This window comes from Macrotis lagotis, chromosome 3, assembly GCF_037893015.1.
Source record: "Macrotis lagotis isolate mMagLag1 chromosome 3, bilby.v1.9.chrom.fasta, whole genome shotgun sequence".
Classification (NCBI taxonomy): domain Eukaryota; kingdom Metazoa; phylum Chordata; class Mammalia; order Peramelemorphia; family Peramelidae; genus Macrotis; species Macrotis lagotis.
In genome coordinates, this window is record NC_133660.1 from 202771751 (window position 1) to 202843839 (window position 72089).

General features: G+C 38.6%; 1 protein-coding gene across 1 annotated transcript; it reads left to right on the top strand.

Moving 5' to 3' along the window:
* The first annotated feature begins 7733 nt into the window (after positions 1–7733).
* On the top strand, positions 7734–40330 carry QDPR (quinoid dihydropteridine reductase). Its single transcript, XM_074229734.1, has 7 exons — positions 7734–7850; positions 13594–13686; positions 16159–16255; positions 25040–25180; positions 34359–34467; positions 36229–36312; positions 39369–40330. The coding sequence occupies exons 1-7, from the start codon at positions 7749–7751 to the stop codon at positions 39472–39474; spliced, it is 732 nt and encodes a 243-aa protein (XP_074085835.1). The 5' UTR covers positions 7734–7748; the 3' UTR covers positions 39475–40330.
* Positions 40331–72089: the final 31759 nt, after the last annotated feature.

The window sequence follows — 72089 nt, forward strand, 5'->3', positions numbered from 1 at the left end:
CTGCTGAGAGCCCTAGCTCCCAGGCACCCTGGGGCTATTCTTGAAAGGCTGAAGTTTCTTCATTCTGGCAGGGCCGCCCCTCTAACCCAGTGGAACAGTTTTTACACTATTTTCCAGGTTACCTTGGGCTGGAGAATTGCCTCACTGGATCTTTCTGTGGGTTCTGTCTCTCAAAAATTTAGTTAGAGTCATAATTTTAAGATTTTTGAAATATTTTGGAGAGAGTACGTAGGGGAGGCTCTTTTCCTGCTGCCATCTTGGCTCCACCCCCTTCTGCTCCTGATTATTATATGTTTAATATAGCTATACTTGTATAATCTATATAAGACTTCTTTCTTTTGTGGTGGAGGGGAGAAAAAGGAAGGGGAGTTAAAATGTGAAACTCAAAAATCTTACAAAAAATGATTGTTGAAAATTATCATGGTGCAGTGGATAGAGCACCGGCCCTGGAGTTAGTAGTACCTGAGTTCAAATCCAGCCTCAGACACTTAGTAATTACGTAGTTGTGTGGCCTTGGGCAAGCCACTTAACCCCATTGCCTTGCAAAAACTAAAAAAAAAAAATTATCTTTGCATATAATTGCAAAATATATAAATGAATAAAACATTTTAAAAATTGTATAAAATCAAAATAAAAATGCTCAATACAAAATAATATAAAAATAAAAATTACATATTAACATATTTTTATGAAAAAGATTTTCTAAAACAAAGTGGTGAGAATGACATCATTTTACATATATTGCAAATCTCTTAAATTTCTAGCTTAATATTAGATATTTTCCATATATAATCTCATATGATGTTACAAAACCTTGAATATTTTTAGTTATAATTTTTCTTATTTTTCAGATGGGATAAGTGAAGCTCAGAGTAGTTAAGTGACTTGTACTAGGCAACATAGCTACTAAGTGAGGATCTTGGACTTGAATATGGCTTACATCTTTTAACCCCAAGTACAGTACTTATCTACTACATACCAGTGGCACAACTGGCAAAGGTGCATCTTGGCTGTGGCTGATATTAGGAGAAATAGAACATATAAAAACTAGGGATATTCTGAAATTTAGGGCATTTCCAAAGTAACTATGTTTTGAAAGTCTTATATAAAAGACATCTAAATGAAATATATAATTATGATTATATACATATAATATTCAATTCATAGAATTAGATGAGAGAGAGAGTATTTCTTACTGGGGCAGGGAGTTCTTAATCTAGGAACTGATTTTAAGCTTTATTTTTTTTTTTTTAGATTTTTCAAGGTAATGGGGGTTAAGTGGCTTACCCAAGGTCACACGGCTAGGTAATTATTAAGTGTCTGAGGCCTGATTTGAACCCAGGTCCTCCTGACTCCAGGGCCAATGCTCTATCCACTGTGCCACCTAGCCCTAAACATTTTTTGATAACTTTTTCAATACTATTGTAATTTTAAGTATTTTATCTTATGCAGCTAGAAACATTATCCTGAGAAGAGGTCCATACGTTTTACCAGAATGTCAAATGGGTCCATGACATAAAAACTGATTATATTGCCCAGGACTGAGGAAAATCCAGGAAGTCTTTCTGGAGGAGGAGACATTTATCTTGGATGTGAAGGATATTAATAAGTGAAGAAAGATGAGTAGAATATTCCAATTTAAAGGAGACTCAGGGGTGGCTAGGTGGCACAGTGGATAGAGCACCGGCTCTGGAGTCAGGAGGACCTGGGTTCAAATCAGGCCTCAGACACTTAATAATTACCTATCTGTGTGGCCTTGGGCAAGCCACTTAACCCCATTGCCTTGCAAAAAATAAAATAAAGGAGACTCAGATTACAAAGGCCACGTCTCTGGATTATTCCTTTTTCTTTTGGATAAGATAGCCAATAGTCTATTAAATATTATTTTTATATACCTACTTAAGGAGAAGCTAAGTGGTGCAGTTGGACCTTGAGGGAGAAATATTCTTCTGAGTTCACATATGACCTCATATACTTACTGCCTTAGTTTCCTCTACTGTAAAATGAAATAGAGAAGGAAATGACAGTAATTCTGCCAAGAAAACTCCAAATAAGATCACAAAAAGTCAGACATGACTGAATGATTGAATAACAATAGCTACTTACATTTTTATCTACTTGGACAACATCTGTGTCTATGGGTGGAAGTTACTAAAGACATTTTTTAGGACTCATTCTACCTATATTATTTTCATTTCCTTTTACCACCTCACTTAGAGTTCCTAGCTCTAGGGACCATAAAGTCTAGTTAGATCAGATGTTCTTAACCTGAGATTCATGAACTACTTTTTTTTTAAGAAACATTTTATTTTCAACTTTTTTTTTAAAAAACAAAGTATTTTTTGAAAAATAGTACTTCAATATAATTGGTTACCTTTGTAATTCTATATATTTTACTTTTTATGTTTAAAAGCACTATTATGAGAAGAGACTTTTTAGGCTCCCATCACACTGCTACAGCACAAAAAATGTTAAGAACTTCTGATCTAGACCAACCTCTTCATTTTTCAGAAGAGGAAACTCAAACCTAGGGAAGCTGTCATACATGGAAGATTCCATACATGGAATTTTTAATTCAGATCTTTTGACTCTAAAATCATTGTTCCTTCCACTGTATCACAAGGGTGGAGACTGCAAAGGTTATAGCCACCCATTTCATTGTGGTGTTGTTGAACTCAGAGGAAATTTAAAGTTTTTCATAAGGAATGAAGGACTATAAAAATGTACCCACTAGGTGGCACAAGTAGCAACTAATTTGATCCTATTCAGTAAAAAAGAAGCTGGGGGAAGTCAAATACTTTCTTGGGCTATATGTCCCTCTGACCTGTGGAAGGAGCAAGTTCCAGTCTATCCATGTTTCTTAGATAGAGAGCTACTTTCTATCTCTCATCTCTGTCTCTGGTTCGCTGTTTCATGCTGTATTTCTCTCAGAGTGGTCCCAGTAGCCTTGTTATTTTATAGGGTGCAGTTAATGTGGTTTTGCCCAAACAAATAGTGCTGAGCCCCTATCTCTTTAACAGATTCTCACCTCTTTCCTGAATCAACCTTTATTTGCAAAGCCCTTAGTGGTCATATTATTATGTCATTTTCTACTGGAATAAATAGACATAATAATAATAATAACATATTTTACACATAAGTATATATTTTTATATTTAGGAACATAATCAATAATAGAAATAAAATAACACATATTAGAATACCAGCCAAAATTTGTAATTTTTTTCAGTCTCAGGGAATCTTGAACCAATCTATAGATACACTCCAAATCCAGGAGCTCTGAGAAAAAAGAATTCCAATTTCCTATTCCTGATTGAAAACTATGTCACCAGGAGAGCCCTTTCCACAGCTCTCCTTGTCAATTCAGTTTCATTGCGTGAATAATCATTATATGGCACTCAAACATACATGTCAACTCTTCTATCTGTGATGAAAGGGTATGAAGGGCAGGACAAAGTTTTTGGTTATTTCTGTTTCATGTTTATAAATATTCTACCTTGCATTTTGCAAATACTGCCAACACCCTATGAAAGAAGACTAGCCAGGACAAGTGGTAATAAAGCAGGTTAGGAGAAAGATGTATGACCAGAAGAAAGGATGGGTCCATCTAGGAAGAGAATAAGTGATAACTATTGGATAGGCGGTATGATTGGGAAGTCAGCAGTGACCCCTCTGATTAATTCAGTAGAACAGTCAGAATGTAAGACAGATTTGAAGAGTTGGTGGGTGATGAAGAGACAATGTAAACTCAGGGTTTACATTCCATTGGGAATTTTATTATGTAGTCATATTTTTTTGGTTCTGAATCTATGATTTTCTTAGTATAGGCAATTCTGAGTGAGGGAATTCTCCCTGTCAATGTAATTCAGTGCTTGCTCCTTTTCTTGTAGTCTTAGTAACTCCAATAATGAGAGCTTAAAAAATTTCCTCAATAAATGTGAATATGTTAGCTTACATATGTTAGGATGCTTTCAGATGTTGTTTACTCCTAATTCTATATATGTAGTCCTTCCTGAAATCTTCAGCTACAAGGGGTTCCTCTGTCACCTGATCTCAAAGCAATGATTTCTCTGCTTATATATGAATATTCCAGGAAGGTTTCTCTTGGCCTCTTTTTCTCTTTGCTCCTTCTTGTTTTGGGAAAGGGGAATTTTGTGGTGTTTTTTGTGTAAAAGGGTACTGGAATATACTCTCACTCTCTTGCAGGTGAAGTTGGAGGGACTCACATTCTCTGAGTTGATTTAGGAGTTTTTCTCTTTCCTGAAGACCCTGAAGCTTAGAGACTTTCTCATTTTATTTCTACCTTAACGATATGCTTCAATGCATCCTAGCAAAGATGATATAACAAGACCCTGGGAAAGGGTTTATAGCTCTGTCTCCTCTTTCCCAAAGTACTTTATCCTGAAAACTGCAGCTTCAACTTTTGTCCACAGATAGTCATGTAGATAGATGTCTTCTGTTCATGAGTCTTACCCTAGTCATTTCCCTACTTTTTATACAATTTTTCCTGCCTTATTGGAAGTTATAGTTAGGATTTATCAAAGCTCTGATTGAACTAATGCTGAGTAATTCTGCTGAGTAATAATGTATACTTGTATTTGAATTAAAAAAACATCCCCCAATATGATCAGTGTGTATTTTCCCTCTGTTTGCTTAATGAATACAGTGTATTAATGTTTTCAAAGATTTATGAGAGTGTTGGTGGGCACAATCTGTCAAGTCACAGTTTTTCTAAAGCCGAAAGAATCAAGTTCATGAGACTCTTAGGACAAATATAAAAGCACATGATTGAAAAAAATGGCCTGTAAGAGTTCTGACTTTGGACTTTATTACTCAACCCCAAATACTCTCTCCAAGGTCAGCTATCATTAGATGTTATAATAGCTAAATATTAAGTATTTTTCTCAGGCCTCCCTCTTCTTGACTTTTTGGCAGTCTTTGTCACTAGTGACCACCCCTTCCTCCCCAATATTATCTTTAGATAACCTTGAGTTTTGGTGACATTGGTTCTCTTTCTACCTGTCTGATTATTTCTTCTCAGGCTCTGTTGCAAGATTATTATTCAGATCAAAACAGTTGCTATTCCCCAAGGATTTATCCTGGGATTTCTTTTTCCTCTTTTATACCTGCTTTCTTGTTGATATCCTCAGTTCTCATCAACTGCATGAGAATTAATTCTCTCTGCAGACAATTCCAAGATCTATCTCTCACTCATCTTTCTCAAGAGCTTTACTCCTAAGTCTAGCATATATATGTATGTATATATATATGTACATATATATATATATTTATGTTTTTTTAATACACGCATACCAGGATGTCCTAAAGGCATATTACACCCAACAGAGCTAAACTAGAACTCATTATTTTCCCTTAATAAATTCAGGTTGCCAACCTCAGGGACATCTTCAACTCTTTGTTCTCCTTCACCTCCCATCATATCCAATCAGTTAGCAAATTCAAACTCAACTACATCCCCTATGGAGTAATTAGGTGGCACATTATATAGAATGCTGGCCCTGGAGACAGAAGAACCTGAGTTCAAATCCAGCCTCATATACTTAATAGTTGTGTGATCCTGGGCAAGTCACTTAACTCTGTTTATCTCAGTTTTTTCAATTGTAAAATGAGCTGAAAAAGGAAATGGCAAACCATTCCAATATTTTTGCCAAGAAACTCCCAAATGTGATCATGAAGAGTTAGACAAGCCTGAATAACAACATCTTTTATATCCATCTCCATTCAAATGGCTACCATGCCATTTCAGGTCCTTATGCCATGGATTAACAAAATCCCTCCTAACAACTTTCTTTTCTTCCAGTGTCTCAGCTGTAATCCATGCTCCACACTTGGGTCAAATTAATCTGACTAAATCACAGATCTGACCACATCACTCCCTTGGTCAAGAAGCTTTAGGCTTCTGTGTTAGCTATGATACAAACTCCTTAGTGGGACACTTAAGACCCATCACAATCTGTCTCCAGTTACCCTTTGAAGCTTAGTTAGCACTAATTTTCATTCCCTCTTATTCTAGTCATAGCCTACTTGTTCTTTGGACTCAACATTCCATGCCTAGGATTATACCTTTTACCGAAGAATTCCTAGGATCACATCTTCAACTGAAGAATTCCTAAGATCATAAGTTCTCCTTCTAAGAATTCCTAGTATTTGTCAAGGTTCAACTCATGCTTCCTGATGGAAGCTTGTCCTGATTTTGTAATTTGTTAATACTCTCTTCAACCAAATATAGTTATCTGTTTATATGTTCTGCCTGTTTTTGAAGACAAAAAAATATCATTTTCATTTTGTTCTAGTGCCTGACAAACAGAAGGCATTTAATGTTTGATGGGTTGGCATAGATAGGATTAATTGTATCTTCTGGGGTCCAGAAGAACAAGTCCCATCCTCTTCCTGTCTGATCGCCATCCAAATATTTAAATACAGATATCATTTCCCCTTACATTCTCCATTTCCTTCAACCAATCCTCCAAAAGTTTGCTCATTTGTGGATGTGCTGTAGTTTATCAATGCCCTTCCAAAAACATGGCTCCCATGGACTCATACTGGAAGGTGGACTTAGTTATACTTTGTTTGACTTCTTGCTTCTCTAATTCATTGCAATCACTCAGATAATGAAGGAACTTAATGTTTGATGCCCCCAATCTGCTGTCAACTCCCCTCTTCTCTAGCTCAGAACAACTTCGTTTATAGATGAAAACCCAAGAGAGCTAAAAATGACTGCCAGAGAAGAAACCCTCGAGCCAAGGCCCAGGGTAGCTTCAGCCACGTTCAGCGTCCATTTGTGGTGCTGGAACTCTGGGACCCTGATGGATGGATGGGTGGATGGGTGGATGGGTGGATGGGTGGATGGGTGGATGGGTGGGCAGATGCATGTCACGTGACATGCTTGGCCCTACTCTGCCATTAGTTCTCCCCCTCCCCCCTCCCAGCAGGTGATGCCCGGGCCTTTTTCCTCTGATTCTCTGAGATTACCTCCTGACATAGGACTTTCCCCCCCAGTTGATTCCCCATTCGTCCTGTAAAGGTTATCTCATGTAGCGCTGACCTTTCTGGCTATCTTGTGCACACATGGGACTTTGTTAATTCTGATGGGCTTATGAGGTTTCCATGTACATACATGTACATACATGCAGCTCCATATCAGCGTCCTATTCTCCTTCTACCAGGGTGGAGGCCGTAGCTTCCTCGCCCCCCCCAGCCCGGCGGCCCATCCCCCTCCACCCTCTGACGTCACCTCCCGTGGCCGCCCCGCCCCCCGCAGGGCCCTCCCCACTTCGCTCAGCCGTGCTCGGTGACGTCATCGCCGCTGTGCGGCCACGCCTCTCCCCTCTAAAGCGCACGCTGCTGGGCTTCAGAGAGGCGGAGGGCCCTGGGGTTCGAACCCACTTCTGTGGGGGGCTAAGTATGAACGATTTAGGAGAAGTGTCACCCCGAGCTCTAACAGGAATAAAATTAATCTTGGCGACCACGCCCTCCTCGCCCGTGCGGCTCAGCCCCCGGCTCCTCCCCCATCCCTCCGGCCCCGGGCAGAGGCTCCCTTCTGCGCACGCGCCGCCCTTTCCCGCCCCCTGCGGCGCTCCTCGAGTAGGGGGCGGGGCTCCCTCAACACGTGTCCCGCGGCGGGGCGGGGCTCCCTTATCACGTGCCCCCGGCGGGGGCGGGGCTCCCTCAGCACGTGTCCCGCGGCGGGGGCGGGGCCTGGCTGGGGCGCCCGGCGGACGGGGAGGATGGCGGCGGCGGCGGCGGGGGACGCGCGCGCTGTGCTGGTGTACGGAGGCAGGGGCGCCTTGGGCACCAAATGCGTGCAGGCCTTCCGAGCCAGGAGCTGGGTAAAGGGACGCGCCGCCGGGGCGCCCACCGTGGGACCTGCCGGGGAAGAGGGCCGCGTGTCTGCGTGTGTGGGGGAGCCCCGCAGCCTGGCGTGGGGGAGGGGGGCCCCTCGGGCGGGGAGGGCGGCCGGCCTCACCGCCTCGGTGCTCCCGGGCCCACGCGCCCCGCCCCGCTCCGCTCCTGCGCATGCCCGAACGCGGCCGGCGTGCGGCCTCCGCCCCGGGAGCCGCCCCGGGGCGCCCCCGCCCGCTGACCAGGTGTCACAGGCCCTTCTCGGCCTCTGATCCCCGAATCCCTAAGCGGGGTGGCCTAGAGAGCCGAGAGGGACCCCCCTTACAGAAGGCCGAGGGCGCCCCCTACGTCCGGGGCATCTCGGGGCCGGGCCGGGCCGGGGCGGCCCTCCTTGGCCGGGATGCCGCACGGAGGGCACATGGCAGCGGCTTGTGCAAATAACGTGTATCTGCTGCTGCCCTCACCTGCCCTCCCTTCCTTTCTCCATAGCTATCATCTATCTATCCATCTATCTATCTATCTTCTGTCATCTGTATATCTATCATCTATCTAGCATTATCTGTCATTTATCTATCATCTATCTATCTATCATCTGTCATCTATGGTCTATATATCTATCTTCTATCTATCTATCTTCTGTCATCTATATATCATCTATCTATCTAGCATTATCTGTCATTTATCTATCATCTATCATCTATATATCTATCATCTATCAATCTATCTATCTAGCATTATCTGTCATCTATCTATCTTTCATCTATCTTTCTTTCTTCCTTCCTTACTTCCTTCTTCAAAGACAGGCTGGCAATGAGAGTGTTAACTTCCTGCGAGGGAAAGGAGAACATATATGACAGGCAGGGGTCGAGGCCCATGTTTGACCCGCTGCCCCGGTGCACATGGGGCCTTCAGCCCCACAGAGGCTGGCCCCACTCCTGCAGCCCGGTCGTCCCGGCCTTTACCTATGCTCCGTTATCAGCTGGACACAAGATTTTTTCCCTCAAGACTTTGACTGCAAGTGATCCCATTCGAGGAGACTTGCCAAAAGAACCAGAGTTTACATGTTGAAAGGGATTTTCGATCCCATTGAGAACATTCATAGCTCATTTGACTGGTAAAATTCACAGTGTCAAACAGGATGGCCAGGCGGGGAAGGAGGGAATGCCCAGGAGTGACATCCAACATCCATTTAAGAACTGAGCATCTCAGGCTTGGTTAAAGGAGACAGCCTGGACAACTAGGGATCAATGAAAGTGGGGTGGATAAAGGAGGGCAGCTAGGTGGCCCAGTGGATAGAGCACCAGCCCTGCAGTCAGGAGGACCTGAGTTCAAATTGGCCTCAGACACTTAATTACTTAGTTGTGTGGCCTTGGGCAAGTCACTTAACTCCATTGCCTTGCAAAAACCTAAAAAAAAAAGGATGGAAGGAAAAATCAGACCTCGATGTTAAGGGCTTGAGGATACTATTAGAAAAAGAAATTCACACTCTAATTGGATGGAATAATAACATATGAAAACCTTAGAACACAAAGGGGGCAGAACAGAGATCCTTGAGAGTGGACCTGAGTCAGAGGAGAACTGAAATTTTGAGTTCCCTATGGCAGGAATATGGATGAAGAGAAAAGAGGGGCAAAAGGTAAAGGAGCATTGGCAAGAAGGGTTCATGCAATTTCAGGGATGAAGGAAAAGGCAGACCATCTTGACTGTAGGCCAGGGCAGTGTCTGGAGCACAATTATGATAACCACAGAATTTTATAGAACTTTAAGATCAGTAAAGTATTTCCTCTTAACATCCTTATGAAACAGGAAGTGCAAGTATTATTTTCCCCCATTTTACAGCTGAGCAAACTGAGGCTTAGAGGTCATTTTTGTCCAGGCCTCTGTTAAATGTGGGAGGTAGGATTGAACCTAAGGCTCCTGACACTAGGTCCAGCACCATTAGTATTATCTGTTAAATTGGTTCATATATATGAAAGACCTTGCCTCTAGAGGTCTAATTGATTGTAATGTCATAGGGTAAAATCCCCTTCATGGACATGATCTTTATATTATTGTTGTTGTCAAATGCCATAAGAGATGATACCCTGACATGCAAGGGAATTGGATTTAAGAGAGGGAGGACTGTGATATGTCACCAGCCTCACTTTCTCCTCCAGAGCAATCTGGGTCCAGTGCCAAATAATCCTCTTTTTCTTACAACTAGATCTAGGTTCTAAGGTTCTGTCACCTTAAACATATCTTACCTTTTTGTGAGTCTCAGTTTCTTATTTCTAAAATAAGAGAGTTTGACTGGAGGACTTTGAGAGTTCAAATGTTCTGATTTATTGTCCCCTCCTGGGTTTGCCTTTTCAGGGTTTGCCTCATCATTTGATTGTAATTCTTTTCCCATTATTTCTTATTCTTTTTAATTTTTTTTATTTTAGGTTTTTGCAAGGCAAATGGGGTTAAGTGGCTTGCACAGGGCCACACAACTAGGTAATTATTAAGTGTCTGTGTCTGGATTTGAACTCAGGTACTCCTGACTCCAGGGCCAGTGCTCTATCCACTGTGCCACCTAGCTGCCCCTCTTTTTAAATTTTTTAATAGAACTTATAAAAATCTGATATAACATTAGAGATGATCTCTGATATAGACAGAGATTATCTCTCCTCTCCCTTTTATATTTGAGGAAATTGAAGTTCATAAATATTAAGTGATTTGCCTAATGTGAAAAAGTTAGTGGCAAAACAGGGACTGGAACAAGGGTCTCATTCCCAGCCAGATGTCTTTTCCATTGTTTTGAAAGTCACCTGTTTTGGGAAAACTTGTGTTAGGTAAAAGGAGAACAGATTTGATGATAAGTTTTTTTTTTAAATGAATGACTTCACTTGTCATGAGAAACATTATTAAAAGTCTTGAGATAAATGATTCACTTAGCCCTGCTTGCTTCAATTTCCTCATCTGTAAAATGGGTTGTAAAAGGAAATGACAAACCACTTTTGTATCTCTGCCAAGAAACCCCCAGTGGAGACATGAAAAGTTACAACTGAAAGGGCAAAATGTCTGGCATTCTGGGAGGCAGCTAGTTTCACTCACTGTATGAGTAATGCAGGACTGGAGTCAGAAAGAACTGAGTTCAAGCCTAGCCTCCTGGGATCTAACTAGCTGAGTAACCCTGAGCAAGTCATTTAACCTCTGTCTGCCTCAGTTTCTTCAATTAAAATGGGGATAATAGCACCCATATCCCAGCATCTTTGTGAAATTCAAATGAGATAATAATTATAAAAGTGTGTAGCACAGTGTCTGGCTATATAAATGTTAGCTACTTTTCTTATAACTAATCTCTATTTTGTCCATAAAATTCAACTGGGTTAATCTAGCATGAGGTGTCCTCAATGAACTCTCAAAGATTGCTGGCAGTGACTTAGCAATCACATCCTGACTGGTCTTTCACCACCTTGGGACTGGCCCCTTTCAGTTCATCAGGACCTGGAGACTTGAACTCAGTGAAGGCCCATGAGTGACCTTACCATCTCCCTATTTCTCTCAGGTTTCAACTCCCCATTAACCATTTTTGATCTATTTACAGTCCAAAGTGCATTTTATATAGCAGAGAAAACACAAGCAAAAGAAAATACATAGAGGTGTTTCTATTCAATCAGTTAATCAGTAAACATTTTTTTTTAGGTTTTTTTATTTTGCAAGGCAAATAGGGTTAAGTGGCTTGCCCAAGGCCACACAGCTAGGTAATTATTAAGTGTCTGAGACCAGATTTGAACCCAGGTACTCCTGACTCCAGGGCCGGTGCTTTATCCACTGTGCTACCTAGCTGCCCCCTCAGTAAACATTTGTTAAGTGTCCAGGCACTAAACTAAGCTCTGGGAATACAAAAAGAAGCAGATGGTTTCTGCCCACAAGGAGCTTACAATATGTTCCATCTTCAAGTCCCTTTATTTCCCTAGCATGTAGCATATGCCCTTTAACATTCCTGGAGTGCTCTTACAGCATCCTGCTCATTTGTCCAACTTGAGGATTTGCTGTCCTTTAAATAATCATCCTTCTGTTACTGGCTAGCAAGATGGGTACCTTGAGGTATTTTGAAAAGGGTTGTTTGTCTCAGCTCTTCTTGACCACTTAAGAAGTGGTTGCCATTGATGGTTTTTTCCCCTGCCTGGGTCTATGACAGAGCCAGAAAAATATATGCTGTATCATAGGGTTACTGTGGTTTCATCAGTAGTGAAAAATTTCCTAATGAGGAAATTCCTTATAATAGTTACATTTTCTTAGAGTTGCCTAGAGCACTTACTCAAGGTCACACATCAGGATGTATTTAACAGGATTTGAAACCAAATCTTTCTGAATTGGAGATTGATTTCTAGTCATTTTACCATGCTGGCTCTCATAATGGAGTTAGTGAAGAAGAATATGTGACCTTGGAAGAGTCAGTTGACCTCTGTAGGTCTTGGTTTATTATTAATCTAGATCTTGAGGGTCCTTTTTATTTTTAAGCCAGTGATCTCACAGTCATTGCATCTGCCCTGTGTATAGTGTTTTTTCTTTCTTTTTTTTTTTTTAAAGAAAGACATTTATTCATTTTCCAGTTTATAAACTTCTCTCCAGTAGTCAAAAAGATCTGAGATAAGTTGTGTGACCTTGGAAAATAGGTGAAGAAGAGGTAATTTAAGAATTATTGGACTGGGACAGCTAGGTGGCGCAGTGGATAAAACACCGGCCCTGGAGTCAGGAGTACCTGGGTTCAAATCCTTAATAATTACCTAGCCGTGTGACCTTGGGCAAGCCACTTAACCCTATTTGCCTTGCAAAATCCTAAAAAAAAAAATTATTGGACCACCTGAAAGCTATGATAAAAAAAAAATTATTGGACCACCTGAAAGCTATGATCAAAAAAAAAAAGAGCCTAGACATCATATTTCAGGAAATTTAAGAAATCATAAGAAATCAGCACTTATTTCATTAAAGTTTTTAATAGATATAGATATCAAAGTGATAGGTTTAACCTCTTTTACATTACCACAGACATTTTTTCAAGAGTGTAGGTTACATTGACATAGAACTCGCTTTCTTTAGATTGTCTTTCTGGAAAAATAAACACACAAACTGTTACCAGTATCAAAAGTGGGGGGAAAAAAAACACCAAATGTCTAAACTAACCTAAAAATTCAAGTCCTCACACTTTCTACCTGCTTCCTTTCCACTGGAGTGCAGGTTGAGAAACATGAAAGAAGGGACAAGGAAAAACTAAAATAAACTTAGCAAATAAACAATAGTGAAAATGCACGTTTAAAAATCCTTCCTATTCACTTCTCAAAAATGCCTTAATTCAAAGCTGGTTCCACCAGGACCCATTCTTTACAAATTGTTTCTCAATTGATCTGTGATAGTCTGAGATATTCTCATTTTATAGCTGAGGAAACTGAGGCAGACAGGTTTTAATTAAGTGACTTGTTCAGTCTTCTTTCTCTGGGTCCAGTGAACTTTTTCACCATCCCAAATTATACCACTACTAATTCACCTCCCAATCTGTTTCTTCTTTGAAATAAGTACACCAAAGGCAGTTAGGTTTTCTTGGAGAAGAAAGGCCCTATTACAGAATATGGAAAAACCTGGGATAGTTTATGTCAACCTTTCTATTTGGTTTTTTTTGGAGGTCCCTGACCTGCCACATAGTCTTATAAAGAATAACAGAATTGTGTCTCTTTACTAAATCTTTTGTCTTCTTGTTCACATTAGTGGGTTGCCAGCATTGATGTGGTAGAAAATGAAGAAGCCAATGCCAGCGTGGTTGTTAAAATGACCGACTCCTTCACTGAGCAAGCTGACCAGGTGATCATAAGAATCTTCCAGGAAAAGAGGGAATGTTGTGAATTCAAATTTCAAATTCATTCAACAGTTATTAGGCCCCATAGTATGTGAAAATTATTAGGCACTATAGTATGTGAAAGCCCTGTGCTTATGTCTAACTTATCCAGTAATGACTATGTAGTAATAGTGCTTTAAATATATTATCTAATTTTATGCTTAAAAAATGCTGTGGATATAGGTAGGCAAGTATTATCAGTCTTCATTTTACAGCTTTGAACACTTGAGTTATGACTGGTCCTGGTTTTGAAATGTGTGGCAGAGACTGTACTGAGGTCTCCTGCCTTTGAAGTGAGTGCTACAAAAATAGAATCAGAAGATAATATAAATAGTACAAAGTGCTTTGAAGATTCAGAAGAAAGAATAATTACTAGGGTAGGGTGAAGAGACAGTGGGAATCATGAAGGTTTGTGGAAGAGTTGATGTTTGAATTGATTCTTGAAGGATGATTAGGATTTAACAGGTGAGATGCGGTATAGAAAGTGAGTGAGAAATCCTCATTGAAATAGTTTTAAATGTTAAAAAAACCACTGTCATTCCTCATGAGAAAAATGTATGAATAAAAAAGGAGATGAAAGGAGGAGTAAGATCCCCTCTCTTCTCATCCCCACCTCTTCCAGTATTAAAGATAGCTAATCAGAAATTGGTATTGTATTGTATTTTATTTTTCTCTACAATTCACAGAGAGAAATTTCATCCTGAATAGTTAGGAAATTGCCCCTCTGAGGAGGAAAATACTCTTAATAGCTAGCAATTAGCAGACAAGGAAGCACAGAGCTTTGAATCTCAGGAAAACTACAGGTGATAGAAAATAACAATCCTCAATGGGATTTTTGTGGAGTGCCGTTGCTCTGTGTGTATTTACTGAAATGTGGAAGGCCCGGTGGGTAGCTGCTGGTTCTGTGCCCTCCTCAGCATAATGTGCATCAGTACCCAGAGAAAGAAGAATGGTTCTTCACCCTAGGGTAGAGACACTAGTCCAGGAAACATGAAGCCTGAGGATGAGTCTGGGGGAGATGGGAGCCATATCTAAAGTAGATGATGATAAAAATGGACAAGTGGGAGCCAAGGGAAATGGATCTCTCTTTGAAGGTATGGAACAGGTTAGAAAAAGGGAGAAGGAAGAAATGAGCCTTCCCAGTCCTACCATAGAGGAGTAATTTAGGCCAAGACATTAGCAGGAGGAGAGGTAATGAACTCAAACATAAGATGGGAAACATCATCTTGATTTAAGAAGTTGTTCACAGTAGCAATTGGAAAATGTTGATGCTGGCATTCTGAGTCCTGAACAGCATGGATATTTTGTTATGCTATCCTGATGAAAAATGTTAAAATATATCTTCAAAACCAAGAGTGAGGTGGAAAGAACTGGACTTGGTTCAGACCACCTGGGTTCCAAGCCTAGCCTTGCCATTCACTACCATTATGTCTTTGCACCCATCTTTCTTCCTCTTTAGGTTTAGATTTCTCATTCATAAAATGAAAAGGATACACTAGTTGGCTTCTAGGGTCTTTCAGTTCTAATGTGATAGTTATTATAGTAGCCAGCATTTATATAGCCCTTTACAAATTGACAAATTTTTTACATATTTGCAAAATTCTTTAATAATATCTCATTTTATCCTCAAGTACTCTAGGCTTGCTCAGTGTAGCTGGTGGTGTCCAGCTCAAATGAACATGGGGGCCTCCTCAGAGGGGCGATTTCATAACTATTCAGGATAAAATTTCTCTCTATGCATTGTAGAGAAAAATAAAATGAAATACCAATTTCTGATTAGCTATCTTTAATACTGGAAGAAGTGGGGAAGAGAAGAGACAGAATCTTATTCCTCCTCTCCTTTTTTATTCATACATTTTTCTCATGAGGAATGACAGTGTTTTTATTATAACATTTAACATTGTATTTCAATGAGGATTTCTCACTCACTTCCTATGCCGTATCTCTACTATGGGTACTATGTTCTCTCCATTTCACAGAGGAGGAAATTGAGGCAGCTTGAGTAAATCCTGCTTGTGGCCTACTTGATTCTCTGACTTTCTGAAAAGCATCCAATTTGTGGCTTTCATTAATTTATTAGTTTTCTGAAATCCACAGTTTCATCATAAGGTTATTTAGTTTACAGGTATAAGGCATCTCTCTTTATAGTCTTAGAAATTGATCAACATAAATTAAAAGAAGCCCAGGAGCTTGAGCCAGTAGAAGCTTATTCTGGTTTGGTCCTTGGGTGGTAGTCATCTGGTGAGGCTTGGAGGAGGAGAGGAGAAGAAAATTATGTGATAACTTTGTTTTATATTTGAAGGGAATAATACATTGTGCATAGTAGATTTGTGGTTTTATATACAATCATACTTTTAAAAATTTTACAATGTTAGCAAAATGTTTTATTACATAAATTAAAAACAAAATAAAAAAAACCAATTTTTTTTCCTCTGAAGGTGACTGCTGATGTCGGGAAACTTTTGGGTGATAAGAAGGTGGATGCAATTCTTTGTGTGGCTGGAGGATGGGCAGGAGGAAGTGCCAAAGCTAAATGTAAGCCTTCTTTCTGCATGATTCATTCCATTTATTCAACAAATGATGCTTCCATGTGCTAGGCACTGGAAGAGAAACAAAGATAACTAAGGCCCCCTCCTTCCAGGCAGCTGATGTTTGGGTGGGAAGTACTTGCAGGATCACAGCCCAGAAGATGAGAAAAGAATAATGAAGTACAGAGTCCTTTGGGAGGTCAGAAGAAAAAAAAGGCTCATTTCCAAATGCTGCTGCTGTTGCTGGCTGAGAGGCCAGTGCTTCCTTTCATTGGCAAGCAGATGGTCCTTGATGGAGTAATTCCATTCCATCAAGTACTCTAGGTCTTCTCAGTGTAAGCTGGTGGTGTCCGGCTCAAATGACCATGGGGACCGCTAAAATGTGTATAAAAATCCCTATGTTCAACATATTGATTCAGAGAGCCGTGTGTTGTATCTGAGCCTTGTATCTTGATTTTGTTAACTCTTCTCCCAGTATGATATTAATCTGACTCAGGCTGCACTGAGGAAGGTGGCTCACATGTTTGACCTCTGCTGCAGAGCGTCCCAGATGAGGATAATACTTTGGGTCAGCATCATCCATTTCCCTATTATTATCTAGATGATTGTTGTTTCTTTTCCCAAGCACTTGTTAATTTGGTCACATATACTTCTGCATGCTAGGACTTGGGGAGCTGCAAGCAAAGTTCGAGATTTCTCTTCCCATCAGTCAGCACGGACATTCAGCATAAACTGGGGGGGGGGGGTGGATTCCAGAAAGAAGACAGCTTTCAAATTGACTGGGTTGGGGAAAGGCTGCTCCTCCCAGCCCCTGCTCCCCATAAAGTCCCTATGTGTGTCTGGAAAGCTACTGTCATTCTCTTGTGCCCAGGATATTAATTCCTCCTGGGCTGGGTCTGTTGTTCCCTTAACATCAGTACTTAATCCAGTTAATTATCAAGAAACAGACTCCTACCTGCAGGTGGATGAATCATGCTAATGAGTTTACAAAATGGGCTCTGTGTTGTAGACACCTTTCATCATAATTACAATCTCTCTTTGTCTATTATGTGCTTTTTAAACCTAATTATTTCTTTTCTCAGACCAAAATACCTCTGTCTGACCTTTACTTTTCTATATGTGTTGTCTTCTCTATTTGAAAGTAATAAGGGCAGATTGTGTTTTTTGTGTTTTTATCCCTAGCACTCAGTACATCTTGTCACATATTAGACCTTTAATAAATAATCCTTTCTTCCTTCTTCCTTCCTTTCTCCTTTTCTTCCTTCCTTCCTCTCTCTCCTCCCCTCTTTCCTTCCCTTTCTTCTTTCCCTTCCTTCCTCCCCTTTCCCTTCCATTCTTTTTCCTCCCTCCATCTTTCCCTCCTTCCTTTCCATTCTTCCTCCCTTTCTCCTTTCTTTCCTTCTTCCTTCTTTATTTCTTCTCTCCCTCTTTTTTCCTCTGTCCCCTCTTTCCTTCCATTTTTCTTCCCCCTCCCTTCTTCATTTTTTCTATCCTCCTTCCCCGTCTCCCAAATAGACTGTTCCTTTATATTAAATAAACAAAAACAAATAGCACCATTGATAATAACTCAGAATATATACCCTTTTCTTCACTGAAAAGTTCACCACTGAAGCTGAGAGGCTGCTTCCCCAAAAGTCCTTGCCATGCTGAATTCTAGGCATATAATAACTGAAATAATAATAGCTCACTTAAGTATTTTGTGGTTTACAAAGTACGGTACTTCTGCTTTGGATAACTGTAGCCCAGTGCTTTAAAGGATTTAAACTAATTGCCCATGGGCACACAATATGTGGTGAAGCTGGTGCTTGAATCTAGGTCTTCTGACACTAAAGTCTAGGGCTTTCTCCTTCCAGTGCCACCCATCCATCCCTCTTGATACCCCAGGCTTAGGATGTTGGGGACTCAAATGAGATATTGAATGTAAAACACTTTGCATACTTAAAGTAATATATAAATGCTTATTATTATAGTACAGTCACCAGTCCTCCCATCCAGGCATGAATTCATTCCTTGAAGGTTGTTTGTACGTCAGTACAGAAGTCTGCTGGTAAATATTTAATAGTTCATTCAGCGAAGTAACTTAGGCATAAACAATTTTAAATTTCTTCTCTTTTAACATTTTCATAAGTTTGGACAGCCAGCCAAACAGTAGAGCTTGGATTTGTAGCAGATTTCAGATTTCTTAGGTGAAAAGGCTCATGCTGAATATTGATAAAAAAAAAAATCAATCTGAACTCACCCCTGACTGGGTCACTGTGGAAGTTGGTCAGAAACTTGTCTTTTGCTTTACCATTTTAAATTTGTTCTCTGCCCTGCACTACCTCTAATAGTTATTCTTCGATGATGCCACCAGCCCCTTGCATTGTCTGGGTGGGTGGTTAGGCTAGATGAACTCTTACCAGTGACTCACCTCTTAAGTAAGTAGTGGTTTGATGTAAATGTGTTCAGAGACCATTACATGGACAGAGTTGACCTCTCTCTCCTTTAGTTTCCATCTATTATTGTTTAGTCAGGTCTGATTCTTCATGATCCCATTTGGGGCTTTCTTGGCAGAGATACTATGGTGGTTTGCCATTTTCTTCTAATTGAGGCACAAAGGGTGAAGTGACTTGCCCAGGGTCACCCAGTTAGTGAGTGTCTGAGACCAGATTTGAACTCCTTAAGATGAGTCTTCTTGACTCTAGGTTGGGCATTCTATACTCTGAGACTCCCCTCACTACCCCTTCCTGAGCTATATAGTAAAGTTAATGGAATCCTAGTATTTTAGAGCTAGAAGGGGCTTTAGAGGTCATGTAAGTCATTCCCCTTAGTGATAGCCCAGAAAGGATAACTACCCCAAGGTCATATTATTAGTTGATGGTCAAGTTGGGATTTGAACCTTTTACTTCATTCTTTCCTTCATGTTCCCCACTTCCTCTTAAAATGGGTTGTTACCTTATGGGAGTTGTATAAACCTTAGGATGATTAAATTTATCATTAATGCAGATATTGTTTATGTATCTCTTCTGAGAGAGTGGGAATTATTCATTATTTGCTATAATAGAATCTTGTAGGTGCTTAATAAATATTTGATAAATTGAATTAAATGAGAACATAACAGCTTTTAATTTTTTGTTGCTTAGAAGATGAAAGAAATTATGGGGATATATGGAAGCAGAGGTAGAATGGTTCATACTTACCTCCAGTTCTAGCCAGGAAGTTATCTTTGGTTCCAGTTTCGTTGAACTCATTGGAGGGGGATGTAAGCCCTAGTGCTTTGCTTTCATGATTCCTAGCTGCCTCAAATGATGGGGCATTTGGTAGTTGTAGGATTTGGTTACTTGTTGCATCTCACTTTATATTGCTAACCTGAGAACAGGGCTTCTAGATACTTTCTCATCACTCCACACTTTTGTTACCAATGGCAGGATGGAGGCACCAGCACCCTGGTAGACTGCAGAGAAGACCACAAAAAGAATTCACTTCTATCATAGGGGTCTGCAAAGTGAGGGCTTTTGAGTGACTCCAAGGAGGTTGTGGCTGACTCCAAACAATCAGAGATGGGAAGACTCTATCTTCTCCTCCTTTCACTCTCCCATTCAGTCTTGGTCTTGTCTTCTGCACAGTGGCACCACCCTTTTCAACATTCCTTCACTTCCTTATCCATCTTTCACAATTGATCTTCAGTGACCTTTGGTGCTGGTCTTTCAGTGTTTCTGGATTTATTTGACTTTTATCAACTGAGCTGGCAAATTTCCAGTATTCCCTCATGCATCCCCCCTTCTTCCTGGCAGTGATCTTCCTGGGATCTACCTGATCTCCAGATAAGAGGATGGGTACTGGGTCGTGAATTATTCTTCCCCTAGACATATGCTTCATTTTTTCAGTGGAAAAAGACTTATTGGATGAATAGGCATAGGTTGGTCACAATTATTTTATTTCCCCTAAACAATTTCACTTTTAAAAACAAATCTAGTCACTAGTTGAATAGATTCTCATATATAAAATATATGCATAATATTAATATATAATATGTAATTTTAATATATGCTAATATAGCTAGTAGATATTAGATAAGCAATAAAAATTCCCTAAAAGTTATAAAATTCCTTAATTCGAGTTCTATCATGACCATCATTAACAATAGCATAATATAATGATCATTTGTGAAGGACTTAGCTACTCTGATCAAGGTAGTGATCCATGAATTCAAAGGGCTCAGGATAAAAAATACTATCTACCTCCAGAGAGAGAACTGGTGAAATCTCAATGTAGTTTGAAGAATACATTTTAAAAGTTTCTCTTTTTTTTTAGTGTGTGTGTGTGTCTGTGTTTTATTTTGCAACATGACTAATATGGAAATATACTTTGCATCATTTCCCCTATATAATTGATCCAGTATATTGCTTGCCTTCCCAAATAGTGGGACAGAGAATTTGGAGCTCAAAATTTTAAAAACTTAATGTCAAATATTTATATATATATGGAAATATTTAATGAAATAAAATGTATTAAAATGAAAACATAAGCATAACATACTATTTGACCTTTATGTGGATCTCTGTAAAGGTTGACAGTGTTCTTCTGAACTTCCTTCTATCTGTGGAGCAAAACTGATGGTTGGACTTTCAGGGTATAAGGTATGCCCTCTTCCACATCCATAGTCCCCTCTTCACTGCTCAGATGAGGAAGATGTGTTTCCTTTCCAATTCTCTAGGACTAAGACTGTTCACCCTGGTTCGTTGATTCCACATCTCCTTACATCTCCTTTATTTTGTGGCAGTGTTTCTCTTCTATGTTACTTAAAGTCATGAATCTAGAACTGAAGAAGACTTCAGAGAAAATTGAGTCTAAACTCCTCAATTATAGCTAGGGAAACTGAGGCTCAGGGAAGTTTTATGGTCTTTGCCCAAGGTCAGGAAGGCACTCAGTCAGAGGTGATCCTTGAATCCAGGTCCTTCCAGTCCAGAACTCGTGCTTTCCTACTGTGCATTCCTCCTATTTACTACTATTTCTTTATAGTTTAGTAGTAGCTCATTGCAGTAAAACTCTGCACAGTTCATTTGACCATTGTTTTTAGTTTCTTCTTTTTTTTTTAATTTTACCCTCTGCTTCTAGGATCTTGGGGCAATTTTGCTGTATTATTTCTTGAAAAATGAAGTCTAGGCTCTTTTCCTGTTTGTGGCTTTCAGATAGCCCAATAATTTTTAAATTATTTCTTCTGGATCTGTTTTTGAGGTCGGTTGTTTTTTCCAATGAGATATTTCACATTTTCTTCTAATTTTTGGCTTTTTTGGAAGAATTTTATTCCTGATTTCTTGCAAAGTCATCAGCTTCCTTTAGTTCCATTCTGCATTTGAAGGAGTTATTTTCTAAAGAGAGCTTTTTTAATCTCCTTTTCCAGCTGGCCAATTCTGCTTTTTAAGGCATTCTTCTCATTTGCCTTTTGTTTTGCTTTTTCCATTAGACCTAAACTAGTTTTTAACATACTATTTTCTTCAGTATTTTTTGGTATTTTCTTTCATCAAGCTGTTGATTTGGTTTTCATGATTTTTCTGCATCGCTCTTATTTTTCCTCTCAATTTTTTCCTCCACCTCCTTTAATTGCTTTTCTAGTCTTTTTTTGAGCTCATCCATAGTTTGAGCCCATTTTCTATTTCTCTTGGAAGGTTTGGATATGGAAGCTTAGATTTTTATCATCATCTGAGTATGTGTTTTGTTCTTCCATGGAACTAAAGTAATTCTCTATGGTCAGATTCAGTCCTGCTGGGCTATCTTAGTATGGAAGCCCAAACTGTAACCTGGATCTGAGTGTGGGCAAACAGCAGAGTCCTACCCTGAGGGAGAGCAGAGAAATTTCTGCAGTCTTCCCTGACCCCCTCACCATATCTGGGTTGTGCTCTGGAGGTGCAGGCTACTTTCTCCCGATTCTCGCTGCAGGTTCTGCAGCCAGTGCTCCCTCACTCCACACTCATTCTGGTATAGCAGAATTCTCTCCCTGTTCCTTCTCTCCCCTCATTGTTTCGGGGCTGTACTGTGACCAAGGCTTTTTCCAATCTCCGGTCCTGGTGAAACACCTTTCCTGTGGAACTTCTAAGTTGTCTTGGACTGGGAAAATATATCATTCAGTCTTTCTGTGGGTTTGGCCCCTCTAAATTTTGACTAGAGTCATAATTTATTGACTTTTGGAGTTTTGGGGAGAAGGAATTCCTGGGAAATGCTGCCTTCATGCCACCATCTTGACTCTGCCCCAGGTTTCTTGCTTCTTGAGAAGAGATTCTATCCCAGGGTCTTAGTTATTTTTCATGCATGATTTCAAATTGTTTGCCAGAAGTGATGGAACTTATTCTTAAGTCAGCCAGCAGTGAATTTGTTAAATCAATAAAATTATAGATTTTTTTTCCAATTCATTTAATAACAAATGACTTGATACTTGATCTGATTCTTTCAGAGCCTAAGTATTAGAATAAATGTGGAATTACAATCTTGATTTCCCTTTTATGGAAGAATTTAAAGCTGGCATTAAAAGCCCAGTCATAAAAAGTTATGACACTGTAAAAGTCCAATTTAATGACTATATGAGATATTCTTACAGATTCTTGTAATAGGTTTAAGTTTTATTGAATACATTGGGTCTTATAAATACAGTATTCTCCCATAAAATATAACAGTCTTTGTCTTTGAGCCAGTTCAGCAAAGTATAATAATTTAATGGCTAAAAATTTCCCATTTAATTAAAAAAAATAACATTTCTTGTAAGAAACTATGTAATTATAAGAAGAATAAATGAATGAAGCTTCTTGTTTGGTGGGAGAAAAAAAATGTATAAGTTCATGGATAGTCTTTGGAATCCCAACAGTTTGGACTGGAGTTTGAATATAAAGATGACACTGTTGCTAACAGAGTAAGGGGAACCTAGGGACAGATGGCATTTAGAGGGTTGTTTCATGATGTTGGACAGTGGCAGAATTGCTTGGCTTGTGACCCACATATGCTCAAGCAGGTACTCTCTCCACACCATTTAGACACAGACTCACTTGCAAATAATTTCTCTACTAAGAACAAGTTGCATGAAACATTGACCTTGACTGTTAAACAAAACCCAGAGAGGGAACAAAATGTATTTGCTGAATGAGGAGGCAATGATATTAAAGGAGTAGAACCATGAAATTAGAGATCTAACCCCAAGCAGGAATTCTCTTTGCAACATTTCTGAAAAGTTGTCATCTAGATTTTGCTTGGAAGACCTATTGTGGAAAACTCACTATCTAATGCATCAAATCTTTATGTGGTTGGATAGCGCTGATGATTAGGCTTATATTTGGCGGGGGAGGGGGATTTTTAGGGAGGGGGGACCTACTATGTGATAGTTACTGTGTTGTCTTTTTACAAATATTATTTAATCCTCACAGCAACTCTGCAGGTAAGTGTTGTAATTTTCTCCATTATTTATAGCTGAGCAAACTATAGGTGAACAGAGTTTAAGTGATGTGACCATAGTCCCACAGCTAGTAAGTGTCAGAGGCCAGATGCCTCACTCTGTCCAGTGTGCCACCATGCTGTCTCATTTCTGTGGGCAGCTTCCTGGTTTGGAGATTCCCTTATGCAGATTGATGATTCATTGGTGATACCTGGAGCTTGGAGAGGTAGAGTGACTTCTCCAAGGTCACATGAGCAACTGTGAAAGAAAATAGAATGCAAGTAGAAAAGAAGCATAAAGAAAGGGGCTAAGAGTTGGGCTTCTAGAGCCCTGGGCCTGGAGTTGGGAAGATTCATCTTTCTGAGCTCAAAACCAGGCTCAGACATTTATTAGCTATGCCACTCTGGGCAGGGCCTTTAGCCTAGTTTGCCCAGTTTCCTCATCTGTATAGTAAATTGTAGAAGGAAATGGCAAACCACTCTCTCCCTAAATGGGGGTTACCAAGAGCAGACGTGACTGAAACAATTGAACAGCATCAACAGGGGTTGGAGATGTGATTATTTCTGATGATGGTGGGTTGTGATTGAAGTAGAGAACAGAACTGAGATTAGGAAATGGTCTATTGAGTGTCATTTGATCTGTCTTAGAGGAGGGGTTGGATTTCAGCAGGTGGAGGGGAGGGGGTATGGAGGAAATATATGAGGAAGGACTTGAACCCAGATCTTTCTGATTCCTAGTCACTGTAACTTCTCCTTGCAGGTCCTCATTTTGTCTTTATTAGCTACCCAGAATTAAAGACCATTAAGCTGTGAGCATCTTGAGATCAGGGACTGGGTTTTCATTTTTCTTTTGGCCTACTTTTGTATACTGACTGACTTGGCTCACTAGCCCTTCAGATCTTTGAAAATAACCATCATTTTCACTTATGTATGTACATGCATATTTATGTGTATGCATGTTTATATATATGTCTATATCTGAATATTTTTATATATGTGTGTGTGTAGATACCCACCCACATGAACACCCAAACACACACACACACACACACACACACACACACACACACACACATATGCATATGTGTATATTTAGGCATAGAGAAGAAAATTGGCAAACCCCCCCTTAAGTCATTTCTTCAAGATAAATATTCACAATTCCTCCAACTAATAATCCTCACAGACCATGAATTCTATAGAGACCTTTTCCTGTCTTGGTAGCCCTCTTCCTGTCACTTAGTCCTAAGATATGATAATACTGAGAATCAGAACACTGGAATCAGTTAAGTTGTTTGGGAAATACTGGGAAGAGGTGAAGTGTGAGTCGAAGCCCCCTCTTTATTTCTTTGCCATTGGTGATTAATCAAGTGTTTTTTTATCCCCCTCTATATAGCTCTCTATAAAAACTGTGACTTAATGTGGAAACAGAGTATGTGGACCTCAACTATCTCTAGTCACCTAGCAACCAAACACCTCAAAGATGGAGGTCTTCTTACCTTGGCTGGGGCTAAGGCTGCTTTAGATGGAACACCAGGTAAGTCGACTAGACAGTGATGTAATAATAAATAACTGGAGGAGAGTGTTGATCAAGTTGGATATTGAATGGGATCTTCAGTATTTTGTAGGTGTATGTGTGTGCGTTTTAATCTTTCTTAGTTTTGATTTGTGTATGGGCTCTAACCGCTTCTTATTTCCCTTTGATGATCTTTATGATCTCATGAATTTGTCCAAACTCTTTGAATCTTTTTTTCCCTTGGTTTCTTCCATGGAGGCATGGGAGTGCTGGCCTCATGAGATGCTTGTCTTAATTACCTTTTGAATAAAGAAAAATTTCATTTTATTTTATAAAAAGTTCTTCTAGTTTTAAGGGATATCTTCTAATTTTCATGTTGGGAAGTTTGGTGCACAAATCACCTTTAGAGTACGAGTTGGCCAGAGAAAGTTTTTCTTTAGGTGGTGTCTCACTTCCATTGATCTAGCTTACTTTTCAGTTTTTTTTTTTTTTTTTTTTTGCAAGGCAATGGGCTCAAGGCCACATGGCTAGGTCATTATTAAGTGTCTGAGGCTGGATTTGAAGTCAGGTACTTCCTGACTTCAGGGCTGGTGCTCTATTCTCTGTACCACCTAGTCACCCCATACTTTTCAGTTTCTTGATAGTGTTTATCCTGTCCCTCAAGCCATCCATAGCTTCGGTGCTTCACCCAGAGATGTCCAGTGATCCCTCTCCCTCTTTTCCTACCTTCTCACATGGTCACTGTGATTAAACTCTGATTAAACCCCTTTATACTCTTCCTACCAGGAAGGACGTTGGTGTATTTCTGACTGATCTGGACTTCAGTTTCACAGACTGAGAAATCCTGATCTTTTCTAGTTTGTCCTTTTATTCCTAGGGGAGACTATCCATCATATAGTAATTCAGGGATCCCAGATTCCAACCTGTAAGTCACCTCCTTGGTCATCTGGTCCAGCTCTATTTTTACAGATGAGAAAAATGAGACCAAAGGAGTTTGAGTAACTTGCTTAAAGTTACATAGGAAGTATCAGGTGGGTATGACCCCAGTACCCACTCAATGAACTTGCCCCTCCTAGATCTTGGCTAATTTCCTAGAGAACTATGACTATAGATAGAGATTGGAGCAAGTATCAGTTAGTGAAGCATTTTTTTCTTCTGAAAATATTTTTTATAATTAACAACAGTCAACAAAATGAGCTTTTCATTACATAAAAAACAGGCAACTGAACTTCTGTAACTTTTTTTTCAAGTGTTTAATAGTTTATTACACAGAAGAAATTAAAGCAAGCTTTTTTTAGTGTATTTAAAAATGTTTTGTTAGTTTCCTTTTTTTAAAATCTTCTCTTTCTGCTTTCCTTCTTCTGTTTTCTCCCTCTTCCTCTTTCTTCTCCCACTTTGTATTCTCTCTCTCTTTCTCCCCACCCCTTTCCCTTTTCACCTTAATTTTCCCTTCCACCTCCCTCTTTTCTTCTCTCTCCACCTCCTTAGAAGCCCCACCTTGAAAGAAATAATAAGCATAATAAAAATAAATCTTTTTCTTTGTAATTTATGAAATGCCTACTATTGTGCTTTCCTCACAGTTGGGAGGGGAATGATTTCACTGAGGTTCAGTTAGATGGAACCCCCTTCATTCTGCCCACCTTCTGCTAATTATATTTCTTCTAGAAAATTGTTCTTTTGATGTTTATTTCCCTTGTTCTTATAGGCCTATTCAGTAAGAGGAAGAGATTTTTTTTAGTATTGTTTTAAGAGTTTAATTTATTTCTCTGAACTATAAAAATTTTATTATGTCGTCATTCTTGTCCATTTACCTGTGTTAAAAATAACCAATTAAATATTGCAGAATAACTTATAATCTCTCTAGTGCTAGGGCCCAATCTGAAGCCAGTGTAGTAATTGGATTTATTTAGATGCTAGGGATTGTGGGTTATTGGACCTGTGATTGCATTGGTATAGAAATTCTCTGATGAGGCAGCCTCCCTGTCACTGCAGTTGGTACCATATGCAACATGTAGTTTTAGAAAGTTGCCTATTTTCCTTTTCATTGAGGGTAAAGGGTTGGGAGGGACATGTGTGGGATAAAAATCCACTTTTAAAAAAAATATAGACTCCTTTGAGCAAAAAGGAAAGTTTATTTTGACTTTTCTTGAGAAAAGGGCACCCCCAAGTCTCACAAAGGTAGTGAAGATCAGGGAGTTGCCCTGAGGTGACAGTCAAACAAAATTATATGGCCTAGCACGATCCCCCCCAACCCCCTCGCTTCTGATTGGTTAAGGTTTCCATGAATCTTTATGTGAAAAATCTACCCAGCAATGAAAAGAAGAATAAAAGATTTTCAAAAAATATTACCTCAACTTCCAGATGGCAAGGGTACCAGAAGAATATTTCTAATGACCTTCTGTTAATGTCTGAGTATGCAAGGTCTTCTAATGGACTCTATAGCACTTATCAAATCAGAAAAGCAGGTTACTGTTGTCACAGTCCATTATCAAACAGGTGGCTAACTAAGACTGCAAAGTCTCTTCTCTGGAAGTATTCCACTATTTCCCTCTCTAACAGAATCAATGCAAGGTCTTTCTGGAAATAGTCCACTGTTTCACTCCCTAGCATAATCAGGAGGGTGTCTAACTGGGAATGCAAGGTCTCTTCCAAGAATAGTCTAAGGGTAATAGCCTGTCTTTGTTTTAATGATTTTTAACCCTGAGAGGACTTCACTAAGAATATTAACTCTTAAGAGGGAATATTCCACTCAGAATTTGGAACTCAAAAATTTTTAAAAAACTAAAAAATTGTTTTTTATGTGTCATTGAGGAGAAATAAAATATATTAAATTAAATTAGAAATTTGCCTAGGACATTGGGGTTAATTGACTCATCTCAGATCATAAGCTGGTGTCTTGAACTCAAAGTTCTGACTTTGAGATTACCCCTCTAACCAGTAGTCCATGTTACCCCTTATTTAGAAGTTAAATAATTAAATTAAGTGAAGTCTGCTTTTTATTTAGCATACAGTAAGAGCCACTTAAAAAACAATTATGAACATGAATAAAAAAGGGAACTTTTGTAGAAATTGAGATAAATACATACTCAGCCTCCCTCTGAAATGGTTTTATTATTGTTGATCAGTCATCATTCTTTTAGTTGAACTTTTGAAGAGGAGACAAACATTTTATTGATCATCACAACTTCTGTGCTTGCTCTGATCTCAATCTCACCATCCAGAAGGCTGATGACCGACCTTCAGCCTGTCCTAGGTATTGGGAACAGGCCTGCACAGGTTCATGTTTCATTCCAGATTACATCTCATTTCCCCTGTGCACCTAAGCAGGCACAGTCCAGGGAAACCTGCAAGCAATTTAAATCTGGAGGAATCAGGGTTAAAACATCTCTTCAGGCCAGCGGGATTTAGCTAAAAATTTAGAGAAACAGTAACATTACTAAAAAGAAGGGAAAAAAAACACTTGCAGACTACTTCTCTGTTTATTGCCAAGATTTCTTTTTTTTTGTTTTTATATCCATATCGATCTATGTAAAACATATATGTATATTCTGTTTCTTCTACTAAAGCTTTATTCAGATGGGATATAGTGAAGGAAAGACGTGGGGGACAGTTTTGAGGAGGTCCTACCAAGCTGGAGGATATTTGAGTACAGGCTCATCAGGAGACAGTGTGTCTGAGACCAGTTTAGCTGAATTAGAGATTTAGCTGATGATGCAGTTTTCAACCATAGCAAGATAAAAGTCTTTTTACCAAGTCTTAAAGGGTTGAGATGAGTATTCAACAATGAAATCCTATATCAATCAACTATTCCTAAATCATAAGGTTTTTTTTTTTTTTTAAAGTTGGAAAGGACTTGAGAGGCCATCTACTCATTGGATTGTCAGTTTAGATCTGGAAGGGATTGGTTTTATTCAAGTCTAACCCCTGATTTTAGAAATTAGGAAACTGAGGTCTAGGGAGGTTAAGTAATTTCCCCAGGGTGGTCATATATCAAGTAACTAGTCCTAAGGAAAGATTTGAACCAGGTTTTCATAACTCAAGTCCAGCACTTTATCCAACTACACCACATTTCATAACGAGTAAACTGAGTCTTAGAGAAGTTAAGTGATTTGGCCTAGGTTACACAGGAAAGAGATAATGCTAGAAGTGGGGTCAGAGCCCAAGTTCCTTGATTAAATCTTCTTGATCTTTCAACTATACTAAGTATTTTGCTTTACCTTCTACTAGTGTTAAAAAATGCTAATGATTATCATTGAATGCTTAAAGATGAACTAAAAATTGGAATGAAAAATTATGTAGATCATTTCTCAGGGGTAATATTCCACCTTCCCCCCCCCCCCCCCCCACCATATAGCTTAGATAAATTGGATTCTTTGTTTTCATGTCCACAGGATAAAACTATTACCTATTACGAGTTATTTGGTCTTTTATTTCCTCTTTCCCCAAAGTACTTGGATCACTTGTTGTTTAAAATGAAAATAAAAAGTGAACTTTTGATAGAATTCTCTTGATTTTTTTGGGGGGAGACTCAGGGCCTTGAATTTAATTCTCTTTCCTGTTGTGAGTTGGATGGTTTCAATCACTCTGGAGATTCTAAGTCATCAAGGATTACCGCTGGCCTCTTGCAAACACGTGCGACCGATTAAGCAGAGATTCCAGTGGAATTGTGAAACATGCTGGTTGTTTGTTTAGAACAAATAAATACCTTGCTGAGGACTTGGCCCCATCTTGCAATTATACCTCTTTGTTGAAGCAGTGATAGGTTTTCTTTTCTGGGTTGCTGTTTTCTTGAACTTTTGTTACTCCAGCAGTGGGTTGTAATTTAAACAGGTCTTTGCTAGCCTTAGTACTATTTAAGTTCAGAGTCTCATATTTTTCTCTGTATCCCGATTTTAGGAACAGAAGCCATATAGCCTCAGTGTTAAATTCACCTGATAAGAATAAAATATGTCAGTAAACAGTAGTCTTGATATATGACTAACCTGCTTTTTTTTTAATTTAAATTTGATTAAAAATTTAACAAATATGGATGTTCTTTCTCTTTCCTCCCATTGTAAAAAAAATAAAACAACCCAGCTCACTTCCAGTTCTAGTTTCACTTATCTTTTACATCATTTCTGGGACATATCTTAATTGGGAATAGAAACCATGATGTTTATTATCCAGAACCATGTGGTATCACTGGGAGACTTTGACTATTTAAAAGATGGCCCTTTTGTGGATAATTGGAATTTGAGAAAGGACTGCACTGTATCTCCCAAAATGTTAAGTTTGTTGTTCTATTCGTTTCTGGAATCAGACCACTGTCAACCTATAAGACAAACAAAAATTGAGTAACCAATTCAATGGGTGGCCAGACCCAGATCTGTTATTTGAGAGAGTGTCCCTCAATTTTTGCTTTATGACACCTTGTAGAGGTATGGATAGATTTTTTTTCCTTTTTCTCTACTTGAGAGTATTGTCTCTACACCTACTAAATTTGAATTGTTCTTATAGACAACTTATTTCCTCTCCACTCTGGGTTTTCTGTTTTCATTTCTATTTTCTTACTGCCCACTTATTTCTCAGTCTCTTTCAAGCTGACTTTTGACCCCATCGTTCAACTGGAATCCTTCCCTCTACAGTTATTAGTGATTTTTGGATTGCTTAATGTGATGAACTTTACTCAGTTATCCTTCTTTTTTGAACTCTGAAACTTTTGACATTGATGACCACTCCGAGTTTTCTCTTTTCCTTGGGCTTTCTAGATTCCTGATCATCTCCTGATTCTCTTTTTTGTTTGTCTGTTTCTCAGTGTTCTTTGGTGGATTGGTTTTCTTCTCATTCCTTAACTGTGGCTCCCAAGTCTCTGTCCTGGATAACCTCTTTCTTTACCTTCTCCTTTCAACTCCCATATCTATTCAGATAAGCCCAGCGCTCTAAAGTCTGACCCTGGTCTCTCTCCTGAATTCCAGGTCCCTATCACTGTCTGTCTGTTGGACAGCTCCATCTGGATCCATGATCCAAAGACGATCAAACTCAACAGAATACATTCTCTCCCTCCTTTTCCCTACTAAATTCACAGCCTAAGCATCAGCCTCAACACTTCTCCCTCTTTCAGTTCCCCACATCCTGTCTTCCCTGTACATAATATCTTCAAAATGTTTATTATATATAAATATTATAAATGTTAGCTGTTATTATTATTATTATTGTACCATACAAGTCTCTCAGAATTTTATAGATGAAGAAATTGAGCTCAAGAAAGTTAAGTGTCCTGCCCAAGGTCACTTGTGGCCACCACAGTGAGTTCAAGTCCTTATCACTTCTTGAATGTACTTTTGTAATAGCCTCTTTACTACAAATAGGGGACAGGATTCCCTTTTATCCCTCTCTCTTCAGTCTTCCACACTTTTATCAAGCTTATAACCTCAAAACACAACTCTGATTATGACATGTCCTTTATCAAGAACTTTTCAGGGCTCTATTTCTTCTAGAATAAAATGCAGACTCCTTATCTTGACCTTAAAGCCCTCTGCAGTCTGGAACCAGTACTATTCTAGATTGTAGTTCACATTACTTACCTTTGCATACATTGTGTCCTGACCAAAGGAATCTACATGTTGGTCCATGTCCCACCTTCATTTGTTTGTACTATCTGGCCCCCAGGTGTGGAATTTGCTCCAACCTCTCCTCCACCTCTTAAAGTCTTAGCTTTCTTCAAGGATAGAAGACACTTTGTATTAAGAGTCATTTCTGTTTTCTTTGGTTGCTAGGGTCTTTGTCCTGTCTCAAATGATCCTTTATTTATTTATATGTTGTATTTCCCATTAGATTGTAAGAATGTAAGCTAATTTGTGACTGGGACTGTTTTTGTTTTTCTCAACTAAATATTAAAGACCATTGATACATGTTTGTTGAACTGAATTACACACACACACACAAACACACACATATTACATGTATATATTCTTTAGGAATATATATTTTATATATATATGTGTGTGTATGTGTGTAGAAAGTAGATGATCTACATTTATATACAGGTAGTCTCACAACTGTACCCTTAAGAGGGCTAAATGCAAGTGGTAATCATTCCTCATAATTATTGATGATGATAATGATAGTATTAGTCTTCTAAGGCCACAAGTGCATTTTAGAGACATTGTCCCATGTGATCTCTCACAACAGTTTTTTCAGTTGTAGATAGTGTGATTATTAGTTCTAGTTTATAGACCAAAATCAGACCACTTAACATCAGAGAGGTGTAGTTACTTGCCCAAGGTCATATAGCTGGTAAGACCTCTGACGCCAAGCCTCTTCTTATTTGACCTATTTTTCCTACCAGCCTGAAATGGAGGATACACTGCCTATACTCTCCCCATAATAACAGCTCAATAATCTTGATTTCAAATCCTTTCTTCTGCTCTTTTAAGACAGCCTTGCAAAGGGTGAGGTGAGTCAACATATAAGAATCACATCTGAAGCATCTCTAAGCATTTGAGGATAGGAGATTAGGCCTTTGGGGGTTTTTTTTTTTGAAGTACCAACCTTGAATGGGAGCAGCATCTTAACTCGTTTCCAAAGGAGCATCTTTTGTCAATGATAAGGATACTTCAAGATACACAAAAATATGTATTTGTAGGAGTTTCATGTTACTGTTCATTTAAAAGCAGGCTCAGATATTGTCATTCCCTCCCCTTTAAAGTACTACTTTCACACCACCTCATCCATGAAGCCTCCCCCCCCCCCCCCCCCCCCCGCCTCCAACTAGTAGAATTGTTTCTCTTTGTGTTTTCAGAGTTTCATTCTTGGGAGTGTCTTATTATTCCTGGATTTCATTCCTCTGTAGAATTTTAGATTATGGGGTCCTTTCAAAAACTTTACACATTTAGTTTTATTATTATTTTTTTGAATTTGTAATCATTTATGTTTTCCTTCTCTCATTCTCTACCCCTAACTATCCAGTTGCGGGGATACACTACTCTTATCTTTTCTTATCACACAGCTCCATTAGCTTGATTTCAAACCTTTTCCTTTGTTCTTTGTTTTGGGAAAGGGTGAGTGATTCAGCATGGGAATCATTGTCATGATTGAGCAACAGCAAAATAAAACTCTTATTACAAATATGCAAAGTCAAATAAAGCAAATTCTCACATTGTAGGCCACAGCCCGCTACCAAGCCTTTCTCTAAATTTTTTGAAATCTGCTCTCCAAAAATGTCATCTGTATTCCAGATTTCAATTGGCTTTCTTCTCTATCTCAAATTCTAAGAGGGAATAATCACTTCTTCCCAAGCTTCCTATCATTTCTCCCTTCTCCTTGTTGGTCAGAATTAGTGTACAACTGCTCTTTTCTGTAGCTTTTGGTATTTTAATTCCTTGAATGCCTGTCTTTCCCTGCTGATTATAAACTCCATGAAGGCTGTCTTTAAGTGCACGTACATTATTTTGCCTATAGGACCTACCACATGGCTCAACACAAAAGACAGTCAATGTTTGCATGACCACCTGGGAGCATCTTACCTTAGGACTAATATTCCTGTTTTGGTCAAGGGCTTTCTCTATGTTGTAACTCAAGAGGGGGGAGCATGATAATATTCTAAGGGAAAAAAACGCCAAACCATCCTGTAGTCATATTATCTTTGAAAGACCTCATGAGCAGGGTTTTTTGTCTCTAAAGTGGAAAGATGAAACATCTTGAGAATATTAAGGTGAAGAGTATATATGTATATATCTCATATAGATATATATGTGTATATATGATAAAACACAATATAACATAATATCATATATGTGTGCACATATGCATAAATAATGTTTAGAGGCAATTAGGATTAAGTGACTTGTCCAGAGTCATACAGCTAATAAGTGTAGCCTAATTTGAACTGGGGTCCTTCCTGACTCTAGGGCTTATAGCTTTATGCTACTTAGTAGCCTCCTTGTGTACCTTGGATCAGATGTGTTTGATGTAAAGGGTTGCTGTCTGTGGGAACCTGAATGTACAGCCAAATACATGACCCCTGAATGATTTCTCTTCCTTCTCTATCTTGTGCCAGTTTTTCTGCATAGATTAAACCTAGAGAAGAACAGATATTGTTCTTTTTTCCAAGCTCCCGAGATTAGGTGTGCATTTAAGAAGGAATCTTGTGTCAGTACTGGATGCACCATTTCTTCAGCAGCCAATCATAAGTAAAACAATCTTTTCTCCATCTCCTCAGGAATGATTGGTTATGGCATGGCCAAGGGAGCTGTCCATCAGCTGTGTCAGAGTCTGGCTGGGGAAAACAGCGGGATGCCCCCAGGTTCTGCTGCCATAGCTGTGCTTCCGTAAGTCACTACATCATCACTGCTGCCATTGTTTGATGAATGTTCAAGTGTAGCTGGGATTCTCCCATTCACCAGGGATGGGAGGTTTGAGGTTTAAATGGAATTCGAGTATATTTAAAAAATGCTTTAGTTACTTTTTGTTGTATGGATTTTTAAAAAAATAATAGATACTAGTTATCTTTTATTTGGTTATAAAAATGCTTTTGGTTATTTTGTTTCAACAAGTTTTCCTATTGTTAGAAATGAACTGTTTGCTAATACCAAGTGGCCTTGGGAAGTTCCCTCTCTAATCTTTTGAATTGATCAATAAACAATCAGTAAACATTTATTAAGTAACTACAATGGACCCTTGCACTGCTGAGTGCTAGGGATACAAAAAGAGACAAAAAACAGCAACATATAATATAATGGAGTAGACAACATATATAGACAGTGATATAAAGAATCACTAGGAAATAATTAACAGAGCAATGGCACTAGAATTAAGAGGGGTTGGGGAAGATTTCTAATAAAAGATGGGGTTTTATTTGGGGGGCTTAAAAAAGTCAGGGAGGTTACTAGGCAATTGAAGAGGGCAGGTATTCCAGGTCTGGAGGACAGCCAGAGTAAACTGGACTAAGAGATAAATTAACTGGTTTGTGGAATAGCCAGGAGGTCTGTGTCACTGGATTGAAGCCTAGATGATGGATGAATAGTCTTAAGAATTTAGAATATTCTACAAATCTTTAGTATCTACCAAATTAAGCCTGATTCTTTATTTTGACTTTCAGAGCCCTTTACTGTCTAGCTCCAAATTCTCTCTCATGCTTCATTTCTTCATATTCTCTTCTGTGTCACCCAGATTGTTCTCCTCTCATCATGTCCTGGGCTTTTCATGAATCATGCCTTTCCACACATTATTCCCTGTGTCTGCAATTCTTTCCTTTGCATTCCATCTCTGATGTATCTACTTTGAAGACATTAAAAGATCCTAGATAGGTTTGTTTTGGAGCCCTAGGTTAGAATTTTGCCTAAACATTTATAAAGTATGCATTTTGGCAAGTCAGACCTTTCTGGGCCTCAGTTTCCTCCTCTGTAAAAAGAGGGAGTTGGATTTGGCCAATCTGTGATCTTATGATATCCTTCAAGACACCACTCAAAGTTTGACTTGTGAAATAAGGGACTTTTTCTCTCATTCACTTGATCTCATAGCTTTTTATCACTAATATATATGTTTTAGTTTGCATTATACTCAATTTGAGAGAAAATAGTATGACCATAGACAAAGGCTAAGATCTGCTACATTCAGGGCCATCTCCATTCGTCCTGATACATATCTGGCCACTGGACCCAAATGAGTGGAGGAGAAAGTAAAACTGGTGACTTTGCACAGCACCCCCTCGCTCAAATTCACTTCACTTGCATGTCATGACATCACATTACTGAAGTCATGGTCCTCTTTGAGAATGAAGAACAAACAGCACTAACAATTTCTGGAGTGAGGGAAGTTCCCTAAAGGGGGAGTATGCAAGAAAGGCCTCCTATAAATAGGTGGTGGCATTTTTATCTGTGCTTTGAAGGAAACTGGGAAGAAGGCATCCCCAGATTGCCTCCTCTTATTCAGTTTTGTGGGTAGAGCATGCAGTGTGGAATTGCACTATATTTGGCTTTTATTGAGGTTTAGTGCTGCAGCCCTGCTTAAAGCCTCAGAGCAGCTATAGGAAGGAGCAGCTCTTATCAGACACAGTATACAAATGGGAGCCTTATCTTTTTCATCCACAGGGTTACTCTGGATACACCAATGAACAGGAAATCAATGCCAGATGCAGACTTTGGATCTTGGACTCCATTAGAATTCCTTGTTGAGTAAGTATAGTTGTAACATATTGAACTATATTGACATGAGGGTTCACTGGAAAGCAGGAAGAGATCTTAGAGCATAGGATACTGGAACAAAGAACGTGGAAGGCTATTGTGAAGAATGTGGATTCAGCTGGAAGGGTTCAGAGAGGTCATCTCATCTACAAAAGGCAGGGGTCCCATTCCATGGCCTTTATTAAGTTGTCTTCAGTTAGTTCCAAGGTGCCGAGATTTTGTTTTGTTTTGTTTTGTTTTGTTTTGCCGGGCAATGGGGTTAAGTGACTTGCCCGAGGCCACACAGCTAGGTAATTATTAAGTGTCTGAGACCGGATTTGAACCCAGGTACTCCTGACTCCAGGGCCGGTGCTTTATCCACTGCGCCACCTAGCCACCCCTCAGTGATGTTTTTTAAAAAAAGTTTTTGCTATTACTTTTTTAAACATCACCCTCATTTCTCTTCTATTGAACCTTTCCATGTAACAAAGGAAATAATTTAAACTTGTCAATGAACATGCCTTCTCTAACATCAGGGAAGTGTACCTTGCTTGTGTAGTTTAATTTTAGTTTAAAGTGAAATTGAATATGACATGGGGAATGTTTTACCAGTTTAATAGGGTCTTAGATCCAGAGCTGGAAAGGAGCTCAGAGACCATCTAGTCTAGCACATCTTGGGCCATCTAGTCCAGTCGTCCTGATTCATATCTGGCCACTGGACCCACCAGTAAAACTGGTGGCTTTCCTCATTTCCAAGGTGAAGAAACTGGGACCAAAAGTGGTTAAGCATTGGAAGGGAACAAGCATTTATTAAGTACCTGTTGTATGTCAGCCCTGTACTAAGCACTTTATAAATATCTCTTTACAACAAACCTAGGAGGCAGTGCTATTTTTATGCAGTTGAGAAAATTGAAGCAAACAGAAGTTAGGTGACTTTCCCAGGGTCACATGGCTAGTATGTCTGAAGCCAGATCTGGACTTGGGTCTTCCTGATTTTAGGCTTGGTCCTCTTATCTATTATACCACCTATTCCCTTAGAGACAGTAAGAGAGTAAGTAACAAAGGCAGGATTTTCATTCAGACTCTCAGACTGAAAAGTTAGTTCTGCTGTTTCACACTTCCTCTCAGAACAGTGCAAATAAGGATATATCCCAAATCTCTGACATTCCTCTGACTTGTGTTCTTAGTTGTATGGAAGCAATGGCAAGACTAGGCTCCTGGGTTTGGCATACCTGCTTTACTCATTGTTTTCTGAATTTTGGGGTTACCTTCATGCTCTGGAGGTGGACTGCTGGGATCAAGTTCTTCATTGAGCAGTGACCCACCGTGACCCCTCCTTCCAGAAGCCATCCCTGGGGATTCCTCTACTTGTGACATCTCCTGGCTTCTTTACCTCTTTTTAACTGTTGTGATGGGCCCCTGTGCAGGGAAGTTTTATTTGGGGAGCAGCTCTTCAGTCTGAGGGCCTGAATTAGTGCCATCTCTAAAAAGTGCTGATGAGGGGTTGTACAGTTCATTCTCAAGAGTTCACTTTCTCATGTAGGGAGCCATCTCCGCTTGGTGTTTACATATGTTAGTATGTCTTGGAAACTAGAGTTTTATTAATTACTTGAAAATACTTGATTTTCTCTGAAACTATATGTAGTGAATTTGGGCCGTCAGGCTTCATGTGATGTCAGCTGACAGTGGCTGGTTTAGATTGTCCTGGGAAGTCTTCAGACTTGTTTGTTTTTAATAATATTGATGTCATAATATAAACAAATCATTTGTCATAAATTTTGCTTCTTTCACTCTGTATCAGTTCAAATATGTTTTTCTCAAATTTTTCTGAGCATAAATAGTATTCCACATCACATAACATTCACTTGACAGATATCCCTTTCATTTCCAGTTTTTGCCACCACAAAAGGAGCTATTATATTTTTGTGACTATTTCTTATTTCTTTGATCTCTTTGGATGTAGAGCTGGCTAGTTGTGGTATAGACCAGTCAAGAATGCACTATTTAATAACTTTTTTGCATAGCATTCTAAATTGGAAGACTTTTATGAACTGATAAAGAATGAAATTGGCAGAACCAGGAGAACAATTTATATAGTGCAACAACACTATAAAGACAAACAGCTTTGAAATTGTAAGAACTATGATGATCAGTATAAACCAGGAACATTCATGATTCCAGAGGAATTATGACAACACATGCCATCTTTCTCCTGGCAGAGATGTGATAGATGTAGGATGCAGCATGATGAGACATGGATATTTTTGAATATATATATTGAGGAAATTTTGTTTTTCTTGACCATGTATTTTACGACAAGGAATAAAGATTTTCTTTTCTCTGAAGTTGTTAAAAGTGCTGGATTCTCTTCCCAGAGGAGAATGCTTGAAATGTTCTGGAGAAAGCAGTATCATGGGAATAAAGAATAAAACTTTCTGAGGCAATGGTTATGGAAAGGGGAAGGAGGATGAAAGGAATGTTTGAATTATAAGTTTTAATTTGTTTGTAAAATTGTTTGTAAAATTAAAGAAAAATTTCCATGACTGTGTAGGGTGATAGCTTTAGAGCTGGAAGGGACCTTGTTGGGGATCATCTAATTCAACTCCTTCATGTTAAAAGTAGGAGACTGAGGCCCAGGGAAGTCACACAGGCAGAAAATGGCAGAGACAGGATTCAGTCTTAGGTTTTTTTGCCCTGCTTTTCTGATCACAGGTTATTTAAGTGATTTTTATTCTTTGAGTCTTTTTTCTGCAGATTTCTGAAGTGGTCAGTGATATTTAGTGTACTGTCTTATACCTGGCACCATAGGTCTTGAGAGAGAGTATTGTGTAGCAAATAGAGGTTATCGCCTTGGAGTTCAGAATACCTTGGTTTACTGATCACTAGCCTCACAGTGCCCCAAGAGACCCTCTGAGACTGCAGCTTCCACATGAGTTAACTGCTCTGCCCTATTGGGGAAAGACCACATCATGATCTCCCTCTAGACCTCTCACATTGCTGAAAACTGTCATTTACATGGAAATATATGCATTTTGTAACTTTAAAAATAAACCTTTTCTTTGTGACAGAACCTTTCACAACTGGATCACAGGAAAAAACAGGCCAAGCTCCGGAAGCCTGATCCAGGTGGTAACCACAGGAGGGAAGACCGAGCTAACACCGGCTTACTTTTAATAAGTCAGCTAAGATTGACAGAAGAAAAAGCTAACTCAGAATCCTAACACTCAGTATAGTTTTCATACAGCCCCATATTTTCCAATAAATCTGTAATTCCCTTTAACAGTGCCAGATAGAATTCAGTATTTCTTATTCACTAATGTATTACTGCCTCCTTACAAAGTATCAGGTATTCATTTGAAATAAATAAAGGAGGTTTCCAAGGATGAAGACCCCCCCCCCCCGAAGGTGGGGGGTGCTCAGAGATGTCACCCAAGAACACCATTTGGTGTGCCCTGCTGCCCTGGGCTTCATGAGAGCTTTATGTGTCTGTCTAGGTCCTTGCAGTCACTTCTTTTCTTGACTTACCTGAGTGATGTATGTATTGGTGTATTCTGGTCATTTTTTTTTTTGATCTGGTATTTGTATAATGGGATTAATTCTGCAGTCCTGACTTAAATTGCCTTAAATGTCCATTAGCAGTGTAGGTGAGGGTGACTCTTGCTTGGTTGTTATACTGTGACCATCTAGATCCTCTCTGGATTGAGGGAGTGAGGGAGGGATATCTTAGTTACAAGGGAAGCACTGGTGTTTATCATCACATGGTATATGGTTGGGCCTTAATTGATGCTGCTGCTTAGTTTACAGTTTTGAATTAATTAAAATGGAACACATGATTTACTGTCCAAATATTGTCTATAAAATGTCAGTAGGTGAATTTTAGGCATTTTATTCACACTGTGAACTATTTCTGTGATAACTTTGTACAGAGCTAGATTTTTTTTTTCTAATTGAACAGTCAGGCATTTGTTCCTCTCCTTTACTTTTTAATGTTATATAATTAATTTAAAATAAATCGAAACTATTCCCACCATATGGATTACTTTGTTTAATTTTGGCCTTGTTATCATTCTGTTGTTGACTCTTTCAGAACCATTGGTTTTATTTATTTTTAACAACTTGTATTGATTCCCCCTTTTTTTAACATCATGCTCATTTTTAGATCTACTGGTATCTCCCTATTCTCTCTCCTCTCTTCTTCTTATAATAATAATAATAATAATAATAATAATAATAATAATAATAATAACAAGTTGTGTCAGGCACTTTATAATTATTATCTCATTTGATCCTCACAACAATCCTGAGTGGTGTTTTGATTATTCCCATTTTACAGCTGAAGAAACTGAGGCAAACAGCATTATCTAGTAAGTATCTGAAATAAAATTTGAACTTGGGGTTTTTCTGACTGTAGGCTCAGTACTCTGTCCATTGCACCACCAAGCTACCTTCTCTGTGGATTAAGGAGGCATCTTTTTTCTTGTATCATTATGGTTTGGTTTTCTTTTAGTAGACTTGTGGTATTTAGATCTGAAGAAGATTTTTAACTATCAAGATCAGACAAACCTCTCATTTTAGAACCTCCTGATTGCACCATTTACTAACTTATATAATGTGGAAAATTCCATTTTTTTAAAAAAAATTTCATGATTCAAGGTCATCTAAATTGAAACTCCCCTTCACAATTTTCACAAGAAGGGGGTCATATGGACTTGCTTAAAGACTTGTAGGGAAAGAAAAAACCATTTTGCAGTTATTGAATAGTCTTAGAAATGGAAGGACTTTTGAGTGATAAGGAATTGCAATGATTTGTAAAATTTATAAAGTTAGAATTCTAACCATTCCTCTGCCATTAGATCCCAACCTAGGACTCTTCCATAGCTCCTCAGTTCTTCCTGTGGTGTCTGTTCTTTTTAACCAAAGGTCCTCTCCCTCATTTCCAAGATTTTCCATAATTTGCCCACCCCTCAATCTCTCCAGATGAATTATCCCCTTATTTTCTGCTTTGAGAAAAAATGACTACCTCTTCTGCCTTTGTTTGCTCTCATCAGCCCAGATCATTCTCTGCATTTCCAAAAGTCAGCAGTATCTCCAGTGAACCAGGTTCAAATTCTTATTTCTGTTTTGAAAGTAATTTTCATTTTATGGTACCTACCTTCCTTTATTGTAGAAAAAGAGGAGGTTGTGGGGTAAATGATTTCAGATCCCTTCCCGCTTTAAGGTCATGATCTTGTAAGCCAAAGAAAATGATCTTGATATAGAACACATTTCATTGTGCCTGGCAACAAGATGCCCCTCCAGATTAAGCTCATTACCTCTTATCCCACCATCATGCTGGTAACTCAAGCCTTGATTGACACCATCTGCATCAGCCTTATCTTCTCTTCCTTCTGGGGGGCTGGAGGGTAGCAGACCAAACTCCTTTCAAAGTCCTCTTTCGTAGAGGTCAGAAACTGGACTCTCAGCTTCTTCCTGGTTTCCACCCTTCAGGTTCAGATCCCCCACACTAGGTGCTGCCCGGTTCCTCTCCCCACTCCCTTTTCTCCACTCCTTTTGAGGGTTGTCTCCTCCCTTTAGATTGTAAGCCCCTACAAGGTAGGGGTTATCTTTTAATAAGTGTACCCTTGGTACTTAGCACATAGTACAGTAGATACTAAAATGTTTATTGGATTGGATTAGGAGATTAAATAAAGTTTGCCAGTTCTTTTAGGACCTGAGTTGGTTCAATCTATACTCATTATGCCAAACCACCCTCCTATGCTCTTTATGATGGGAATAGAAGTTCCGCTAGAAATTACCTATTTTTTATATTTATTTTTATTCTCATTTTGTACAAATTTTTTTACATTAATAAAATATTCTTGTTTAAGAGTAAACAAAATACCCCTCCCCCATAAATATAGACTTGCTTGAGCAATAAAGTAAAGGGGAGAGAAAAAAAATTAAAATAAAAAAAATGATAGTAATAATTGTAGGTATGGCCAGGTGGCGCAATGGATGGAGCACCAGCCCTGGAGCCACGAGCACCCAAGCCCACATCCAGCCCCATAGACCCAACAATCACCCAGCCGTGTGACATGCAAGCCACCTGCTCCCCACTGCCCTGCAAAAACCAAAAAAAAAAAAAGACGCAAAATAAAATAAAGTAGTAATAATAGTAGGGGTGGCTGGGTGGTGGACAGAGCATTGGCCCTTGAGCCAGGAGCACCCGGGTCCAAAACCAGCCTCAGACACCCAAAGATCACCCTGCTATGTGGCCCCAGGCAGGCCACCCAGCCCCATTTGCCTTGTACCCCTCCCCCAAATAATAATAATAAAAAATGTGCTTCAGTCTTTGTTCCAAGATCAACTCTGTCGTGGGTGGATCACATTCTTTATGGTAAGTCCATTGTTTTTCCAGCGTTGCCACTGCAACTCCCTCCTTTCCTATTTCTCCACTACCATGTACTATATTTTCTCTCTCCTTTCACTCTGACTCTGCTGTAGGGTTGCTGAGTGGCGCAGCAGACAGATCCCTGGCCCTGGGGCCAAGAGGCTCCAAGTCCCCATACCACCCCTTAGGCTCAGAATCCACCTGGCCCCATTGTCCTGGACAGGCCTTCCAATCCCAGCCCCTTGCAAGAAGTAAAAAAAAAAAAAATGTGTTATATCTGACCACTCTCCCCCCATGCTCCATCCTCTCCTCTTTTATTTATATCCCCACCCCTTCCCCCGTCCCCCCCCTTACTCCAGATGCCTATACCCCATTGAGTATATATGCTGTTTCCTCTCCTAGCCATCTCTGATGAGAGCAAAGGTTCCCTCATTCTCCCTTGCCTCCCCCTTCCATATCATTGCAATAGCTCATTGTAATAAAGAAAAATCTTATTATATGAAATATCTTGGCCTATTCCCCCTCTCCTTTTTCTTTCTCCCATCACATTTCCCTTTTTTTTCCTATTGACTCCATTTTTGCACCATATTTTATCTTCAAATTCAGCTTTCTCCTATGCTTCAACTATAAAAGCTCCCTCTACCTGTTCTATTAACTGAGGAAGGTTCATATGAGTATTATCAGTGTCATTTTTCTATGCAGGAATACATGCAGTTCATCATTATTAAGTCCCTCATATTTTCCCCTTCTCCATTCTCTATGCTTCACCTGAGTCCTGTATCTGAAGATCAAACCTTCTGTTCAGCTCTAGCCATTCCAACAGGAACATTTGAAATTCTCCTGGTTCATTGAAAGTCCATCTTTTTCCCTGGAAGAGGACATTCATCCTTGCTGGGTAGTTCATTCTTGGCTGCATTCTAAGCTCTTTTGCATTCTGGTATATTATATTCCAAGCCCTACGAGCTTCCAATGTAGCTGCTGCTAAGTCCTGTGTGATCCTGACTGCAGCTCCACGTTATTTGAACTGTGTCCTTCTGGCTGCTTGTAATATTTTCTCTTTGACTTGGGAGTTCTGGAACTTGGCTATAATATTCCTGGGGGTTGGTTTTTTGGGATCTCTTTCTCAGGGGGAATAGGTGGATTCTCTCCATTTCTATTTTGCCCTCTGCTTCTAGAATATCAGGGCAATTTTCCTGTAGTAATTCTTTGGAAATGATGTCAAGGCTCTTTTCCTGATCATGACTTTAAGGTATTCCAATAATTTTTAAATTATCTTTCCTAAGTCTGTTTTCCATATCAGTTGTTTTTTCAATGAGATGTTTCACATTTTCTACTAATTGTTCATTTTTTTGGTTTTGAAGTATTGATTCCTGATTTCTGGTAAATTCATCAATCTCCCTGAATTCTATTCTTTGTCTGAAGGATTTGTTCTCCTCAGTTTTCTTATCTCTTTTTCCATCTGGCCAATTTTGCTTTTTAAAGCATTCTTCTCCTCAATAACTTTTTGAACTGTTTTATCCATTTGACCTAAGCTGGTTTGTAGCATGTTATTTTCTTCAGCATTTTTTTTTGAATTTCCTTGACTAAGCTGCTGACTTCATTTTCATGTTTTCCCTGCATCTCTCTCCGTTCTCTTCCCAGTTTTTCTTCTAACTCCCTGATTTGATTTTCAAAGTCTTTTGAGCTCTGTCATAGCCTGAGCCCAATTTCTGTTTTTCTTGGAGTCTTTAGATGCAGGAGCTTGTGCTTCCTCATCTTCAGACTGAGTATTTTGATCCTTCTTGGACTCATTTGCAAAATATTCCTCAATGGTGTTCCTCCTATTTCTCTGCTTGCTAATTTTCCCAGTCTGGGCCTGGTTTTGGGGTGCTTCCTGAGCTTTTGGGACACTCTCACAAGGGTCTCAGGGTGTGAGGCTCTGTCCTCCCTCCTGGTCTGTGAATGACCATAAGCGCCCCCCTCTGCCATGGGGCTGAGGTGGGGGGGGGCTGCTGTTCTATGGGGGGGCCTAGACTGTGATCAGGATCTGAATGTGGTCAGAGCCCCAGAGTCCTGTTTCAGGGGCAGAGGACAGAGCTCTGCAGTCTCTCTCTCTTCACTCCCCTCCCTCAGCTCAATGGGCTCATGCCCTGGGGGCGCCTGCTTACTGGCTCCACCTGCTTCTGTTTCCTGGATCTGGTCTGCCCTGAGGGCTGGGCTCCACGTGCTCGCTCTGGCAGAGGTCCCCTGCTGTTCCCCCACTTTGTGCCTGGTGCTCCCCGGGGTATAGCTCCGGAGACTACCCTGCTGCTTCGAGCTGGGGCTCCCAGCGCCCTGGGGCTGCCTCCCAGAGGCTGAAGTTTGTTCGCTCTGGCAGGCCACCCCTCTGGTGAGCCGCCCCTCCGACCCTTTCTTCTCTTTTCCAGGTTACCTTGAGTAGGAGAACTGCCTCACTGGGTCCCTCTGTGGGTTCTGTCTCTCAAAAGTTTAGTTAGAGTCCTTAGTTTATAAGTTTTATCAGAGAGTGCCTAAGACTCAATCCTTTCTTGTCGCCTCTTGGCTCCGCGTCCCCCATTTTTTCTGAAATTACCTATTTTTTTCTAAAAAAACACGAAAGGTAAAAAACTATGTCTACCTCAAAAAAACCCAGTGATTTTCCCGTTTGAAAACAGGCTTAATTTTGTCTTTTTCACTCTGAAATTTCCTTCCTTCTCCTTAACCTGAGAAATAATTAATAATCACAGCCTTCCCCAAGTAAAATAAATATGCAGATATGTTTTCAACCCAGAAAGGGTTTTGTGGACAAATTGGTTTGAAAAATTCCTAGTTAAAATGATTATTATTTTTGTATTATGACTTTAAACTGTGAAGTCATATATTCAGAGGAATGTATCTTCAGTTTAATGAATTATCTCCAGATTAATGAAATTTAAAGGGAAATTATAATTAAACTGATTCATATTACAGGTGACTTTTTCTAGGAATAACAACAATCATTAAGTTGCTGTGTGTGATATCTTAGGGTTTATGAAGTATTCTCTCTATACCCTGTGAGATATATTTGGCCAGTATCACCCCCATTTTTTAGATAAGGAAATAGGTCCAGAGATGTGAATTACTGTTCTTCTGACTCCCAAGTCCTAAGCTCTTCCCTGAAATGGTGATACTTCCTTTCCTCTAAATGTATTTCCTCCAAGATTGGAGGAATTTCTTCCATTTTAAGGAAAAAAGGAGAAATTGTATGTAAAAGAATAGAAATCCAGGATTTGGAGCTGGATGAGGGTCTGCTTATCTAGACCAACCTCTTCATTGCCCAGATGACAGAACTGAAAGCTTATAAAGAGAAGGGACTTGATCAACATCCCATTAGTAAGTAGAACTAGATTCAGACTTGCATTTTCTGATTCTGAATCCAGTGTCCTTTTCATGCTAACACTTAAGCAAGGGAGGGATCCTTCCTATAAATATGTAGTAAACTAGAAAAACATAAAATGGATTATTCAAGTATTAAACGACTTCATAATTATCTGGAGAGGCACATTAAAAAAGGCAAGAGATGCTATTCTCAATGAGCATTCTCAGACTATAAACCTTTCATTCTTGCCAGCTTTTTAGTTAATAGTTGTAAAATTCTTTTGCATTTTTTTTTTTTTTTTGTCTTGTAGACTTCTTTCAGACAATGGTTCCTGAGCTCTAGTTTCCTTTGCTGGACTGTGCCAGGATGTCCAAAAGCCTAGGCTATCCTATATCTATACTCATACCCTTAGATTTTTCTTTGGAATTTCTGTCCTTTCTGCTGAACTCCTAACTCTCCTTGGCTCTTAACCTAAATTATTTGCCTTCCTCTTCCTTGGATCCTTCCAGTTATCTCTAAAATTATGTTCAGAAGTCCATTTTAGGATTTAAGCTACATCCTCAGCTGAATTAAATCTCTCCAAGGCTCATCTTTCTAAAATGGAAAAGGATTCAGCGACCCTGATGAGGAAAATATTTAACCTTGTTCCAGTATCTCTATAGTAAATGCTCTATAATGATGATGATGATGATGATAATATAATAATAATTCATTTATATAATGCTTACCATGTACTTTATTATTATTATCTCATTTGAACATCACAACAACCCTGGGAGAGAGGTAGTATTATTGTCCTTATTTTACAAATGAGGAAACTGAGGCTAAGTGACTTGTTCAGAGTTATATAGCTAATAAGTATCTGAGGCCAGTTTTGAATTCAGAGCTCCCTGATTCCAAGCCCAGGACTCGATCTATTGTGTTGCTGGTTTAGGAATGCCATTCTTTCTATATACACAGTAACTTTTGTGGTGGCAAGAGAATTCTGAGAAACTGTGACATTTTTCTCTCTCCCTTCAGCCCTTCTCCAAAGCATGTCTGGTCTCTTTCTCTGACTGCTCTGTATAAATTTGAATGGTTTGGGTATCTTTGGTGGTGAAAAGGGAATGGGTCTCTTTGGACAGCAGCAGATTTCCTCTCACAATGGAGGTCCTCAAGCCAAGTTGGATGGCCACAACCCAAATGGGACACTTTAATTCCCTTATGGATGCAATTACAATTCTGTGATTCTCTGACAACAGAACCAGGTCATGCAAAGCCTGTCAACTGATCTATATAGATTATTGGATGATTTAAGTAAGGTGATACCTATAGGAGTTGAACTTTAAATGTATTTTATAGTTAAAACCTAGAGCACTATGTATGAGCTACTTAATAAATTCTTGTTGAGTGAAGAAATGAAGCAATGAACCATATTCTATACTTCCCTGGAAGATCTCTATCAATTTTCTTTGACTCAAGGGAATGGGAAAACTTTAAACTTTTTTTTTTTTAGGTTTTTGCAAGGCAAATGGGGTTAAGTGGCTTGCCCAAGGCCACACAGCTAGGTAATTATTAAGTGTCTGAGACTGGATTTGAACCCAGGTACTCCTGACTCCAAGGCTGATGCTTTATCCACTACGCCACCTAGCCACCCTGACTATCTCATTCTTGTCTGTATCCTCAGCATTTAGTATGCTGATTGTCACAGAATAAATGCCTTTTCATTCATTCATTAAGTTTTCAGTATGATGTATAATGTACACATAAAACCAGCTTATTGTTATGTATGCTCATTAGGACTGATGGTACTCTAATAAGACTTAATGTTCATCAATGCATACAATCAAATGTTATTGACTTGAGAAATAAAAACAATCCTTGCAGGAATAAAGCACCAACTTGATTTCTAATGGTCCAACCAACGGTCTCTCGTACTTGTGCTCCAATGAGGTTCTTTCTCTAATCAGTCAGAGGTTAGTTACACTCCCTCCAAGGTGCTGTTCTAAAAAGTCTCTGTCAGTGAACACTGCTTTTAAATGAACACAGATTGCTCACTTTTTCTGAGAGTGGAAAATATCGGGGTCCGTCTTAGATGTGACCCAGAACAGGCCGATAGCTGGGGCTTCCAGTAGGTTTTTATAGTTCAGGCTAATTGTGTTTTTAAGTTACATCTGGGTTCTGATTGGCTACTGATTACTGAATCTTATGAGGAAAAGAAACTATCAATCAAAGCTTTAGTTTCATAGCATCGTTAGCAAGCGTTTATTGTTTAGCAGATTTAAGACACATGCAGATAGTTGTCAGTTTTGGGGGGCGTGCATACGTTAACATATAACATTAGGGGTTGTTTACCAGATTTGGGGACCCATATCATTAGTAGTTGTTTTCTAGAAACGTGTCATTACTAAACGATTGATTATTGATGTTTGTCCTTGATTCTTGAAAAAGAACATGATATCAGGGATGCCACGACAAACATATAAATTGGATTTGAGTGTGGGATGGGGGGCTCTGCTAAGTCCACCAGTCTCAGTTTTTACTCCAGAGCCATCTAGATTAAGTGGCTAGATGTGAATCAGGATGACTGAAGATGGCCCTGGATGCAAGGCACAAGGGGCCAAGTGACTTGCCCAAGGTCACATAGCTAGTAAGTGTTCAGTGTCTGAGGCTGGTTTTGGACCCAAGTCCTCCTGACTCCCCTGCACCACCTGGCGACCTTGAATAGAGTAAGTGCCTACTAGAAACTAGTTACCTGACCAGCCCTGGCTACCACTCCTCTGGATAGTTTATCTCATAATAAGAGACTAAATTATACACAAGTGATAATCTTATAGAAAAACAACTGCTGTAACAACTATTTAGTTACAATATGGAGGCTTTAACAAAATGCAGTTGCTCATCCTAAATTAACATAATTATTCTTACTATATTTTACAATAATAATACTATGTATTTTAACCTAAATGACCTAACCTAATTTTACAGAAGAAATAAAACTAGAGAGGGAAAGTAGTTCAGAGTCATGGCCCTAGTAAGCATTGAGGTTTAGGTTTTTTCCCTTTAAATATAGGGGCCTTCACATAGTACCACTACCTTTCTAGCAAGTGCAATGTGCAATTTCATCTCTTAGAGCCTCAATTTCCTCATCTGTGAATACCTTATGCCACCTAAGTCTCATTTGTAGAGAGATAAACACTTTATAAACTATGAAGTACTGTGTCAATGTGAACTGAATTATCTGGCAGAAGGGACATGGGTGGAAAAAAAATGACGATCAGGGACAGTTTTTCTCAAGATATCCCAAGATGACTGGATTTCTCTAAGAGTTTCCAGTAGTGCTTTGGACCGGAGTCCCTTAGCATAAAAGAAGAATGCAGGGACCTGATCCGCCATTTGACCTTCCATCTTCCTCCCTACCACTGCCTACAGCCTCCAAGCAGAATTTTTGAATAGATGACTTGTGTATCATCCATAGTTCACTCCTTTAATAACCAGGATTGTAAGAATCTTTGTTTGGCCTCACTTTTCTTTCCTGCTCTGTGTGAGTCTTTTCCCTTGACTCTCATCTTTCTACTAACTTTCCCTCTACCAAGCATTACCTTTTATGAAGTATCACCTTCCTTAAAACAGAACAAAACAAGAACAAAACAGATCATAAATCTATATGAAAGCAGTAAAAGAGTACTCTGGACAAGGAGAGAAACCACAACTCTACAATTTATGGTCTGCCATGAACCAAAACACCATGCAGCTATCTGCTTTACCTTGAACTTGGTCCTGGTCTCCACTAGCTTTTGTGATGGGTGAATGAATTACCCTGGTTCTTTCTCTTCCAGGTACCTTATGGGATTGACCAAGAGGAACTGGTCACAGCTTAGAGTGATTAAAGGGAAAATAAAGCTACCTTCTTTACCAGACTATCGACCTATTATTTTCTTTTTTCCCTAACTAAACAAATGTTAGATGTAGTGAGTCTTTGACTGCAGGAAAAATCACTTTGTAGCTCCTGTTTGGAGATTAAAGTTCATCAATTAACAGATTAAAAATGCCTATTAATACTAACATCACAGAATCTCAGAATTGATGACCATGGAGGTCATCTAGTCTAATGCATACCTAAACAGAAATCCCTCTTATATTTGAAGTGTTTTATTATGAAAAATCCATTGCCCTACAACATACCTATTCCATTTTGGACAGATCAGTGATAAGACTTACAACTTTGTAAATTATCTAGGGTGCTTTGTAAACCTTCCAGGTCTATAGATGTACAAATATTCATGTATTATCTATATAGACACATATATATGTATATACACTCACAGTGATACGAGAGAAAGATTTTTTTGCTCAACTGAGTTGGTCCAGATACTGAAAGGTTTCATTGCTGCCAAACCAGACTAAGGACCACCAACAAATTACTTACTTTGTTCCTTGGAGGTACAGTACTTTATCAGACTGGTTTATGTTGATTAGTGAGACTTTTGAGACAGGTCCTAAAATCAATAGTAAACTAAATAGATCCAATTTGGTGCTGGTGATAGAAAAGGAGTCTGAAACTATTTCTTTCTTTGATTTATTATCAGTGTCAGGGAGTATCTATATTCTGGTGAATATTAACTTGGGCCTAGGAGGCAGGATAAACTAGATTCAAGGGTTATCTCTAAGATCCACTGGCTGTATGACTGTGGGTAAGTCACTCCCCCCCCTTAGCGCTTTTTAGATTGAGGTGTCAAAAATGAGGCAGAAGATCACTTATGGCCTACGCCATTTCCAAGTACTGCCCAAACCAGATTCAAATGTAATTAGGAAATAGTTGTCAAAATAAATAAAAATACATGAAAATATAGATACCATAACATTTTTAAAAATTAAGTCAATATGCTGCCAATATGGTGGGGTTATTTTTGTAATACAAATGTGTTTCTTTAAAAAATGAAAATCTTCAAAAAATTTCTGCATTAAAAATGTTTTATCGTAAATGGAGAATGTGTGAAAAGTTTAGTTTAAAATACATCTTAAAGGCTGCATTTCATGCTATAATTAATGAGCTAATTGATTACTCAAAAAACATTTATTAAGAGCTCATTTTATGGCAATGCTAAGTACTTGGGCTAACATTCAAATTGAAGAGACATCATAGAAGATAGGTACAGTCAAATGTGAGGTGAGTTCAGAGGAGATGACTACATCAAATACATACACTCTAAAAAAAAGTGTGGAACATGCAAAGCATCTGTGATTTCTTTATTGAGGTCTTCCTCTGTCTACCAAAGCAGATCATTAACCTGTGACTTAGCATATGAGTTTTAGGGAATTTCTGGAGACACATGGAAAGTTAAAAGTATAAAGGGGTCCATCAGCTACTAAGTGTCAGAGGCTGATTAGAACCCAGATCTTTCTGCTTCATTGATCAGCACATGATGATCCTTTATCACACTCCCAGCCCCCAAGAAATTCATTGGATTATAGATATAGACCTGGAAGAGCCTTAGAAATCACTTAGCCCAATGTCTTCATTTTATAGACAAAGAAACTGAGGCACAGAAATTACATAACTTGCCTATGAGTAACACACAGGAGTCAGGATTTGAATGTAGGTGCTGTGGATCTAAATACTAAAATTAATACTTAAATAGAAATTGTTTCAGGGAAGGCATTTGGGCCCATGGGTGGATTTCTTTAGTACAGTTTGAGTCCCCCCTTATTTGGGGCAGAGTCCAGCCTGGGAAGCCTAGGAAAATACAGGGTTCAAGGAAGAAAATAAGGAGGGATGTCTTTTAAAGCTTCAGGCTGGATTTTAATTCCCTTTCTCTCTTTTATCTGCTCCTGAAAGAAACCTGTCTTCCCCCAAATCTTGGTTGAGTAGCTTTTCTTTAAAAATAGCTAAGTAATATAGCGAGATTGTCACTAGGGGGCAGGAGGGGGCAACATATGAAGAATCCAGGACAAAATCAGGATTAATAACTTCTTTCTGGGGAAGATCAATACCTCGCCCCCAGCATGGCCATTGGTTGCTGCTTAATTTGTCACTCACCTCCCCCTTGCTCCTTTCCTTCCAAGCTGGTCCCAGCCTCTGACCCCCAAACTTTCCTTCACTATATGATATCCATTGTGTCCCTAAGCTTTCAGTCAGCTTGGTAGATGGATCCACTGATAGGGTTGGGGATAGGGAATGGACTGGTGATTTCATTGATAGGAAGTCTTGGAGAGGAAATTCTTGCTTCCAAGGGACATTGGAACCTTTTTTTTAAATTCAATTCTGCATCTGATGTGAGTGCAGATATATGTAATCTCTCTCTCTCTCTCTCTCTCTCTCTCTTTCTCTCTCTCTCTGTCTCTCTCTCCTCACACACACACACACACCCTCTCAGTGCTTAGAATGCCTGGCTCACACCACACAAGGATAACAATCTCTACATCTGGTATCTCTTAGTTTATAAGCCATTTTCTTTTCTTTTCCTTTTTTTTAAAAGAATGATTTTATTTATTTTGAATTTTACAATTTTTCCCCTAATCTTGCCCCCCCAAAAGTCAGTCTGTTAGTATAGACCCCTTTCATATACATTTTCTCATTTGAATTTTAGAAATTGAATTCTTCCATTTGATCATGGGATCATAAAAACCTCAGAGGTGGAAGGAATATCAGAGTTCTTCATCCAGCCCTAAACTGACTGGTGATTTCTCTCTACTGCTCCTAGTCCTTCGGGATCTATGCCTCCAACCATGAATTCAAGCTTCTGGTTGAGAGCTTGCAGGGATGAGAAGCTCACTACTATATGAAGCAGTCCATTGCATTTTCAGTCATCTCTAATTGTTAGAATTTTCTCCTTAGCTCGAGGCTAGATATTTCTTCTTGTAGCTTCTACCCATGAATCTTAATTTTCCTCTCTGGAACTATACAGAAAAAATTGAACTCCTTTTTATGCAGAACAACCTGGTGTTATTCTTGAGAGAGAGAGAGATAGAGAGAGAGGGAGGGAGGGGGGAGGGAGGGAGGGAGGGAGGGAGAGAGAGAGAGAGAGAGAGAGAGAGAGAGAGAGAGAGAGAGAGAGAGAGAGAGAGAGAGAGACTGCTAAGTTTGGAATAAGAGAACCTAGATTCAAATCCTGGCTTCCTTTTGGGATCTTGGGGAAAAAATCCCTTAAGCTCTCTAACTTTGTTCTATACATGACATATGGACTAGGTGGAGTAGGCATTATGGACCCTTTAGAAGGGTCTTCTATTAAAGTCTTCTGTTAAAGACAACTAGCACTAGTTTCATTAATAATTCTTCATGTAATTTTATTTTCTCCTCAAGAATATGATTTCCCTCTCAACACATTCAATTTTTTTTTGCAAGGCAATGGGGTTAAGGATCTTGCCCAAGGCCACACAGCTAGGTAATTATTAAGTGTCTAAGGCCGGATTTGAACTCAGGTACTCCTGACTCCAGGGCTGGTGTTCTATCCACTGTGCCACCTAGGCCACCCCCTTACATTTTTAATAATTCTGGTTTTCCAATATTCTTAAGATATGATACTCAGAAATGGGGAAGCATAATAGGTAGCACATATATATTTATGGTGCTTTAAAAATACTATCTCATTTAATCTTCACAATAACCCAGGGAGGCAGGTTATTATCCTTATTTTACAGACAAGAAGCTGAATCACATTGAGTTTTAGTGACTTGTCCAGGATAATACATCTGTGACAGAGATCAGATTTTAAATCAGGTCTTCCTGACTCCAAATTCAGCACTCTACCTGCTGTACTATCTACTACATTTTAGTTTTTTTTCATGTATTTTGGATGTGTTTTTACTAGGACAGCAAAATTAAGTCATACTATGATTCCCTCATATGACTTAGGAATGGTAGCTATTATTTTTCTTCCTTCCTTCCCTCCTTCTCTTCATCCCTCCTTCCTTTCTTCCTTCCTCCTTTCTTTTCTTTCCTCCCTCCCCTCTTTCCTTCCTCCTTTCTTTCCCTAAATTTTAAGAATTATTATTTTTTTATTTAAGACAATGGGGGTTAAGTGATTTGCTCAAGGTCACACAGCTAGGTAATTATGTGACTGAGGTTGGATTAGAACTCAGGTCCTCCTGACTCCTCCTGAATCTTAGGAGGAGATTCCAGAAGAAACCTGTAAAATTGCTCAGTAAATCCTTGTTGAGGGATTGACAGATTTATCCTCCTCAGATATGAAAGAGTTTGATTAAGGCTTGTAAATGGAGAAAGTGAGATCACCTCTCATGTATGGAAAAATGAGACAATAATTGTAAGGTGCTTGTCCCGGTCTCTGGTCAGTGTAAGAACCATATAAATGTTATCTATCATCCTTACGATTATGATTCCAAGCACCCAGCACAAGGCTATTTACATAAAATCCTATTATTAATAGTTGTTGAATGAAATAAAATAATGTACATGGAGATTTTACCTACAAAACTAGTGGGTAAACAGAGATATTTTATGCTTCCCTCCTTTCATATATAGATGGACCAGTGAAAGGAGGACTTAATGGAATGAAAGGCAGAACTAGACCACCCATCCTAGGCAGTCTGCTGAGTTAACCCGGAGGTCCCAAGAAATTGAAAGACTTGCTTAAGGCAGTTCTGGGACCAGAGCCCAGGGCTCCTGATTCCCAGATTCCCAGTTCTGCTACACCCTTCTGTTTTTTTTTTCCCAGTGGCTAGAACTTGATGCTATTGAGGTTGCAGTATGGCCACTGTAGGTCAATAAGATGTTGCTTCCTGGCCCCAGAGAGCCCATTTCAAAACTTCATTGACTCTTCTTTCTCTTTTTATTCTCTTTTCCAATTTTCAAGTCCCAACTGTTCTAATTTTGCTATATCTCTCATATTTCCCATTCTCTCATTTCCTACTGCTACAGTCCCAGTAGAAGCACTCATGATCATCTTCCTGGATTATTATAGTCACTATCTAATGTGTCTTTATGCCTTTATTTTTCCCCTTCACTCCCAAATCCATCCTTTGTAGCTCTGCAAAAATAAATTTTCTTAGGCATAGATCTGGTTGTGTCACACCTTCCCTCAAAAACCTTCAGTGGCTCCCTAGTGTCTCCTGAGTAAAAAGTTTAAACTCCTTTACCTGTATGGCAAATAATCTGTATCTGCCTGATTTGTTCTTTTCCTGTTTCACTTTTTCCTGCTTCACCTTTCACATACTCCACACTATAGTCAAAATAGAGGTCTTTGGCCACCTCTAGACCTTTGCTCATGCCGTTGCCTATACCATGAAAGATCTTCCTTCCCTCTGGACTTGGGTAACATCCTTTTTAAGCTCAACTTGAATGGCTTTTCCATAAACTCTTCCCTGACTTGAATGACTGGCAATGGTTATTGTTTTGGGAAGTTACATAGAACTATATTTTGTATCATCTGATTCATTTATCAGGTAATATTGCTCATTCTTTATGAATATTTATGCCTTATTTATTTATGCCTCATATTTATGCCTTACCCTCTGAATAGATTATAAACTCCATGAAAGTAGGATCCTTAGAAACATTTTCATATCTGTCCCAGACCCCAGCATGGTGCTGCTCTATATTCAATAAGTCCTTAATATATTTAAATTTGGGCATTTGACACAAAACCAAATAGTCTCCAACCTTAAGAAAATGGAGGAATACAATATATACACAAATAAATACATTCAAAATAATTTGAGAAAGGAAAAAACATAAATGACTGGAGGGGTCAGGTATTAGAAAAGGATTCATGGAGGAGACAAAGAGGTGAGAAATCTGAGAAGTGGAGTTCAATGAATCAAGAAGCCTACTATGTGGCCAGGCAATATGGACACAAAAGCAAAAATTAGATGCTCATAAGGAATTAGAACATTCTTGTTCCACTGGTTTAAATAAAATGAGGAGGGAATGAATTCTAGGAATGGCAGTCTTGGGCAAATGCATGATGATGAAATGGAATGAATTCAGGGAATTACATGAAAGGAAGTAGTATGAGGTTGGAAAGATAGATTAAAACCAGATTGCGGTGGTCTTAAAAGTCCCATGTCCTAGAGTCAACACAGAATCCATCTAGGTTTTTGAATATAATAGTAAATAAATATTTGCAGAGTTCAGTTGAATATTATTTTATCCTCTTGACAAGAATTTCAAGTAGATAGTGTATTGTTGAATAAACTGAGGCACAGGGAGATTAAGTGATTTGCTTGAATGTAATTTTTGCAACTCTAATCGTTATTTGGACACATGGAAACTGACCTGAGACTTTAATTTGGAGAAGATTAAACCCAGATGACCTTTCAGACAGTTAAAATTCTGAAATCCACCACGCTGGTGCGTTTATTCCAACATCACTACTAGTTTGTCATCCCCCCAACACCCGAGATAGACCATCACTCAAATGCTACACTTGACTCCATTAAGAGAGTCTACCATCTACTGAGCAGGTGTCAAGGGAAAGTAACTGAGTTCAAAGGAATTCTAATTCAGTGTGGCTTTTGTTATTTGAAAAATACAACTTTGATGTTGCTGTCAAATTAACTTTTATCAGGGGAGAGAATCAGTGCACATTGTTACTTTAGGCTGGCTATTATTTGTGAATCACTCTTTCTGTTCATTTTCACTAGCTTAGGTGGAAAGGAAAAGAATTAATATGTAAATGAGAGTACCATTATAGCTCCAGAAAACAAACAAACAAACCAAAAAACAATTGCATCCATTTTTCTTGAGTCTTCACAATGTTTGTAACCCATACACTATTTTTCTGCATTCTGATTTTCAAATTATGATTTTAGGTGAAAGTCCCTGGAGCAAGTGACTCCTTCCCTGTTTACAAGTTCTGGTAAACGTGGTTTACTCCCTAAAGCAGTAATGGATTGATGACCATTCAAAAAGATGAGTAGAACAAAGTGGTAATACAAAGCTTTGGAATTTTTTGGTAAGTGGAACTGATGCAAAATTTATAGGATATGAAGTAAAAGAAAAAAACCCAGAATTTTAAAAAGATAAAATTATTACAGTGAATAAAAGGTTAGATTGCAAAGGTCTAGATAAGCATTGGAGGGTACGGGTCACAGTTTTTTTTCTGACAAAGATAAAAAACTGGAAGATAGGCATGAAGCTGCTGCAAAGAAATTTTATACATTCCCACTGGTGATTTTTTTTCAGCCAGTATTATCACCAACAATGTATGATTACTCTAAGGGAAATAGCATAGCTACCATGCCTTGCTTGGAAGAGGCTTTTTGATGACCTTGGATTTTTTGTTTCTAGAAGAATCTTTATCTTTCTCCTTCACTTTGAGTCTTGAGTGGGTTTTGAAATGATGATCAAAGATATGAAAGGGATGAATAGCAAAATGCTAATGACTATAATGGCTTTGAAATGCTTAAAAATGAGGGCGTTGTTCCTAAAAGATACATTTTTATTTTCTTGCCTGGAGTCTACATATTCTTGATGGTCATACTTGAAGAGAGTACTCCCTCCTATGATGCAGATTTCAACCCATCCAGGCTAGTTCATCTTGTGGGTAATGCATGTTCATAAACATGTAATATATTCTGTGACTCTATTATAGTCATAAATGTCTTCAAACCATAGCATTTCATGACTCTATCTACTTTCCAGACTTGTGGTGAGGATCAAATGAGATTATATTTGTAAAAAGCTTAGCATAGTACTTAATACAGAATTAGCACTTAATAGCTTTTTTCTTTTTCTTTTTTACAAGGCATGGGGGTTAAGTTATTTTCCCAAAGTCACACAGCTAGGTAATTATTAATTATCAGAGATTGGATTTGAACTCAGATCCTCCTGACTCCAGGGCTGGTGCTCTATCAACAGTGCCACCTAGCTTCCCCCACTAAATAGCTTTTTAATACTACTACTACTAATAATAATAATTATTAAATTCCAATAATTATATAAAACAATTATATCATCATCATAATAATTAATAATAATAATAATCAAGATTATAATATTCAGTGTTTCCAGATCATAGTATTCTATGACACTAAACCGGTGGCTCTGGTGAATGCTATGGACTCCTCAGAATAATGGTTTTAATTGCATAAAATAAATTATATAGGATTATAAAAGAAATCAATTATATTTAAATGGGGTTTTAATGGTTTTATTTAAAACAGTTTTCTATACACACACATATAAATCAAAACAAGTTCATGGACCTTGGGTTAAGAAATTATCATATTTTTTGGTCTCCAGATGATAGTATTCCATGACTCTAGACTGTGGTATTCCATGTCTCTAGACTATACTATTCTATAATTCAAAGGAATACAATTTACATAGGAAGAAGGTTAGTGTTAAAAAGATGGACCTTTGTTTCAGAGAGAATCTTGAGTTTGTTAAGAGAACTTTGTAACTCCCCAGAGACAGTGTAGTCTGCTGTCCTCTGTCCTTGAGAATAAAGGAGAAGACTGGTCATGTGGCAGTAGTGATATGGCCCATTGGAATACTGGAAATGTAAAGAAAAAGTGAGGAACACTCAGCACATGAGGTAGATCCCCTGGGTCAGACTTAGGGGGAGACATGGGTATGTATATATACACTTGAGTGGACACATAGGGATGAGTGTGTTTTATACATATACATATATATATATGTAGATTTATATATTTATATATAATATATGTTTATATGTAGCTATATAAACACATAAACACACACACACAGACTTTGGGCTGAGCCAGCTTTCTTCACTTTCTCTTGAAAATGTTTTCCCTTGTCTCCGGGAAACACATTAGTAGCAATTTTGTACGTTATTGTTTATGATAAGTTGATTATTTTAATAGAAACTTTAATTGTACTCCTTATACTGGGGGGGGCCTTGATAGAATAATATGTTTAATTGGAAAGAGATGTAATTTCTCAAACATTATGATTAAGCTGTCTAAGTGAGACTTTGGAGCTGAGTTTTCAAATACACCTTGATTGATGACAATGACAATGAGGTATGTGATGCAATAATGCTTACTCACCAGTCATCAGGTAATTTTTTGATAAGGGGAAAAACTTTATTTTTTCCTTTCCTCCTTCCTCCTCCTCCAACCAAAATCGGGGCCAGCTGCTTCACTAAAAGGCATAGAGATAGCTGAGCAAGCAGCAATTTCCCTGATTTATGATTGATTAAGTAAAACCGGAATTTCTTCTCATTAAACTGGAAGCTCAGCTGTTCATTTGAAATCTGGCAGAGTTGTACTATTCAAGTTCTTGAACCTAATTGAGTTTTTGGCCTACTAGAGGTCAATATTCGACTGAAGGGAAGGGGATGGAGCCCCCCAAATAGTGGGTAAAACTCTAAAATTGGAAGGTGAGATGAATATGATAATGCAACTGAGAACATTAGGCAAAGGGCTTGTTGGTGGAACCTGAAAAATAACTATATATTGTGTTACATTTATAAAATATGAGAATAAATCAGCTGGTCAATAAACATTTCTTAGGCAGCTATTAGGGTCCAAGAACTGTTGTGTGTGTGTGTGTGTGGGGTACAAATATTAAAAAGAAAAGACAACCCTTACCCTAGAGGTGCTTACAATCTACTGGGAAGAGATTCACAAAAAGAAAACTGAAAATAGATGGGGAGGGGAAGGGAAACCTAATTTCATTGGTGAGATTTTGGGGGCAGGTGAGAATTCAAAGATCAAAAGTAGTGTCACTATATGGGAAATGGAAAATGCCTCTTATAAATGGAGGTGTGAGGTAATGGCTCTGCCTTTTAGTTGGGGGGTAGGAGGGTCCTGAAGAAGTGGGAGTACCAAGGATGATTTGATCTTGCAAGAGAAATAACATTCTGTGATTGGTCTGAAATTTCTTGGGAGATGAGAAACATTAATCATATGACTTGGACCTAGAAGGGACCTAAGAGGTCATCTAGGCTAGTGTCTCATTTTACTTATGAGGAAACTCAGGTCCATGGAGTCTGTCCCATAGCTAAACAAGTTACAGAACTGGCATTCAAACCTAGATCTAGATCTTTCTTTCCCCATATCTTGTATTGCTATTGACTTAGGATAAAGTAATGTCAGATAATTTTTCATAGATTTTAAATGTTATTTTCATGCTAAAAGATGTCTATATTTCTAAAGATGAGAGTGCTGATCAGATTACTAGCCTTGGTGATTTCCTACTGGAAGTTTCCATTTGTGTGGTTATGGCTGAACCACTTGAGAGTTCCAACGAGTTTTTGGCTTTTGGATTGGATATCCTGTGTGGTCCTTTATTATCCTCTTGTTGTCAGCAAAACTTGCCCTGAATTTATGGGAGGACATGGATGTGAGTGACACAGAATATGAATTCATGGGTGGGTGGTGATTTACCCCTTTATAAGGGATACATCCAGCCCTCATAAATCAGAGTCCTGATCCATTGGAATCCTGGAGTGTTAAAAAATGACTTCTTCTGGGATACAGTCTCTTAATTGGACCATCCATCCAGGACCTGCCATGCTTTCCTTCTGGACCCTCCTAAGATCCCTGAACAGGATCACCTACATTTAATTAATTTGCCACTTCAGATTCACATAATGACTTCCTTTGTCATATAGTTTGGAAGGCTGGATGACTTTTTTTGTTGTTGTTCTGGATAAGCAACTAAACCCAGCAAAGATTTCTAAGAAACAAAGATAATTTAACTTTTCTCAAAAGGAGTAAGTAACAAGACTTTTTTTATTGCAAGGAAAAAAAAATCCACAAGCCATTTAGAGTCTCTAAGTCTTTTCTGCCTCTCTCAAACAATTTAGCATTGCTCACACTGCCTAATGGCTTCCATTTGGCTATTTACTTCACTTATATGACAAAAAAGCTTTCATCATTAGTGCAGTATTAATAATGATGATTATTTTTGTACTGTCGGTTTTATTATGACATCTGGGTATTTTGGTCTGGTTTTAGTGGAAATTTTTAAAAATCAGTTAAATTGCTTGGTAGAGACAAAAAAAAGAAATTACAATTTACTAGGGAATTTGCCATCAGGTACCAATCTGGAATAAAGATCTTGTCGGTAAGAACTTAAAAATACTTATTGGATTTATGAGAAGTGATGGGAATGAAGATTCACATCAGCTAATGTCTAGGTGACCAGGCTTTGCTTTGTGTTGCCTGAAGGCTTATGGCAATATCTTTCCATGGGTGACCATGATTCTTTCCTTATTGGACAAGCATTTATTAAGAACCTAATATGTGCAAGACCCTGTGTCCTTGTAATAGCTAACATTCATATTATATTTTAAGCTTGACAAAATGCTTTGCATGTATTCTCATTTAATCTCCACAACAACCCTAGGATCCAGATATCATTATTATCCACATTTTAGAGATGATAGAGGCTAAATAACTTCATCTTATTTCACCAAAAAAACCCAGAGCTAAGTATTATCTTATCCACTTTGGACATGCTTTGGATTCTGGACCCAGTTCTGAGCCACAAAGATGTTCTCAGTGATGTGAAAATGATTGGAAGTTTGCGAGGAAGTGAACATGCCACCTCAGAGTTTCTGGGAGTCAAGGAAGAAACTACTGGAACCTGGTCAAACTATGCCCCAGACTTTATGTAAGCAGATCTTAACTCAGATTACAGCCGGTCAGTTTAAAAAGGAAGTTGGCTTCAGGTTTCCAGAAGAAAAGAGGTTCTCAAAAATAAAATTCTGACATCATCAAAAAGGTTTCTATTAAGACAGGAAAATCTAAAATGATTGAACAGGAAGCTCTCCTGATTTTTTAAAAGGACAGAAAGAGGAGCCTATGACCAAGGTCAAATATAAAAGAGCAGCATCTGTCTATAGGAACATTGTCCTCAAAGTTAATGTGAGAATTGTAAAAGTCTTATTAGATTAGCTCCTTATTAGCTCCTTAGGATAGTGACTTTTTTTTTTGCCTCTTTTTTTATCCTCAGTGCTTAGCACCATCCCTTGTCCATATAGGTGCCTGAATAATTTTTACAGATTGATTATGAATTGAGAATGGATTTAGACTTGTGAAAAATGTTAATGACAGTAAAAATATTTTTAAGAATACAGAATGGATATATACCTACGGTTTGGAGTAAATGGTATATAAATAGATCCTAGAAAGAAAGAACTGAGTCACATCTATTTCATTTCTATCATCTCTATAGAATAAGAAACATGCTCTTTAAACTGGAATGGGTGGACTAAACAGGGTTAAAAAGAACTGTAGCTCCAGGTAGACGAGCCAAGATAAATGAGTACCTACTTGCTCTAAGTCCCCTAGCTTGGACAAATTGCATCCCAAATAAACTTGATTCTTTTTTTGTCTTTCAGGGGTGGGGAATATCCAGACTGTGGGTTGTATAAGGCCTCCGAAATCACTTGGTCTGGTGTTGCCATGGCAACTGCAGGCAAGACTCAAAATTCAATAAATCCAGGAGCTTTTTAGGGGTGAATTAATTAAATGTTTAACCAAATATGGCAGGTTAATTTTTAAGTTGATAATTTTGTTTGGCCTGTGAATACTATTATAAATATTCAAATGGTCCTTGGCAGGTCCTTTTTACAGGGAGCCTCTCTCTCAATTCTTATTCTAGTGCCTTTCCTTTGTTGATTATTTTTTTATTTATCCCATATATATATTATTTGTACATAGTTACTAGCATGTTATTGCCCCCTTTAGATTGCAAGCTCCTTGAGGGCAGGTCTTTCTTTGTATCCTCAAACACTCTGTTGCAAGAATTTGCAGTTGTAATCATTGTTAATTGTGAGAATAGGGAAAATTGTTAGAAAAATGATCTGAGTAAATATAGTATCCATATTGGTAATTCAGGTTTGTTGAACCACAATTCAAAGAGAGAGTTTGAGAAACTTGAATGAAGAGTCTAGAAATCATGAGTAATGGCTGAAGAAATGAAGAGTTCAGACAGATAGCCAAGCAGAGACATATATAACTGCCTTTAAATATTTGAAAGTTTATCATGTGGGAAAAGGACTGTAAATCTTTATTATGTGTCTGTCCAGAGGGCAGATTTTAAACTTGATCTAAGGAGGAAGTTTCTAACAATTAGAGTTATTAATAATGGGATGTATCATCTTTAAGTTTTTATTTTTTAAAAGACTGGGTCTCCCTGTGTTTAAAATTCAGGAACTTCCCTTGGGCCCAATTCCAATGCTGTTTGGCATGGGAGCCCTGGTCTGCTCTGTTCCTGATCTAGACTGGTTTTTTTCCTCCTTAGGCAACTTGAAGGCTGTCCAGTTTCTGGGGGTCTTATAGAATATTAATGATGCTGAGACATTTAAAATCTGATTCCAAACTATTTTCCTCCCTAGATTTATTTCACACTAATCTGGCATGTATTTCATATTATAAAAGTGAATTTTCCTTGCTACCCCCCCAAACTTTCCATTTCCTACCCCATGTTTCTCAAATTTCTCATATCTTTGATTTTAGTTATTCCTTTTTTAAATTTTCTGATATCTTACTTACACCCCCACCTTCTAATCTGATCCATTTGTCAAGATTCAGTTCAAATGAAGCTTATTCTGTAAAGTCTTCCTTGATCCTTCCACCCATCCAAGCAATCATACCATTTTATTTGGATCTCTTTGAAATTTTAGAACGTATTTATATTTTAATTTGTACTGTATTTATCTGAGTATATGTCTTATCTCCCCTTATAGGGTGCAAGTTCATTGAGCACGGGACCATACCTTATTTATCATGCTTTGCTTCTTTCTTTCCTTCCACCCTCAACATTCAACACAAATTGAAAGTTAATAAAGTAGTACAGATTTTCAGAAGTTCAAATTTACCTAGAATTCTTACTCTCCAAAGTATTATCAAATAGATACTCCATTGTTAGCCTCTCTCAGGGAAATCTCCTGAGAATTAAGTGATGTTTACAATGAGCCCCAACAAGTGTCCAATTCAGAACCAGGGAAAGGGTAGTCAGTTTGTAACTGAGTCTCTTCACAAAGCAGAGAAAAGAGGACCACTGAACTTCCAAGGGTGCCTCCCCTCAGGTCTCTGGGAAAAGTAAACATGTTTGTCTCTTTCAGTTTTGATATTTTCAGTTTTTATGTTATGTTTAAAAATTCATTGTCTAGGAGTGCTAGCTTGAGACAGACATAATTTGGGCATTTTCAAAGCTCATCTAACTAGACATCTATGCTAATGGGAAAATGATCATAATATTTTCACTGAATGCAGACACTTGTTGGTCTGTGTTGGTAAATTGCATTTATTAATGATTCATCACATCTTTTTTTTTGTTTCTTACATTAAAAACTACTACTATAATAATTTCATTCACATGTGTGTCTTCCCTCACATCCTCTTTTTTCTTCCATGACCACTTTCACACAGCTTACATAGAACATATTTGTTGGGCATATGAATATGAATTATGGTCTGGTAGTGGAAAGATTATCTTCAAAAGTTGTCTCCAGGGAACAGTGCTTATAATCCACCTTGGGTCTGATAGGGTCTGGGCAGTGACTTGGGACAACAGGAGAAGACTGGAGTCTTTCAGTAGGTGCAAAAGCTTTAAAGCTCATATGCATACAATCAGCCCATAATTTCATCCTCTCAACTGGAAATGATCTTTTTTACATTCTTCCAACCTCCAATAGCAATTTTTACCTCCGCTTCAAAGTCCAGCCATCTCCTGGCTATCATAATCTTCCACTTTCTCCTATGGAAATCAGTTAAGTAGGATTCATCTGGAAGAAGGTATCTTTAAAAGAGAACATCACAACCATTTTTTTTGAGAACCTCATGGTCAGTTTATTGTACAGGATTATTTGAAATCCTCCTGCCATTTCAGCAAGGCATTTATTTTCCCTCCCAAGAAGTCCTTCCTCCTTTGTTCTGTCATTGCCTCCACCTCACTCACCTCAATTCTGGAATAGTTTGCGATTTAATATTTTTTCTATTCACTCCCAAACTATCACTTGCATTTGGAGAAAGTTCCCAAACCAGGGTGACCAGTTGGGTCTATTATAAATTCATGTTTGTATAATTATTGTATAATTATACAGTACAAATAATGGCCCTATGACACTGGGGAGTTGTTTTATTTATCTTTGATTAGATTTCTATCATTCTCCCCACTGTGGTTGTGCTAAAGTGTCTCTCTCTTAGAGTTTCTCATCCTCAACCCTCTCACTTTGCAGATGATCTCACTCCTAGTTTATTAAGAAGACTGAATTCATTTTTCTTGAGTGCCACTATTTCTCATCCTCTAAATATCCTAAATTTCAAATTTTCTCAATCTCCCCTTTTATCCTCTTGCCTTTGGCTGCCATCAGAGTACAATGTACTGCTTCATCAAATGAGATCAAATGAAATAATAAGTGTAGAAGAGTGTCTAGCATACAGTAAATGTTAACTCTTATCATCATAGTTATTGTAGTCCTAAACTGACAAAAATAAACTTCACAAATATTAGATGGGAGGGGTATAAATAGACAAGAGTTCATGTGAAAAAGAAATAGGAATTCTATGCATTGCAAGGTCAATATAATGCAGACTATGACAACTAACTCCCCGCCCCAAACAAATCAACAAACTCTTGTGATCTTGGACTGCATAAAGACAGACTGTCCAGGATATTAGAAGTGATAGTCTTTTGTACTTTGTCAGGATCAGACCACATCTGGAATATTGTATTAAGTTCTGGCAGACATCTTAGGGAGAACATTGACAAGCAGACTAATGACCAAGATGACTAGGAGTCTTTAAGCTTTGCCACCTGTGGACTGGTCAAAGAAACTAAGGAAGTTGGGCCCAAAGGATAGAAAACTTTATCTATCATGTATTTTGTAAGTACCTGTCTCCCCAGTAGATTATAAACTCTCTGAGGGCAGAGAATTTTTTGTTTTTGTCTTTGTATCCCAAGCATTAAGTCCAGTGACTGTTATAAACTAGGTACAAATGTTTATTAATCTCTCAGTTGATTTTAATGATTACCATTTTGGTGTTTAATTGGGATGTTTTTAATGTTTTTTTTTTAGTTGCATGCCCAATTTATTGATCTGCCTGTTGTAGTCTTCAGATATTTTTCTATACTAACAAGGTAGTGTGATTTGGGGAGAGGTTTAGTCCCTGCTCTTGTGGTTTGTATTCTGGTCTTTATCTAGGAAGAGCTCCTGATCCTTTGGGATTGCATTGGATGCTGCTCCTCAAGCTCCCCATCCCTTGGGACCTGAAGTGATATTACTTTTCAGGACTTCCACTACCTCTAGACTGGAACAGCTGCTCCCTACTCTTGAACCCCAAAGTGGTCATAGGCAAATGGTATTGCCAACCAATGTCAGTTGTAGTCTCCTTGTGACCAGTCTCAAGGCTTCCTATCTCTGCAGTGGGAGCACCATCTAGGGTTACCATACTTATCACTTCACTTCATGTGGGCTCTGGGCTAGCATTCTCCCCTCGGGTCATAATTTATTATTCTAAACTTCTAAGTTGTCTTGGGGTGAAAGAATGTCATTCTGAATTTTTTTAATTTTGTTCTGTTACTCCAGAATTCAATTTGAGGTGTTATTTTAAAGTTGTTAGGAGGGCTCAGCTGAGTACTTTCTCTACATTGCTATCTTGGTTTTCCCCTCAGAAGAGCCAGATGGTAAATTCTAAGAGGGCAGGAATAATTATCTTTGCATCTTTCCTATAACTTACTATATGGCTTTAAGTCTATTGGTTACTTTTTTGTTTTGTTTTGTTTTTGCAAGGCAATGGGGTTAAGTGATTTGCCCAAGGTCACACAATTAGGTAATTAAGCGTCTGAGGCCAGATTTGTACTCAGGTTCTCCTGACTCCAGGGCCAGTGCTCTATCCACTGCACCACATTCTTAATTGTTGAATGAGTAAATAAACTTTCCTTCCAATCACTGCCCTCTCCCTCTCCCCAAGGAAAAAATGAATAAAATTGTATTTCCTACTACTTTCATAGTCATCTTTTATGCTGCCCTTTTTGTAACAATTTTTTTTCCTTCAAAGAAATAGATTTCTATAGAAGGGGAATATTCCACAATGACCTCTGTGCAGATGAATGGAATTAATGCCAGAACCGTTTGAGTGAACTAGACTAGGCTGTCCATTTTGATCTTTCAGTAGGAAAAAAATGACAACAAATTTATATAGTGATTACATGACTCATCCACAGAGGTATTCTATCTAGCAAAGCACAATATAGGTCTCAGGTGGACCCTAGTCTACAGTCTGACTGAACAACCATGACTGAAGAAAGCATTTCTCAACAGTCAAACTAGAGAAGAACCTCCTTGAGCTAGATTAAGCTAGACCTTAGAGGAAAGATATAATCCAAATACTGGGTACAAACCTGAAACCTCATTTTGATTGGATTTATCAGAATTTATGTTTCACTGGAGTATGTTGCTTTCTTTGTAGCCTCCTGGGTTTGCTGAATTGTAAAGAGGGAATCTGTCTTTATCAAAATACTTTATTAAGAGGAGCAAACCTTACAACCTATGAATTGCTATTCTACCATGACAAGAGGAGTTCCTTTTCCTTTCATGGGACCATTGGCATGCATTAGCAGGATTAGTAAGTACAAGGATTTATTAAGTGCTTACTAAGTGAGTTCAAATCCAGTCACACATTCTTGCTGTGTGGTCCTGGGCAAGTCATTTAATCTCTAATGACCTCAGTTTTTCATCTGTAAAATGGGGGCACGTTGGAGAAGGAAATGGCAGAGTACTCAGTATCTTTGTCAGAAACACCCTATGAACAAAAGTCCAGAATCATGTTGAGAAGGACATGGCTGAATGATTGAATAACAACAAAGTTCCAAGTGTACCGTCCTAAGTGGTTGAGTGCTTGGGATGAGAAAAATGCAGAACAGCAATACCAACAAACTAACCTCCCCACCCCCTAAATAAAGATCTAGTCCCTGTCCTCAAGGGGCTAACTTTCTAATGGGAGAGACAATTATCTATTGTACATTATCAGTCCAAACTCTCTAGCTTGGCAATGTGTGTTTTTTGTTGTCCTAACAACCTTCACATTGTTCTTTTGTATTAGCAATTTTACTTTGGTTTCCTCTGATTCTGAATTCCTGTAGTTTTCTTGTGATTGAATTCTCTTCCTCCAGTTAGTTTGGCAAATTATGTGTAAATATAAAATAAATAAAATCTTTTAAAAAATTATGTGTAAATCCCAAACACCATAGACCTTTATTCTTTCCTTCTATCTATCATCTTCCATTCTTTTGATCATATGTTTATAATAAATAGTATTGTTTTAAGGAAGTTATTATAAATACCAAAGAAGGTCCTTTTTCACCTCCCACAGCCCACCAAATCCCTACCTTTAACCAGTTAACTCTGGGTTACCATAAGTCATCAGAGAAGGACTTTGTTGGAAGAATATATTATTTTATGACTCTGGAAGAGAGTGTAATTTAGCCTCATTTAAATCCAATACACAGGTGAGTCAAAACTTATGATATCATTGATCCTCTTTGAAAACAAAGGTGAACAAGAACACTTCTATTATTCTGATCTTACCTACAAGGAAACATTTTCAGGGAATTTAGTCAAGATCACAAAGGCTTTGAGTAAATATCAGCTCTGGAAGTCAAATCCACTTCTTCCAATTACATAGCTGGTGCTTTTTCTTCTACATAATTTTCTAGAACAGGTGTGTCCAAACTGTGACCTGCAGGCTGCGTATGACCCTCAAAGTCCCTTTATGGGGCATTATTTCATTTTATTATTATGCCCATTGGCAATATAGCTAACATTGTAATCATAAATAAATACTAAATTCGTAACAAGTTTTTGTTGGACAATGTGGCCTGGAAGAACTAAAAGGTTGGACATGCATATTGTAGAGGAAGGGCAAAAAAAAGGAAGAGCATATTTCTTTTTTTACCACTGCTGCTTCCCTGAAGATTTGTCCCTCATTTTGTCTAGAGGAAATTGAGAAAGGAACATATCAGATTTAACTCTGAATTTAAAGTCATGGTTGATAGCCATTATATGCAACTGAGAGTCATCATCCAGTGGCAGCTGGTATTACTGTAAACTGAAGCCTGTCCCTCTAGTATGACTGGTTTAGACTTGATTAGATTTAGATTACATGATTTCCAAGTCTTTTTCTACTCTGGTTTAGGTCTTTGATTTATTAAACTTTTAGGTGGCTAATTATATTATACAATTATACAATGTTTCATCATATTATTAATTAAATTATATAATTATATAATAAATAATTATATTACAGATTAGCTACTTTTAGGTAGTTAGTAATCCTTACCTGTAAAAATGGAGATTCTAATACTTGACCCACTTATCATGAAGAGTTGTCATAAGACTGAAAATATTCTAGAAATGTGAGTTATTATTAGTTTGATATAGAATCATGCTTTGATCAACTGCACTGATCATAGATCTAGGGCTAAAAGGGTCCATAGAGGTTGAGTTCAATTTACTGATTTTGCAACTTACTTATTTTTCAGGAGAGGAAACTGAGGAGGACAGAGGTCAAGTGACTTGTCCAGGGTCACATAGCTAGTAGGTGACCAAGGCTGGATTTGTATTCTTGTCTCCCTGCCTCCAAGTCTAACATGTACTCACTGAGCCACACTGTTGCTGTTCAGTTGTGTCTCTCTGTGATCTCATTTGGGGTTTTCTTGGCAGAGATACTGGAATGGTTTGCCATTTCCTTCTCCAGTCTATTTTACAGATGAGGAAACTGAGGCAACTGGGTTTAAGTGACTTTCCCAGAGTCACACAGTTAGCAGGTGTGTGAGGCCAGATTTGAACTCAGAAAGACAAGTCTTCTTGCTTCCAAGCCCCACGGTGCCAACATCTATAATCTATGTTGCACTGGTCACTAGTAAGTTCTTTAAGGGCAGAGATGGAGCTGCCTTGATGCATAAAGATTCAAGATTATAGATTAAGATCTAGAAAGGACCTTAGAGATATCTAGGCCAATGCTTTCATTTCACAAAGGAGACTGAGGTACAGAGGTAATGATGCCTATGAGAGGAAGTATGGAATAGTGGCTAGCATGCCATACTTAAAGGTCAAAGACCTAGGTTCAAATCCTGATGTTGGCATAGACTGGCTGAAGTCCTTAAATCTCTCTCAGTTTTTCTCATCTCTTCTTGTTGATGTTTATCCTTCATTCTCAAAGAAGACCATGACATCAGGGAGCTGATGCCTTGACAAGCCCATGAATTGGATCTGAGTGAGGGCCTGTGCTAAGTCACCAGCCTCACTTTCTCCTCCAGAGCCATCTGGGTCCAGTGGCCAGATATGGATCAGGATGACTGGAGATGGTTTCAGTAGGAGGCAATCAAGATTAAATGACTTAACCAGAGTCACACAGTTAGTAAGAACCAAATGTCTGGGGTTGGATTTGAACTCAGGTCCTCCTGATTCCAGGACCAGTGCTCTATCCACTGTGCCACCTACCTGCCCTCATCCCTAAAATGGGACCAGTGATAGCACCCTCCTCATAGGGTTGTTCCACAGCTCTCTGCAAACCTTCAAGTTCTACATACATATTAGTGATATTTATTAAAAGGTATGATTTGAGGGGTACCAGGAAGGTTTCTTTCACCAAATATATCATGCCCATCCTGCTACCATAGTGCCTGAAAACACACCATTAGAGGTTTTTCTCTTTAGCATGAAGAATCAGGACCTCCAACTAGCCTCTTCTTCCCGATTCGATTTCCCCAGAGGCAGGGAATAAAACATTACATTAGGTGCACCTTTTGGGAAAGTGATTTATTGGTCAAATTTCTACTATGAGAGCTAAGTTGGATAAGTAGAACGGTTTGGAGGGAGGGAATAGGTAAAGAAAAAAAATGTGGACCTTAGTAGAGGATGAAAAGGAATTTCTCAAGGCTGAAAATGAGTTCCAGAGGTGTCAAACACTGGTTGGTCTCTGGGGGATATTTAAATATTTAACAAAATAAACAAAAATGCAACAGAACACAAGATAATGTTAATATGTGACTTTCTTAGTCATTATGCAGTCTTCAGAGATTCTTACATTTAGTGGCCCCTGTTCCTATTTTAAGTAGGACGCCACTAGCTTAGACTATAAACTTTCTCAATGTCTGTAACCTTTTGGGGCTATATACTGAGGAAATCCCACCTTAGACACATTAGATGTGTGACTTAACTTTACTGGGCTTCAGTTTTCTTATCTGTAAAATGGTGAGTTGAACTCAATGATTTCTGCAGCTCCTCAACTGTTTGTTTCTATAATTGCTTGGAGTAATATATGGATGGAAGTCTGTCTATTTGTTATTCTCAGAAACTGGGCAGAATTATGAATATTACTCTTCTTAGGACACATAGTTTGTGAAAAAAATGTTCTAATTTTCCTTGTTTGAGCTAGGTCTGCTCTGAGACAAAATTCTGAGATTGCTACCAATTAATTCATCTCAAGGCAGTTTACTTTTAGGTGAAATAGGAGGAAAAAGAAAATGGGGGTCTTTTGCTGCTCTTCCCTTCTGAGAGGGAACCATTTGGGGCAGTTGAGAGATCTACACTTTTCTTTCTCTACTTCCTAGAACCTCACATCTGTTTGACAAAAGGACCAGATGCTAGAAGACCTGTGACTTTGGAGCATATTGGCCATAAGTAGTATCTTCCTTGCTGCAAGGAAGGATTTAAAAATAGAAACTCTGCTAAAAGTAGAGATGTTCAAGGAGGTTATATGGAGAAAAAAGGTGGGGGTGTGGTAAATAGAAAGCAGGACTGATAATCAGGGAGGCTTGAGTTCATTGCTCACCTCTAATATGTTCTGACTCCAGGGAAGTCACTTAGACCCCGGAATATCTCTCGAAGAACACAAGATAACAGATGAACTATTGACCTACTTTGGGAGAGCATATCTCCTTGTTTGGTTTTCTTTTCATCAATGACATGATAGAGGTGGATCAAAATCAATGGTAGATGACCACATAGGTTTCTTGCTTTTTCTATCTTTTCTTTTCCCTTTTTAAATTAGATTAATTTTTTCCAGTTACATGTAAATCTAGCTTTGAACATTGATATTTTTATGAGATTTTGAGATACACATTTTTCTGCTTCTTTCCCTTCCCTCTTTCCTCCCCATGAAAGTGAGTAATCTGATACAATTGATTTTTCAAGTCTTATTTTCCCTATCTTATAA

Excerpts from the sequence above, each read along its gene's own strand:
- QDPR (XM_074229734.1), top strand. The coding sequence starts at position 7,749 with ATGGCGGCGGCGGCGGCGGGGGACGCGCGCGCTGTGCTGGTGTACGGA. Across the intron at positions 16,256-25,039 it reads AGGAAGTGCCAAAGCTAAAT|CTCTCTATAAAAACTGTGAC; the intron begins GTAAGCCTTCTT and ends CCCTCTATATAG. Across the intron at positions 25,181-34,358 it reads TGCTTTAGATGGAACACCAG|GAATGATTGGTTATGGCATG; the intron begins GTAAGTCGACTA and ends CCATCTCCTCAG.